The 72,089-nt window shown below is 39.4% G+C and overlaps 3 protein-coding genes and 1 long non-coding RNA gene across 4 annotated transcripts in view; 2 read left to right on the forward strand and 2 right to left on the reverse strand.

The window, feature by feature from the left end:
* Positions 1 to 1,509: 1,509 nt before the first annotated feature.
* On the reverse strand, positions 1,510 to 20,240 carry epdr1 (ependymin related 1). Its single transcript, XM_002939417.5, has 3 exons — positions 19,857 to 20,240; positions 4,569 to 4,777; positions 1,510 to 2,104 (listed from the first exon to the last, which is right to left on the reverse strand). The coding sequence occupies exons 1-3, from the start codon at positions 20,117 to 20,119 to the stop codon at positions 1,914 to 1,916; spliced, it is 663 nt and encodes a 220-aa protein (XP_002939463.1). The 5' UTR covers positions 20,120 to 20,240; the 3' UTR covers positions 1,510 to 1,913.
* A 3,370-nt stretch (positions 20,241 to 23,610) lies between these two features.
* On the forward strand, positions 23,611 to 37,612 carry sfrp4 (secreted frizzled related protein 4). Its single transcript, XM_002939421.5, has 6 exons — positions 23,611 to 25,180; positions 27,296 to 27,376; positions 30,582 to 30,647; positions 32,535 to 32,733; positions 35,692 to 35,755; positions 36,996 to 37,612. Exons 1-6 carry the CDS (start codon positions 24,709 to 24,711, stop codon positions 37,173 to 37,175), a joined length of 1,062 nt encoding a protein of 353 aa, XP_002939467.3. The 5' UTR covers positions 23,611 to 24,708; the 3' UTR covers positions 37,176 to 37,612.
* A 9,502-nt stretch (positions 37,613 to 47,114) lies between these two features.
* gpr141 (G protein-coupled receptor 141) lies at positions 47,115 to 48,276 on the reverse strand. The gene has a single exon (XM_002939420.4). The coding sequence runs from the start codon at positions 48,262 to 48,264 to the stop codon at positions 47,371 to 47,373; it is 894 nt and encodes a 297-aa protein (XP_002939466.4). The 5' UTR covers positions 48,265 to 48,276; the 3' UTR covers positions 47,115 to 47,370.
* Positions 48,277 to 71,898: 23,622 nt separating this feature from the next.
* LOC116411492 overlaps positions 71,899 to 72,089 on the forward strand; it is a 4,835-nt gene continuing 4,644 nt past the window's right edge. The window contains exon 1 of the long non-coding RNA XR_004223135.1: positions 71,899 to 71,938. This is a non-coding gene — a long non-coding RNA (uncharacterized LOC116411492). The remainder of the gene's footprint in view (positions 71,939 to 72,089) is intronic.

Consider the following 72,089-nt stretch of genomic DNA (forward strand, 5'->3'; position numbering starts at 1 on the left):
TGAGAATATATGTGCACTGTTCATTTGGAGGGGTTGAACTTGTTAGACTTTGGTCTGTATCCCAACTTAACTATGTAACATTTACATCATAGGTCTATTGGAAGAAGCTTTTAACAACATATTAAACAGGACAACGTTCCTCAAAATTACACAGGCCTAAACAGTGTAGGGTATAGATGTGTTAATAAAAAAAGGAATTTAGTTTTTTTTGTTTAATTTGAAATTAACTTTTATTATACAGTTTTTATGTCTGGGTGGCAGGTTCCTTTTAAGGGTTGGCAGGAGTAAATTCAAGAAAAACTTAGATTGCATTAGTAAAATTCACATTTCTGTAGTTGCATTCACTGCATTTAGTAAATATGACATAGACATGATGAAATATCAAGAATTTTATTAAAGTATATTCCAAGTTTTTTTTAATTAATAGTGCAGTTCTGTATTAAATATATTAAAATGTATTTGTAAAAATAATCCTAATTCTATAAGCATTGCTTAGCACTGCATTCTCTGAAGCAGGGCTGCCATCAGTAATCATTGTACCCAATACTACCAAGCTAGCAGGGCCCCAAGGTATTAGGGCTTCAGTTATTGTCCCACTGAGCCCACTGGGTGGTGGGCTAAGTAGAATGGGGTCCTGTGCACATGTCTCTGCTGCAGGACGCCTTACCCTAGTACCCCCTGTACCACCAGAAGGCAGCTCTGCTCCAGTAATAACCTCTCTTTATATAGATACATTATTAGATTACACAACATTCCCTCTATTGTTTTTTAGGCTGTGTGCAAAAATTAACTTTTGCATGCATAGATGTGTTCTATTTTTTTAGAAAAATCTTTTTTTTTTAGATTTTGCCAAAGCTTTTGATACAGTGCCACATAAATGACTGCTTTCTAAACCAAGGTCTGTTGATCTTAGTGAAGTAGTTGGATGTACATGGATAAGAAACTGGCTACAGGATCGGGTACAGAGGGTGGTTGTTAATACATTCTTTACGTGGAGTAGGGTTCTTAGTGGGGTCTCAGTGGGCTCTATATTCTGTCCACTATTATTTAACTATCCATAACTCACTTAGGGATAGGTTTTGTAAGTAATATATCAGTGTTTGCAGATGACACAAAACTATGCAGCCCAATTAATTTTGCACAGGATGTGGCATCCTTGCAGCAGGATCTAAACATACTGGCACTCTGGGTGGCAGATGAGAATCTGCATAAATAAATGTAAGGTTATGCACCTACAATGTAAGCCACTTTTATCCTTAAGGGGACTGGCAAACCCATAATGGAGAAGGACCTTGGCTATCTTGTGGTAATAGACTTGGCTGTAGCAAGCAATGACAAACAAGATTGTTAAAATGGTTAAGATTCATCGAAGGCGGTAGGGCAGCTATGCAGGTAAAAGACATGGAAAGTCTCAGTTATGAAAAAAGACTGGCCAGGTTGGGTCTCTTTCAGCTGAAGAAGGGGTGCTTAAGAGATGGCGAATATGTATAAATATATAAGGAGACAATACAATGTACTATATTTTTTAATGCAACTTGTTAATTTTTATTCCTGAAATTTTTTCATTCGAGAATAAATGCCAAATAATATTTCTAAATCAGGACCAATTGTTTTTTTCTAACAGTAATAATAAATTATTAGATAATATTATATACAAAGTATTATTATTGTTAGTAGCAGTAGTAGTAAGTAGTAGCAGTATTATTATTATTTAAATTGCACATTTAGCATTAATGAACTGTAAGCTTCTTATCATTGATGAGGATGTTCTCCATTAACAAATTAGATTAATATGGGAAACACAATTTTTAATGTTAGCCAAAACACATTTTAAAAATAAATACATTAACCAAGGTATCAAAATAAATCTTCTAAATGTATATGTTCAGTTGGTAACCTCATAAATGGCAAGCTCAGCAGTCGCCACTCATTAACAGTGGTTGGGCAGCTTCACAGGTGCTTGGTGGGTTAAACACAGATGGATCACTTATGCCCAGTTTTATGTCAAAAAAACGAGTGGATGTTGTCATGCTGTCATTCTTGGTGTAGGTTTCCTGCACTGGGTAGCAATCTTTAACTGTGTAAACTCCAACCCATGTTTCATCTGTAATACAGGAAAGGACAAAAGTAAAGGCAGTTGTATGTATTTTTGTGGACAAAGAAAATACAGCTAAATATCAGACAAAGCAAACAAACTAGATCATATATGTCAGTTCATTCTTAGGCAATTCTATGACAGTTAGGCACTATTCTGAATGCTGGATTGGCTAACAGAGTTGGCCTGACTTATGCTCTTTTGAATGAACCAGTAGAACTCTAACTCCTTTTGCTTCCCCACTCGTTCTAGCGCTGTGCAGTTTGTCCTGACAGAAAAGTATTACATTCTCAGTAGTAAATGTCTCTAGTCGGAGCTCGCATGCAAAATAGTCAAAATTAAATCACAAGCAGTAAACAGTCCCCATGGTTCATTTTCAGTATTTTATTTGTTGGCAGATGTGCTTCAGACAGCTCATGTAGTGGAGCTCTAAGAAAGTAGGTACCAAGTAACTTCATTTCAGTTTCGGTTACAGTTACAGATCATAAATATTTTTTGCATTTCAGTAGCTTAATCTGCAATTACATTTTTAAGCAAATATATTGAAAAACCAACATTCTCAGACAATTAAGCCCCCTAGCATGTATCTGCCATATGCATAATGTTGTGTATCCCTTTTATGATTCTTTATTTAAAGTGGACCTATCACCCAGACATAAAAAGCTGTATAATAAAAGTCCTCTAAAAATTAAACGAGAAACCCAAATTTATTTTTATATTAACACATCCAAACCCATTATAAAGGCATTTAAAAATCCCAGCTGTCAATCATATATTGCCTGCCCCGCCTCTATGCCTTAGGCATAGAGGCGGGGCAGACAAGTACTTTAACTTTCAATTCAGCTCTTACTTTACCCCTCCCTCTTAACCATCTAATTGTGTAGCCAGTGCATGGGCCTGGGCATCTGGTCATCCATTCTGGCACATTCACAAGATTTTGGGGTGATACAAAGCATTCCTTAATAACAGTGTCCACAAAATGGTGCCTGCCTGCTTGCTGTGATTGTGTAATTCCAGGACTGAAAGAAACAAGATTTATATTATTTATATAGTATAAGTGAAGTTTATTTTGCTCAATAGAAAAGGATTTTGAATTATTTGTTAGGCTGACAGGTCCCCTTTAAGGTGACATAACATGTTGTATGTTCTTTACAGTCCTCCACTTATAGAACTGGGCAATGCATTAGTCATTTTACAGATGTTTTTCAGTTTCTACTTCTGTACTTGAACCACAGCAAAATGTCTCCATTTGCAGACTCAAGAAAACAGAAGACAAAGAAATCTTTGCACAATGTCAATTGGATTCCCATATATTGGCTATTCTCACTAACATGTGGATCACTGTAATACCTGAAGGCTCCCTAAAGGGGTTTATGCTGTTTGTCTTTTAATATATAAGTTTCCACTGTATCTACATTTTGGTATGCCAATGGGAAAAGGCTTCGAAAAATAAATGAACAGGCTCTGTTGACCTTAACAACAGCCAAATTATAAGAGGTAACTACGGAAGTTTTTCTTAGAAAAATATCCCTTTGTCAATGTGTTTCTCCTCTGTGTTTTTAACAAAGTAGATTTACTGGATTTTACATAATGCATTCATTGTTCCTTTTAATTTGTTTTTGACTGTGTGTGCAAAATTACAAGTATCGGACCTGTTATCTAGACTACTTAGGCCCTGGGGTTTTACGGATGAGGGGGTCTTTCTATAATTTGGATGTGAATATTTTAAGTCCACTAACAAATCCTTCAAACATTAAATAAATCCAATAGGATTGCTTTTTCTCCAATAAGGATTCATTATATCTTAGTTAGGATCAATTATAAGGTACTGTATTATTAGTACGGAGAAAAAGGAAATTATTTTTTAGATTTTAAATTATTTTATTAAAATAGAAGATGGCCATCCCATAATTTAGAGCATTCTGGATAACAAGTAGCAAATCCTATGCAGGTATAGGACCCGTTATCTGGAAACCTGTTATCCAGAAAGTTCCGAATTACACAAAATCTCCCATAGACTTCATTATAAGCAAATAAATCAGTGATTCAGTGATTTTTTTTCTCTGTAATAGTTAAACAATACCTTGCACCAAGTGACAGAAAAATCCCTTATTCAGAAAACCCCTGGTCCTGAGCATTCTGGATAACAGGTCCCATACATGTACCTGTATCTTGTGTATGCACATTTAAAATTAATTGCAGAGAGGTGAGTGGGACAGAATAAGTTTGAGCTGGTTTGAATAGATTTCTAGCACAGGAAAAACAAGTATCATGGACTGCCAGCATGTGCAGTTCAGCAATCTCTCACACATCACATAGCAATTTGCAAAAGTATACATTATTGTAAAAAGGGTTAATTGGTATAATAGGCCACATTTACTATGTATAAAACGCCTCCATCCAGGAAGCATAAATTGAACTGTTCACAGATGCTTAAATCAGCAAATCCATTTTAGGGCTATTAATTACTTACACTTTCTGGCTGGTTTTCTGTCAGACCATTCTTGGACAGGGATTTGATCTCCAGGTCCCCCAATATAGTACTGATCCTCATAGGTGGAATTTTCAGGTATGTCATAAGGATCCCAAGGTTCTGTTAAAGTGTTCTTGGAGCAGATTTTTGTGACTTGCTCTATCTGAAACATTACTGCTTCTTGATATAGGAAGATGTATTCAAAAAACCTAAAAAAAAATTATAAGCATGAAAGATAGTTCACTCTTCTGATGAAAGGGTCCATTGCAGGTGGTCAAACTTCTTTAAAGGAGCAGTTCATAGTAAAAATGAAACTGGGTAAAATAGATAAACTGTTCAAAATAAAAATAAAATATCAATATAGTTAGGCAAAAATGTAATCTATAAAAGCTGGAGTGGGGAGATGTCTAACATAATAGCCAGAACTCTACTTCCTCCTTTACAGCTCTCTAAGCTGTTAGCAGTCAGTAGCCAATCAGTGACTTGAGGGGGGGGGGGCATATGGGACATAACTGTTGAGTTAGTTTGCTCTTGAATCTGACCTGCGTGCTTACAAACTAACTGAACAGTTATGTCCCATGTGCCACCCCCTAAAGTTACTGACTAAGAGGTTAGAGAGCTGTAAAGGAGGAAGTAGAGTTGTATGTAAATACAGCCATAAGCACTCACAGAAATGCTGTACTGAGTTCCCTGTCAAAAGATTTGTTGTGTCTGTAATTCATGTGCCAAAGACACGCAGCTCTCTCTCCTCTCCTGCTCCCCCCTCCCTCAAGAATGCTAAGAACTCACTCCCCCCCTTAGGAATGTGGATCTGAGCCAATCAGCAGGAAGCTGACTCTTAGGGGCAGATTTATTAAAATGCGAATTCGAATCCCAAATGGGAAAATTCAGATTGGATATGATAATTTCTGAAGATCGTAAATATCACGAAAATGCTTACGAAAAAATCATATTAGTCACGATAACATCATATTGGCGATCCGAAAGTCACAAAATTTTCATACAGAACGACTTTAAACAGCGGCAGAACGTTCCCGAATTGTTAGCGCTAGCGTACAAAAAAGCCGCGCAAGCGTACGAAAAAGTCGCGCAGGCGTACGAAAAAGTCGCTCGCATGCAAGTGCAAAAAAATCGGCAGAAATACGCTCGGAGCGTTCAGACGAACAAGCATTTGTGTCTTGATAAATCTCCCCCATAGTCTTACAAACTGAGCATGTACACTTGGTCTGGGTGTCTGTGCAGGAGCGAGGCATTATGGGAACTTTCTTTACAAAGCTCAGCATTTTTTCTTCCTGTTTGGCTTCTGATCATCTAAACAGGTGAAATATGGGGAGACTTAAGGGAACTATTGAGACAACTGAAGGTATGCCTGCAGCTTGAGATTAACTCTTTATTAGCCTTTCCTTCTCCTTTAAACATTTAATGTTTTGACACTACAATGCTGAGATCTTTTAATTTTGAGATCTAGCTTCAGCCTCTAGTTGCTATCACAGATTGTCTATTTCATCTACTAAAAAAAAAAAAAAAAAAAATTGGCTTTATTTGTGGTTAGACAGAACTGTCTGTGAATGCTGTGTGTATAGCTAGGGATATGGGTCAATTTATCTTTTGCTTGACCAAGTATACATTTGTTTCCTAGTTAAGCTGTTTTGCATGGCTAGAGGTGCAGTGGCTATGGTGAAAAACAGGGTAAAAGGTAACACTCTTGACTTGTGTGTTGGGAAAGTAGAATCTCCTTTGATACAATGGTGTTGACCCACATTTTGGGGGGAGGCCACTGCCTAGGCAATTTTTTTTTCATGTTTCTTCAGCCAAAATTATGGGGAATTAGAGCTAAAGTACTTGATACATAAACTACACCGTTTTTGATAATAGTTAGGGAATATATATAAATCATAGATTGCTTCTGGGTCAATAATCAACTTATCCTAGGAATTGTTGGTCCTTTGATTGGGCACACATTTTTCTGCTTTATTTCCAAATACCCCCCTGATTGGTGTAGAATAGTTTTTGACCTAGTCGGTGCTATAAGGGCCAGTTTAAGGTTTTCATCAGCCTCCACTAGACTGTCTTACCCCCACATGTAATAAAGGCACTAAGTTTGTCCAAGAGCAGTAACCCATAGCAACCAATAAGATATTTGGTTTTAAACAATTGACCAGTGAATGCTTCCTGCTTCTTGGTTGCTATGGGTTACTGCTCCCGGGCAAACGATGTGCCTTTTATTACATAACCTCTTTAAAGTCTTGGCTTGGACTGGTGTGAGTCTCATCCTGGATAGTAGCAAGCATAAAAACAACTTTGGTGTCTGAATATTTTATGGCCAAGAGCTCACTGCTTGTTAGAGCATGCACTTCTCCATGCTTCAGTTTCTTATCCAGCAATTGCCTGGGCAGTCTTTTGCGTTTACGGTTGACAGTGCCGCAGGCTGGGGTGTTCAAAGTATGTAGGGCTCTAAATAAAGGGATGCTTGTATAAAAGTTAGCCACGTATAAGTGATAACCTCAGCCCAGCAGTGGAGTTATGAGCTCCCAAACAATTTTACCACTGGCAGTCAATTCAATGGGACAACCGGGGGGTCCAAATTAGTGTCCTTTCCCTCATACAGCATGAAATAACTAGTGTAGCCCGTGCTGCTTTCACAGAGTTTATAAAATTTCATCCCATAGCGAGAACGCTTACTAGGGATATATTGGCGAAATCTTAGGCTCCCTTTGAAGAGCTTGTGCGGGGTTCACAAGCGCTGCTTTAAATGTAAACCCGAAAGTGCTGCAGGACGTAGATTCTACGTCCTGTGGCACTTAGGTACTTTCATACACAGGACGTAGAATCTATGTCCTGTGGCACTTAGAGGGTTAAGGATAACCCCAACAAACCATTTAGAAGATAGTTCATGTTTATATTATTTCTACCAAAGTGCATAACTTTGCACTTGTCCACATTGAACCTCATTTTCCAGTTTGCTGCCCAGTTTTCCAATTTTTGTCAGCATCCTGCCTGGATCTTATAGTTTTGCACAATTTAGTGTCATCAGCAAAAATAGAAACAGTACTGTCTGTGCCCATGTAAGTTCTATATAGTTGGAACAAAAGTGCCATTAGAAAATAAATATCTGAGCACATTAGGAATTTAAAAAAGAGAATGGACATAATTGTATCATCCCAGTTTGGGATTGCCAATGCTTGTTCAGAAAGTAGAAATTTTTTTTTAATAATATAAACATAATGGAGCTAGATTGTTTCAATAAAGCATCTACGTCAGGGATCCTCAAACTTTTTAAACAGGGGGACAGTTTATGGTCTCTCAGACTGTTGGGGGGCCAGACTATAGTTAGTCCTCAAACTATGGCCCCTGCTGTGACCTCATCCCTGGCTACTACCAGTCTGCCTCAGCGTGGTCCTCGGCCAAAGCGCATCATTAGCATCGCCCAGTGGGACGCAGTGGCGTGGCCAAGAACCATGCTGAGGCAGACAGGTAGTAACCAGAGGTGAGGACGCATTGGGGGCCGGGTAAATGACCATGGGGGGCCGTATCCGGGCCAGAGTTTGATGACCCTTGCTCTAGAGTAATGTTAAGTCCTCTATCAAATACTGTAAAACAACTATACATCTAATCCTCCCAGCGAGCAGGAATGAAAACCAATAACCAAAGAATTTAGATGGCACCATCTGAAACCAACACCTTAGCGATATTGACAGAGTTGGACAAAGTTGGCTTTATATTTGATTGTACATAAAGGCTAAGTGCAACCAAGTTACAAAGACTTAGTGGGCAAACACGCTGCACATTCTGGGACACTGACTCCTACAATGAAAGCAAGCTGTAGGGCTGTTTTAAGGCCTTGGTGGGCCCTGGGCAAAAATCCAAATAGTGGGGCCCTATTATCCTGCTGCATGCAGTATGGCAACTTTTTTTTTTAACTACGCCAACTTTTTGCCCACACCCCTTAACACCACACTCGTTTCCCCAAATCATCCCCCTTCCTGCGCCTTTCAAACACAGGGGTCAGTGACAGAGACTAGACATATATTGCTTTGTGTTCAATACCAGGAGTTTTATTATGTTGGGTTGAAAAACCCAACATACTGTTTTTCAACTTATTCTTCCACTTTTTCTTCTTTTTCTTCTTAGCGCCCCCCATTTTCTAAACGCTACTCCTCCTACAGTTTTAGGGGTACAACACCCAAACTCTCCACACTTCTTCGCCCTATAGTGGAGCAGGTTGCTTGTGCTTTTCTAAGCAATCCCAGCCCAGTCTTTTTGTGGCGCCGCTCTGAATACCCCAAATTTCCCATTGACTTTGACAGGGAAGATTTTCACACTTACAGCTTTGAAGCTACACCCCTTAAACTTGAATAACATAATCATGCGGTCACCCTGAATGAAACAATGACATTTGTTGGATGACCCAAAATTGGAGAGGCCAAAAACAGCCAATCAAATGCACACATTGACTTTTATGGGGAAATTGAAACTGTTGCCAATCTTACAGCTTTGAGGCTACACTCACCAAACTTGAATCACATAGTCATGGGGTCAGCCTGAATGAAAATATGATGATTGTTGAATGTACCTATATACTTCATATGTTTAAACTTAAACTGCTGCCATGCTTTAAATATTAATACTAAGGCCCCAAACTTTGAAGAGCTAGTCACCAGGTAACTCTGGTTCAGAGTTAGAAAAAGTGGGTGGAGCCACCAACAGCCAATCATATTTTACCTATTGATTTTCAATGGGAAAAATCAACCTGCTGCCATTCTCGCAGTATTAAAGGAACAGTAACGCCAAAAATTAAAGTGTATTAAAGTATTTAAAATATAATGTACTGTTACCCTGCACAGGTAAAGTTGTGTATTTGCTAGAGTAACAGTACTATAGCTAATATAAATAAGCTGCTGTGTAGCCATGGGGGCAGCCATTCAACCTGGAAAAAAGGAGAAAAGGCACAGGTTACATAGCAGATAACAGATAAGCTCTGAGGCAAACACACCAGCTGTACCAGCACAGGGCAACAGTACATAATATCGTAATTATTTTTATACACTTTCATTTTTTGGTGTTACTGTTCCTTTAACACTAGGGTCACTAGGGGACTGCACTTTTAGGTTTTAAAAAGTGGGTAGAGCCGCCAACAACCAATTACCTATTGAATTTTTTTGGTTTAAATTTAAAATGCTGCCTTTCTCACACTATTTATGTCAGGGTTCCCAAACTTTGTACAGTCAGTCACTGGCTGACTATGTATTCATGGTTAGAAAAAGTGGAGCCACCAACAGCCAATCCATTTCCACCCATTACATTTCATTGGTTTATATTTAAACTGATGCCATTATTAAAGTATTAATTCCAGTGTTTTTAAACTTTGCAAAGTTAGTTACTGGGTCGTAGTTTGAGGACCCCTGTTCTACATCATACTAAAGGTTAACTCAAAGATGAACAACCCCTGTGAGTTATAGACTGACAGGGGTTGTTCATCTTTGAGTTAACCTTTAGTATGAGATGGAGGGTAATATTCTGGATAATTCACTGCTTACAACAGTTTGGCTTTTAGAGCACAATCTGTCAAACAAAATAATATTAACAAAATGTGTCTTGCAACTTAAACACCCCACAATCTGTACATTTTCCGTTGACCTTAGGAGGAAGAAAAGGAGTGCAAGTAAAATAGAACACCATGTCCAACAATATTTTCCGGTTGTGGAACATTTTTATATTGATGTGTGTAATTATTACTATATGCACTTTCTCAAAAGTGCAGGCTTGTTGTAAAGACCTTTACATTGCTATATGGTGATCTATTTTGAGCTTCTTATTTATGGAGAGTTACACTGAATTGCATTAAACTTTATAACCAAAGTAAATCCTCTTTTCAGAAATTTAATAAAAGCCTGGTATATCTTGACAAGCATTATACATATTTTATTGCTCAGTAAGCTGGGATGTTTAGGTTTAGTCAGTAAATAGTTTTTCAACTGCAGAACAAAGGGAATAGTATAGTGCTGCAGCCATGGCATGTCAGCAGCTGATGTGTAAAAAAGTCAATTCTATGAGAATACATTAGTTGGCCCTACATGTACTGAAAGCCATAAACTGTTTCTGATATTCTGAATCATTTCCATATGGGACAAGCTCATTTAAACTCCACACTCAGAGTTCAACTGCTATACACACATATTAAAGGCCAAGGTTTATTTCATGAATAGGTAATAATTCAGTAAAATACACATTACTGGTTTTATCTCACATGGGCAAAAACAATAATCACACATTTGGAGCATAAATATTTGCAAATTTCTCCTCTATTTTTGTTCTCTATCACTCTAATCATGTATATATCAAATATGCATTTCCTGTTCATTAGTCAATTATGTTACCATATTACCTTATAAACTAGTATTAGTGAAACTCTGAAACAAATGGTATCAATAAAACCTTGTCAAGTAGTTACAGCTATAAAAACACAATGCTAAAGTATCCTACAGCCTCAGTTCCAAGCTCAGCTCAGCTTTAAAACTCCAATATTTGAGAATTTATATGTAACAAACATTTTTTCAAAAAGATAATTTAGAAAAGGTTGGCAATTAACAATTAATTAATTAGGGAGATTAACAAAATTGCTGGTCTACTGCAGAATAATAAATGCAAACTGAAGCATTGATAGTAGAATTAATTAATTGGGTAAAATAAACTCAGGATCAAAAACAAGTACCAGGTCAAAATCTGATCAAGGAGTAAAGGTCTGGTCTTTCTAAGAAGCCCTGTTGGCTTGTGTCATTATGTGTGAGTGATTGTGTCAAGGTTGTAGTGGTGCTATTATGTGTGCACCATAGTGCCCAAAACTGGCACATGTTCTTGGACAAGTGTTGCAGACACAGCGACACCAGATTTTCCAAGTATACGGGGGAATTAACAGCCTTTAACAGGAAAGGAAAATCTTGTACCTCTCTCCTAATATCCATATCTGCTGTAATGTTTCCAAATGGCATCAAATAGGTTGACTTGTACCTGATGATGTTACACCCTGTAACATGTTACTTATGGTCTATGAATATTCACTAAATACGGAAAGAGGTGAAGACTACAGCAACAGGAGGTGCAGGCCAGCCCTGTCCTTACAGGGCCCTCTTGTGACATGTGTCTTACTTCTGCTCTCAAACTTGTGTGTCTGAATGAGGTGCAAAGCATAGTACAGCCAGGCACAAAGCAGGCCTGTTATAGGACACAGGGTTCGACATTCAAGTTACAGGACAAATAATAGGGATCCTAGTGTATTTTGCATTTAGAACAATATAATAAAAATCATATGCAGTCTAATTATTTTCAATCGCTGGTCATAATTGACTTTTCAGTAGAGCCTCTGTAAATGCATACATTATTTACATATACAGGTGAAGTAGAGTAAAAATCAAAGTTCGACATTTGACATTTGCACTAAAAAACAACGATTCCCAGAATCCACTTAAAAACCATTAAGAAACCTTTCCAACAGGCATATTGGATGTTTTCCAAGTAGATCTTTGAGCCATGTTGTATGGAAAGATATAGTCACATATTGATTTTGTCTGAGGTTTATACTTAATAGCAGGGCTTCTTTTCTGCACAGATTTACCACAGAATGATTTGTCTTGGTATAACAACCGCATCAACTTCTGGAGAGTGTCCTTTGACTGAACCAAGCAATTTCCTATTGTTGCTGGATACATTTCTTCTCAGTTTATTTATTTATTTTTGAAACCCTCCGAAAAGCTTTTAAGAAATTAGATATGGAATTCAGACAGTACGGCCTCTCCCTTTTCTTAGTGGAGATTGCCCGCACATCCTGTCTATTCTTACTCCCAGGACACTTTGATATCATTTTCATTTTCTGATTTTTTCTGCCAAAATAATACATTGACAAAAAAATAATTATTACCAGAGCTGCCTGTATATACATCATATACAGTATTTGAACACCCTGCGATTTTGCAAGTTCTCCCACTTAGAAATCATGGATGAGTCTGAAATTCACATTGTAGGTGCAGTCCCACTGTGAGAGACAACATTTAAAAAAAAATTCAGGAAATCACATTGTATGATTTTTAAAGAATGTATTTGTATTGCACTGCTGCACATAAGTATTTGAACACCTGAGGAAATCAGTGTTAATATTTGGTACAGAAGCCTTTGTTTGCAATTACAGAGGTCAAACGTTTCCTGTAGTTCCTGACCAGGTTTGCACACACTGCAACAGGGATTTTGGCCCATTCCTCCACACAGATCTCCTCTAGATCTGTCAGGTTTTGGGGCTGTCGCTGAGCAACACAGAGTTTCAGCTCCCTCTAAAGATTATCTATTGGATTTAGGTCTGGAGACTGGCTAGGCCACTCCAGAACCTTGATATGCCTCTTACGGAGCCACTCCTTGGTTATCCTGGCTGTGTGCTTCGGGTCATTGTCATGTTGGAAGACCCAGCCACGACCCATCTTCAATGCTCTGACTGAGGGAAGGAGGTTGTTGCTCAAAATCTCACAATACATGGTCCCATTCATCATCTCCTTAATACAGTGCAGTCGTCCTGTCCCCTTCGCAGAAAACCCCAAAGCATTATGTTACCACCCCCATTCTTCACAGTAGGGATGGTGTTCTTGGGATGCAACTCATCCTTATTTTTCCTCCAAACACGGCAAGTGAAGTTTAGACCAAAAAGTTCTACTTTGGTCTCATCTGACCAAATGACTTTCTCCCATGTCTCCTCTGGATCATCCAGATGGTTATTGGCAAACTTCAGACGGGCCTGGACATGTGTTGACTTGAGCAGGGGAACCTTCCGTGCAATGCATGATTTGAAACCATAACAACGTAGTGTTCTACCGACAGTGACCTTTGAAACTGTGGTCCCAGCTCTCTTTATGTCATTGACCAGCTCCTCCCTTGTAGTTCTGGGCTAATTCCTCAACTTTCTTATCATCAGTGATAACCCATGAGGTGAGATCTTAGCCCCAGTCCTAGGGAGACTGACAGTCGTCTTTAGCCTCTTCCATTTTCTAACAATTGCTCCAACAGTTGATCTGTTTTCACCAAGCTGCTTGGCAATTGCCCCGTAGCCCTTTCCTGCCTTGTGGAAGTCCACAATTTTGTCTCTGGTGTCTTTTGACAGCTCTTTGGTCTTGCCCATGGTAGTAGTTGGAGTCTGACTGACTGTGGGGTGGACAGGTGTCTTTAAAGAGCTCAGACAGGTGCTACTAATTTAGATTAATGAGTGGAGTAGAGGTGGACTATTTAAAGGCAGAGTAACAGGTCTTTGAGAGCCAGAATTCTTGCTGATTGCCAGGTGTTCAAATACTTATGTGCAGCAGTGCAATACAAATACATTCTTTAAAAATCATACAATGCGATTTCCTGATTTTTTTAAATGCTGTCTCTCACAGTGGGAATGCACCTACCTACCTACCTAATTACAAGTTGTAATTATTCCATTGCTGCAAATAATTAATTGGACTTTCATACTATTTAGCCCTTCTTCTATTGGTGGTTGGTATAAAAAAAATGTGTCTTCCACCCCTTCATCTCTATTACACTTGATAATTACTGATCATGGAAGAGACTTAAAAATGGGTGGTCTTATTTACTATTTGCAGCCACAATGGTAGGAGACTAAAACACCAAAGCTGTCATACAGAAAGGCCAGCCCTCTTGACACCCTAAATGTTATAGATGGGAACTGCACACTTTATTAATACTCAAGGCTGGCAAAATAGTGTGAAATATTATAGTGTGAGGTCTTCAACAATAATAGGTGGTGATGGTGTATATCCTGTAAGTAAGCTTTTAGACATGATTTGTATTGAAAAAATACAGGGATAGGATCTATTATCTGGAATGCTCAGAACCTGTAAAAGGGATTTTTATGTAATTTGAATCATCATACTCTGCTACATATAATTTAAATGTTAAATTAACCCAATAGGATTGTTTTGCCACCAATATGGATTTGTGCATCATACTTATCATTAAGTACAAGGTACTGTTTTATTGTTGCATAGAAAAAGGAAATCATTTTTACAAATTAGAATTACTTGCTTGAAATGGGCTCTATGGAAGATGGCCTTCCCGTAATTTCTTTACATCAGATTTCCATACCTTTATGTCTACTATATTTCTTCCACTTGTGTTTTATGTATATTTATACAGAGTTTCCAATGGATGGAGTGTATTTGTTTGGCCTGTTTTCAGTTACTGCAAGTCACCTACACAGGGTTTCTCCTGCCTGGGTACTATTCTCATGTCTACCACTAGATTGGTGAGCATATATAGCAATGCAATTTATATGTATTCATATGCCTTCTACAAACCTGCTTTTTTGCAGGCGTAAGGGGGTCTGGGGTGTCATAAATCATTGCCAATCATTCCCACTGCTTCTCACTGCATTTAATGTATTTGGGGATAACTTTCCCACTGCGTCTCACTGTATTTAATGTATTTGTGGTGCCACTGTCCAATGTCTCTCAATTTATTTAAAGTATTTTGGGTGCCACTACCTCTGCCTCTCACTTTGTAATGTACTTAGGATCTGGAGCTATTGTTCATAGAAGTCCATTGTTTACAGTGCTTACTGTGTGTATATATATCTATATATCCATAACCGTGCAAGCTATTTGAGGGTAATGGCAGTTTTCCACAGTGTATTTTAACTGGCAGTTAAATGCCTGAACCAACCCTAAATTATTGGGAGGCAGTATAGGCAGTTTTGCCTGTTTATCCACTCACTAAAATTCAGGACAGTACCAACATTGCTATTAGCCCATGGTGGCACTATCGGTATCAGCAGCTGGATCCTTTAGCAGAGGTGTCAGGGAGCTGTAAACTTGTTACCTGCCCATTGTTCTGCCGATTGGCTGCGTGGGGAACAGGGAGCTGAGTGATCTTACTCCAACTTGCAGCACAGCAGTAAAGAGAGACTGACGTTTATCAGAGAATACATGGCTGAGGGGCACCTGGGAAACTAACAATGAGGCTTGGCCAATGTCAGATTTCTGAATTAAATGTTAAAAATAGATTTTAGTGCAGATTTTTTCTGGAGCAGCACTATTAACTGTTTTTTCCTGTGACAGTATTCTTTGTTTGGTCAGATAATATATAATAATAATTTTGAGCAAAACCTTGACCATGGATTCTTTTCTTCATAATTTGTGATCAAATTACCTTTGTAATTAGTGATGAGTGAATCTATCCTGTTTTGATTTGCTGAAAAATTTGTGAAACCGCTGAAAAGTTCGAGAAACAGCAAAAAATTTTGGAAATGCTGCTAATGCATAACTTTTCTTGACACTATGGGGCTGATTTACGAATCCACAAACGGTCCGAAGGCGTCCAAATGCGTTTTTTTCGTAATAATAATCCGTATTGTGCGATTTTTCCGTAAATTGCCGCGACTTTTTCGTAGCCGTTACGACTGTTTCGCAAAATGTCATGACTTTTTCGTAGCGTTACGACTTGCGCGAATTGTTGCGACTTTTTCGTAGCCTTCGTGCCGAGTACGAAAGTTTCGGATTCATTCAAGCTTCAGTATCGTGACTTTTCTTGGGCCAGGTTGGAGCTGCAGAATGCCATTGAGTCCTATGGGAGGCTTCCAAAATCATGCTAAGTCTGAAAGTTTTGCCCGCAGTTTACGAGCGCTCAATACGAAAAAGTCGCGACAAGATACGAGCAAATCATAATGGCTACGAAAAAGTCACGACAATTCGAGCAAATCGTAATGGTTACGAAAAAGTCGCGACAATTTACGAAAAGTCGTAGCGGCGACGAAAAAAATACGAATAAGTCGCAAAATGTTCGTTTTCCTATCGGAATTTTTCCAATTCAGATTCGTGGGATAGTAAATCAGCCCCTATGACTTGTTTGACGCAACTTTTTTGATGCAACTGCAGCTTATTTGATGTTACCGTGACTTTTGCCTCACTTGCCAAATTTTTGCCACAGCAATTTTTACGAAAAAGTTTGACAATGGCAAAATGTGGAATTTCACAGTGAATGGTGAAAAATGTGCTCATCGCTATTTGTAATCTGTTTATGTGCTTTTTTGTCCCTCAATGAATCCGCCACTACTTGTCCCTTAATCAGTGACACAAAGGCAAGTACACTTTACATATGTTAACTGTAACTTTTTCAGTGGCATAATTGTAGCAGGTAGTATTTACTGATCACTTGTAAAAGCAAACATTTATTGCTTACTATGAGTTACAGCACCTGGTCAAACTTGGTGCTTTTTATTGCATGGGGGTATCAATATCTATATAATACTTGTAGTAGGTTGATCCCGTGTTGACTAGTAATCAACCCAACTGCATAATAGGTTATGGTTAACAGTTATCTGGGCTAATAGTTCGCATTATATGATAGCTTTAACCTTACTATATGCTAATGTTTTACTCTCTTGCAATTATTGTAGTTTAGCTACAGCACTTGGGTGCAGAAGTGTGCCCCTTGACCTTCAGTATGGGTGTGTTCAACACTGCTTCCTTCCCCCTGCCTCCTGTTCTGAATAGAGCACAATCGGGCCTATTGGGGCAGGCCACTATGGGAACCCAGGAGCTACATGCAGCTACATACAAGGGGGTTTCTCACAGCAGCCTCCATTAGGTGCAGTAGAGCTGGCTGCACCCTCTGGTGAACATGGCAATTTCAGTCTAAAACTGCACACAACACTTGCAGTCATAACTGAGCCTTCATTTCCCACCATGTGCCCCCTTATAAATGTTACCTAAATGTGCTGTATTTTTACCTAAATGTGCTGTACAGAGATTGGATACAAACAGTGGAAAGCAGTGTGTTTCACACCAAGTAGGATTCTAAAAGGACAAAGATTGTGTTTTATCCAAACAGCAAAGCAATACAGCAATTATACTGTGCTTTAATTATATATACAGCCTTTCTTCAAAAATCAGGGCCAACAGACGCTGGTACATACAATGTAAATCATGAGCACACCTGCTCCTTGGAATTCACAGTATTTACAGAATTACAGTATTCAGCTTATCTCTTCCATCCAGTCAGCCAAACAAACTACATATTGACAGCCAAATACTCATGTAACGCCTTTCTAGAGAGACTTCTCATGCAAGGTTTCCTGCTCCAGACACAGAGCCAGAGACAGCATGGTTTACATCCCTACTTATTTAAATTGCAGAAGCTTGCACTCTTAAAGGAGAACTAAACCCTAAAAATGGATATGTCTAGAAATGTCATTTTCTATACAATGAACTTACTGCACCCGTCTAAAGGTTCAGCCTCTGTAATTTAACATTTTAACCAAAAAACGTTAAATAATAATATATAAGTCATATATAAAGTTGGCTGGAATTACAGATTAAGATCTTTAACTTGAAGATATTGGTCGATTGGTTTAGGAATTACAATATGTTTTATATGTAGTCCCCTCCTTTTCAAGGCAAAATTGACTGAGCTGTTCCATGTGTAGGGGGTTCGATCATTATGTCATTAACAATTAAGTAGGTAAAAGGTCTGGAGTTGATTTCAAAAATGGAAATTGTATTTGGAAACTGTTGTTGTGAAATATCAATATGAGGTCCAAAGAGCTATCAAATGCATTGAAAGCAGGCCTTCTGTAAACTGAGAAAACAAAACAAACATATCAGATAGATATCAGAAAAATTAGGAGTGGATTATTCAACAATTTGGGTAATTTTTTTTTAAAAAAAGGACGATATGGGTGAGCTCAGAAGGTTACGGTGACCACAGAAACCAGCTGTACTAGAAGACTGCAGAATTCTTTCCCTGGTGCAATAAAACCCCTTCAACATCTAACCAAATCAAGTATCTCTGTCAAAGTCTACAATCAAGAAAATACTTTGTGAATATAAATACAGAGGGTTTCTAAAAGGCCAGGTCAGAAACCAAGAAACTGAATTATTTGGTCATATAAATCTAAGATTAACATGTACCAGATTGACAGAAAGAGAAGAGCATGGGATGCAAATGCTCATGATCCAATGCATACCACAACATCTGTAAAATATGGTGGTTCTATGATGGAGTCAGTAACCTGACCTCAACCTAATTAAACATGTATTTCACTTTCTAGTGGACAGGGCGCCTTTATTGATTCGATGTGTCGGGTCCCTTTGAAGAATTTTTTTACAGGGGGTTTGCCTTAAGGACTCATACAATATTTTTGTTACACATATGAGCTAATTTTCATATGCAATACTATGTGCAAAGTGCAAAATTCTGATGCAAATCACAATGTTTACTCTACTAAGTAGCTCTGTGTGTCTTTACCCTTACCCATAATACAGTTTTCCCAAAACTTATTGCTCATGTGATCAGTTGTGTGATTAGTAGTTTTTTCCCCAAATTTATTGATGTGGTTAGTAGTGTGATTACTGTCTAGACCTTTATACAAATGGCTAGTTCCTTTTAATTATCTGAAATGCTTTCTGGATGGTGGATAACTATTTAAATACTTGGAGACTATACACTATGGGCCCCTGAAAGAACATCACACAGAGAGTGTGTGTCATACAGAAAGTGTATGTCATACAGTTTGACTCTGAACACCTAGTGGTTTTTTAACAACATTGCCTTTGATGTGTTAACTAAAATAACTTAAATACACACAGCAATTATAATAACCTAGGTGATGTTCACTGGACCACTCTGGGAACTTTTTAAAGTAAAATATAACAAACTATGAAATTAGGCCCATAGCACCCTTTGTTTAAAATGTGGACTGTTTAACTCTACCACTCTTTCCACCTACCCCAGCATCACTATCTATCTAACTATATCTATCTATTAGTGATGGGTGAAATAATTTGGCAGGCATGGATTCACCCGTGCCAAAAAATTGTCGCCCACGTCAAAGAATTGTTGTGTATGTAAAAAAAAAATGACGCGTCAAAAAAAATGTTGGCTTTTTGCAAATTTTATACTCTCTATCAATCTATCTGCAATAACTCATCAGCTGTGGCTCTAGACTTGCTCTGGCCATAACTTCACTGAGGGAGTGCCCCTCCACAGCTGGATATACCCTCTGGATCCACCAACAGCAAATATATAAACTGGATATGAAAACTATAGCTTATTTTGATAGTCTAAGAGTGTGCATTGACCTCTTTAATTACTATAAAAAAAACTGGCAGAAAATTGTCAACTCATTTATAATTTATCTGCAATATTGTGACAGTTGTATCGTGCAAAAAAGCAGTGAAAACAGAATAACAATTAGCAGAATTTTATAAAACAAAAAATATTGTTTAAATTAGATAACAGTTTGTTTCAGCCTACCTTTTGCAAGGAACAAAACTCTTTTTCTCCTCCAATATCCTGATGCGCTGCAGGATGGCATCATAAGTGACTGTGGCCCTGGTGTTTTTGCCTGTGTTATGATCATACAATACTATTCTGCCCTCCCACTGCAATGGTGCTTCACAAGGGGTCACAGGAACTGGTGTCACTAAACCCCTTGACTCTGCATGGCCTAAGATGAATAGCAGTATGCACTGAGTCATAAGGCTGCATAATCCTGCAACATGCATAGCCTCCATCATGTCCTCTTGCACTCAGAAGGCATCTGATTTGCTGCTGTCCCCTCCCTGCTCTGCTGTGTGCTGAATATCTGCAAGTAATCAGGGAGGAGCTCAAAGCAAGAGCACTGAGTACTCAGATCTGCTGCATGGCTTTTTATCTGCACTGTATGCAGCCTTTTGAAAACACAATACCAGAACGCAATTATACTGTGTAAAAGATACAATTATTTGTCAGAGAAAAAATGTTGATGTTATCCTGGTACAGAAAAGATTTAGTAATGTTATAATGGAACAATAAGTTAGATATTGTAGTTAAGCATGAGAAGAGGAGAACAAAAATTTTATAAGATCTTATCATGTTGTGATCTATTTACATGGAACTATATGATCTTCTACCTACCTTTAAAGTTTGTTCTGTAGCGTGTAACACATGACAGGAAAGCAGATTTAAATAGTGACCCTTCAAGATATAGTTTATGGCTACATTTTATCTAAACATATTTATTAGCTAGTGGGACCTCTGAGTTATATTTCTTGTGCCCTATTAGCTTTTCAGTTGTGCACCAGGTTTCTCATACTCTACCAATGCCACCATGAAGGTGCCTATATTTGCATACAACTAGCAGCCCTTAGAAGCATCACTTGCACCACTGGTAGCACTACTGGCAATTCTGGCAAAACTTAGTGGGAGGGGTGAGGCACTACCTGTGTCCACCATAGAGCTGAGTTATCTTCGCCCTTACCTAATGGGTCTTGAAGTAATAGTTCCACTGTAAAAACATTTGCTTTTTCTGTATTCCTTATAACCACATTATTTAATTTTTTTAATGGAGCCACAGTCTCAACCTGCATTGTTTTACTATAATATACACAAAAAATTAGGATTAGTCTTGGCCAGCCAAGCAATCAGTTACTCATTTTTTTTTATTCTGTTCTACAAACCTTGTAGTTTTTATATTTTATGAAAGAAACTTCTGCCCCCTTCTTATTAAAAAGGACAGTAATGATTTCACATCAAGTTAACCAACAAGCATTAATATTCTGTGTTTTAACTGGAAACCTCCTGTTGCAGCCTATGCACTGACGTATTGATCAAAATGTGATACATTTCACTTTTCACAAATTGTTTGCTTTTTACAACTGAAATATCATCATATTCACTGAAATATCATTAGTGTGTTTTATTAGGATATTTTATTGCATATACAGATTACTAATGCAAACAACTTCCTTCCAGATTCCCAAATTTTTTCAAGAAAAAATTGTTTGCACAAGAATAGTTTTTCACGTTGCCAATATTTTTTTTACTTTTATTACATTACAAGCAATGCAATAACTATTAATTTTGAAAGTGTAACTTTTTTTGTCTTATTAATGCAAATGTTTTACCTTTGAAACTTTCATTACAGTTATCTCTTACTCACTACCCTGAAAATGACAAATGTGCCACAGAAATGAAAGCTGTTTCTTAACTGCATGTAGTTTTCTCCCTAATTTCTAAGGAAATACAGAGCAACAGCAACTGCGGAGCCACAGGCTGAAAAGCACCAATATTATGTTCTTTTTTTGTACCTATAGTAGAACTATTGCGAGGTTGCAGAGAGGCAAAGCTGACTGCACAGCTAAACAAATCACTCCACCCTCTTGTGGCTGTTCAGAGAAAAAAAAAAAGTTGCTTGCAGATAGTAGTCCCTGTACATCAGTGAGCTCCAAGAAGGGCAAAACCGGTCTGTAGTTGGGAATCTGATCTGCTTAAGCAGAACAGAAAACTTTGCACTACACTGATGAGCCCCAAGAACAGTGAAACTGGTCTGTAGTTGGGAATCTGTTTTTGTTAAGGTGGCATGAAGAAGATGAAGAGAGGTTCCTGAAGAAATGGAGAGAGTTAGCCACAAAATGTGTAAGGCCAGTCAGACCCCTGCCCATATTTTGAATTGCTTTTAAAGCCTTTCAATAAAGTTGTTATTTGAATTTTGAAAATATGTGGATCAGCGGACAAAAAGAACAAAAACAGTGGACTCTGTCACTCTTAGCACATTATATAGTGAAACCAGGGGGCACAGACACATAAAGCACATTATACAGACACAGGCAGTGGGTACTGCTACCCACAGCTCATTATACATAGCAAGAGGCAGTGGCGAATGACACCACACATTATATTTAGTGAGTGGCAGTGGGTGCTGGCACCCAGAAATGCTATATACGGTGAACTAGAATCCCAAGCAAATTGATACAGTGAGTCGCAGTGGGCACTGGAATCAACAGCATGTTATATAGAAAGTAGGTACTGCAACTCCCCCTACCAAGAAGCAATATTTTTGACTAACTTTTTATCTAACTTGTAGGAGGCTAAGGCTTAAGACACACAAGGCTGATACTTGGCCTGCAGATAAATGTGGCAGCAGAAAGCTTCTCCTAGTAACTTTAAGAGCTGAGTTTCTGGTTTTTAAAACAAAAAAAATCAGCTCTACTAGTGCAGAGAGTGAAATTGTGCTATCTACACTAGTGATGCGACCCCCCCCCTGTACCCCCTCTGGTACTGTAAAGGTAAGCATGGGGGCCGAGGAGGGGACAGCATCGGAGGAGCCGCCTGGGGCGGCTCATGGGCCATAAACGCCCCAGCTGTAGCCTAGAAGGTACAAGTGATTTTATTCCTAAAGTGGGAAATTAAAATATTTATCTTATTTATCTCATGCAGTTTAGAGAATATTGTTGGATAACTGTACATTTCTATTAGCTCCCCAGAGCTGCACCAGCAGGCTCTGATTCTCTGAACTGGCTAATATCATATGGGACAGTTTGTCCGGTAATGCAAGCCACCAGAAAAACAGTGGAGGACAAAACGCAGCTATAAGCACCAAGGGTTATTCACACAGAGCAGAGACAGACAGACCTCAGTCTCAAAATGCTTGCTTTAGAAAGTTACAAGCTAAAATTGAGATTTAGCCTGAATACACTGGTCTGCACAGTAGTGACAGCTGGACTTCATTTATATGCCACACGGACACAGGGGTATTATCAAACAGCATTGGGGCAGTGTTGAACTGGCCTACCTGGATACCAGGAAAATCCCAGTGGGCCCAGGGGTCAGTGGGCCCTCCTGCTCCTAACCATTTGGCCTACTTCATGGTCATTCTCTATTTCTGATTGGGTACAAAGAGAAGAAATAGATGGAAGGATAGATGCTAGCATGTAAATAAAAGAGACTTGGAGAATAAAGTGGTTGAGTGAGGAAAGAGGAAAAATAATTTGGAGAGTGGGCCTATGGTCTAAGGTTTTCTGGTGGGCCCCTGGGGTCCCAGTCCAACACTGCATTGTGGTAATAAAACTCTCTGTTAAACTCTCAGCTCCCTTCTTTAACCTGTGCTAGAAAAGAAGAAACTGTAAGTTCGCTGGTGCTTGGACTAAGCTAGTAATAGAGTTTTCATATTTAGATGTACAGGCTCTGACACTCTTCCAATTTTGCCCCTGTCTTTTGTTTGAGCTCCTTTTCTGAGCTCTAGCTAAACTTAAATCCACAGCTGAAGGCTGTAAAGAAGCTGGCAAAGAAGAGGGGATGCAACTTCTAAATGGGAGACTGTGTCTTCTGAAAAGTGATGTTTCCTGGGTTCTCTATGGCTGGACACACTTTATCACCTTTTCTTGATCTGTTTTCGTTTTCCTCCTGTGTGTTCTGTCTCCTGCTTGGCACCATAGTCATTTCAAAAAGGTATTTCCTCATGCAGAGTCCGGTAGGGAGGGGGCTGTGTGGGGGATCGGTGGCTATGAGACAGATAGTTACATTTTGCTCGTCAAGCTCACCGATCCCCTATACCGGATTCAGCTGCGGGTGGAAATAGTCAGGAATAAAACAACGGTGCCCAACAGGAGACAGAAATGGCACAGGGGAGATCGAACACACCCGAGAGCTGAGAGAACGTGTGCAGCTCCGGACTGTACAGGCACTGTGGGTGCGATTTTACTGCAGAGCGACGGAAGCAACATGCAGCAATACTGATAATGGAACAATTAGGGTGGCAAACTGCTTGTTCTGGTCCACATTGCTATTTTTTGAAAAGAAAATAGCGTCGCCATATAATTTAACCAAATCAGGAAAATAAATTGGGGGGGGGCATGGTACCCTTGTGCCCCCCAGTTCCGACGCGTATGATGGAAGTGGTGGCACAAAGCAGTGAGAAGCATGCAGCCTGATAACTTGTTCTTGTGTTCAGGTGAGACCGGAAAGAGAGACGTTCCCGTCGCACGATGCTCTGAGAGGAGATGCTTTCTTTGGACTCTGGAAGTGTAAAATGCAATGTAAGCGGTGCTGCACAGGGAATAAATGGAAGAGAGGGTGATGTAACACTCCTGGAGAAGGGGGGGGGGGGGGTAAATGAATTATGCAGCCATGTAAGAAATTGATGTAGCTTACGTCACGTGTGGTATAAAACCACTTGCACAATGTCCCATCCTATCTGCTATAGGGGCCGTGCAACTAAGAGAGGAAAACTTTCTGGACCTGCTGCAGGCAGGGACTGTGGCAACAGAGAAGGGACAGACAACCTGCTTAGGTACTCTCTGCACTATTTCAACTTGTCAGCTAACCTGAGGGGAGCAGATTTACAGTTATGGAGCAAAAAGTAAGATCCAATTCCTTTGCCATGATCCCTATAGTTGTTGCACTTTTGTGCAGGTGGGTAGAAACAAGAGTTTACTCTGCCCCTTGTGAGACTGTAAGGATACCTATGTGCAGGAGTATGCCCTGGAATATTACCAAGATGCCCAACCACCTCCATCACAGCACTCAGGAGAATGCCATCCTGGCTATTGAACAGTACCAGGAGCTTGTGGATATTAAATGCAGCCCTGTGCTTAGTTTCTTTCTGTGTGCCATGTATGCCCCTATCTGTACCCTGGAGTTTCTCCACGACCCCATTAAGCCTTGCAAGTCAGTATGCCAGCGAGCCAAGGATGGCTGTGAACCCATCATGAAAATATATAACCATAGCTGGCCTGAAAACCTTTCATGCGATGATCTGCCAGTGTATGATCGAGGAGTGTGTATCTCCCCTGAAGCCATAGTCACTGATCTCCCTGAAGGTAAGTCCAAATTGACTGTGTAGCACAGCAGGATGGTTGACATGAGACAGATCTGAGCCATGCACATGTACAAAATACATTCCTGCATAGTAAAGATTGACAGCAATGAGTTCATTCTCAGCATCTAACCTAGTTTTTAATTAATTTTCTATCCTTTTAAATGAACTGATCTGTATTGCAGAAGGAAATTACTTACGGCCTAACCTATAAGTTATGAACCCCTGCTCTATATATAAAAGGCAATTTTATATAAATATAATCATGTTAATAACATTTTTGTTTCAAGATGGCAGGTTGTAGCTCTTTTATTTACTGTACTCAAATTTATGGCAGCAGAACGTTACACTGGCACATATAGGGCAATAGTTCTACTAGTGAAGGTGGAGTAATTCTTATAATAAATAGATAAAAGACAACCCCTTCTCTAATTCAGAGAAGGGGTTGTCTTTTATCTATTTATTATAAATACTTGCGAATTATACCCCTCCTGGTTGTTTTGTGTGGAGAAAGGTTGTAAGAAGATTGTGAGAGTTCCAGTTCAACACATCCCATCCATATATTTAATGGTGGAGTAATTCTGGCATCTTTGCTTAAAAAAAAACACAAAGCCAGTGGCACAATTTTCAGGTGAACATTCCCATAATTTTAACTGCAATACAGTTTCCCCCCTTAGAATTCAAGTTTTAAATTGCTGTGCCCAAAATTCATCTTTTGCAACTTGTGTATGATGCATAAGTATTCTCTAATCAGCGTCACAATTTCATGAGATGCACACAATTTGCAGCAGACATTTTCAAAGTGGGGATGGCATCACTTCCAGCATCCCAGTTCACACAGTGTATTGGCATTCGTGTCTAATCTTTTTAGTCTCTATTGGCTCTTGATAAAACCTGTATCATTTGGCAGGATCCTTAAAGGATAAGAAAAATCTATGATGATGATGCTGTGCTTCCCAATCATCAAGCCCTTGCTTGTGTATTTTTTATACTGCCTCAGGGAAGAAGGTTTGCATTTTCGCTTACTGAGAACTACCTAAGACATAGCAACCCCAGTTTTTCAGCTTTCCTTGTACTTTAATACTTAGCCAAACCAGTTCATGTGCCATTATAGTGCTGGAGAACTAGAGAAACATACAACTTTCACAGATGTAGCATTTGTGACGATTGTGCTCTAATTTTAATGTGCTGCTTTAAGTTGCATCTTGCAGGTATGTTTTTTATTAGCTAAATACACAAAGTCTTCTGTCATTGTGTGCATCCCTTGTGCAAATGAGTACTGACACCTGTATCTGCATATGCAAAGTGTTGTGTTGTAAATCACTCGCTGGTGAATGATAGGGGGAAGTGGTGACTGGGAGGTTGTTGCATCCTTTTATCTTTATAGTATGTTAGTGAGACTGAAACAGGCACCTGTAGTGAGTTGCAACGTTCTATAATTGAAAGGAGGCATTCTAACAACTTACTGCATGGTGTGCATACCCAACTGTGCATTCTCTAAGTAGAATAAATACATTGTCAATATTGCAGTGGCCACAAAAAGAAGGGTTTACCATATGTGATGGTGATTAAAATAAGTTGCAAATTTCTACTTTACAGCACTGCCACTATTAATGATATCATATATAAACAATGATCATATGTGCAAATATCATATGTGCAAATGATCAAATCACAGGCATAACTGTTCAGGGAGTTGAAAGTTAGGTATGAGTCAATTGCTCTTGTCAGTAAAGCTACTTTCTGTTTTTTTAGCCATGGGGACTCTATGGATACATCTCATTTTGAGACAACCACCATGTTTTTTTTGAAGGTCTGTCTATCTGTCTTTCTCCTGAGAATGTAAATGATTTTGACACACAATGAGTTAAAGACTGATGTAATTATGTTATTTTAGGATTAATATTTGTAAAGGTGTGTTATTTTTGTCATACTACAGCCAGCACAAACAGAGTGTCTTAAGAATGATTATTTAACATTGCTGAAAGTGTTTATGTTACGGATGTGGGTGAATCGTCATGTCCAGTTCAAAAGGTGTATTTCAAGTCTCCAGTTTCTCCTGGTGTGTTTGGCATAATGCAGTTATTTTCATTGGCAAATTATTTCTTGTTCTTTTTAGATATAAAGTGGATGGAGTTTACACAGGATGTCATAGTCCAAGAAAGGCCAAGAATGAATCACTGCAAAAGTTTAAATATGGGTAAAGCCAGTTTATTACTCACTTTTTTTACTTTACTTTTCAGTATTATAAACTGCTAGCTGAGGTACCCAACATTATCTGGAAAATTTGATGTCTCTAAAATAATAGAGTACTTAGAAAAAAAAAAAGCACACTGCATTGAAAAACATTTTTGTAAAAATTAAATTGATAGCTTTTGAATCAAAACAGATACACAAATGATTTTCAATTTAAACTCAACATGCTATGTTCATGGAAAACCCATGGAGTGTCTCGGCTAGTTCCAAAGTCTGTAGCCTGAGACTGCCTTTGTAAATGTAAATCAGAAGAGCATTTCCACAGAATGATAGTTATTCATAGTATTAGTACATATTCTCTTTACACAAAGCCTGTTGCATCATCATGAATCTAGATTGTACTATGAAATGCTTATATTCTATATATACTGAAGATGTGATTTTACAGCCATAGAAATACCTCAGCACAGACAGACAAAAGTGTGTAATAGCCTGCAATTCCTTCTTTTCTTATTTTATATCTGGTACAATTAAGTATAATGCTGATTTTTTGGTCTGTAGTTTAAGTTCAATTTTGATTATCGATGATTAGAGATTTTTACTATTTAAATGAATGCTGTTACAACCCTTTGTAATTTTAATTAAAAATACAGAAGTTCAGAACAGTCACCCTGGCAGATAGAATTTCAACAGCAAAGGGGAACTTCTGTAACAGTACAAAATGTAAAGCAATCCATAACTACAGAAATAACTGTATAACATCTATGGAAAAGTCAGTGGAAAGATGTGTCCAGGAATGAGAGGAGGCTGACAGTGGCTGTAAAAGTCAACAAGCAAGAGAAGGTGGCTTTGGAGAAGGCACATTACATTAGAGGAGGCAATAAGGTCTTCCACATAGATGGCCATCATACCAAACAATTTGTTAATTCCAAAGTCTTATATGCACCTTGGTCAAATTATGCGTCTCCTGAAAAATACAGAGAGATTCAGGTCTCCGTTAAAGATTTAAAGGTTTCTAAGGCTTGTGGAGGCCAAACACTGGGATTTCCTCCCAGTGTTGGGCCAAGCCGGCTGGGCGCCTTAGGCAACCTGATCGGCTTGGCCTGCACCCAACAACCCCCCCCCCCCCGCGTGCACGCTCGCATGCGCACGAGCGCACGATACGTGCCCACAGGGGTGGCAGGGTTATGGCAGTGGGGGAAAGGGCCCAGAACTAGTGGTAGGTGAAAGTAGAGATACTTGCCTGGCACCCCCTCAACCGTTGCACCCTAGGCAGGTGTCTCTTCTGCCTATCCCTAGTTCCGGCCCTGTTCCTTCTTTTCAGACAGCAACAGAATGGAAGAAATTCGAGAAAATAGAAGCCAATAGATCTCTGCATAGCACTTGTGCAGGTAAGAAGATAGTCTTGGACTGCAAAGACTTTAGCATTTCAAGCCCCTGCTTCCAAAGGTTGTTTAGCAATGGATTCAGAAATTAAAACAGGTTATGGAGTTGGCTTGGATAGAAGAGGTATTTCATGATGATATCCATAAAGTTGCCTGCAACTCAAAAATTAATAAAGGCATGCATATTAATATCTTTTGCCCTCAACTGGAACAGTACAGAAAGCAGTGTGTGACTTTATGGGGAGAAGATTTTACTCAGATGAGTCTCTCCTTACACACCTAGGCATTGTAGTTTCCCTGCATCATTGGACAGTTATTGTTAAAGTTTTCTTCCACAAGAGTAGCAAAATACTGTAGATTACCTGCAAAGTTTTTGTTGAGATGGTGTAGTGGGAGTCTAAATCAGGGTATATAAAAAGTGTGTCCAGTATGTGTTGGAATCGCTGGCCACATACTTTTTCTACAAGATGTTCATGGAAACAAATGTCAGCCTTAATGCTGAGAGCAATCAACTCACAAAGCCACTACCACAGCTTTATTTTTCCGCCAAATTTTTACTGCACTGCACTTACTGGAACTGCAGTTTTTTTTGCAGGTCTGCATATGGCAAGATGAGGCAATGGTCAAATGGCCTATATTGTGCAGCGCTGGAATTCTGTTTAGGGCACCCAAAGGCCACCCCACTTTTCCGCTCACAAAAGAAGCACTGGGGACAGGGCGCGCTGAAGTTTTTTGCATGTCCCATCCCCAGTGCTCCGTATATGAGCAAATTTTACGCTTGGCATGCCACTCCTAAATTTATGCCACCCTAGGTCCGGGCCTTTGTCGCCTCACCACAAATCCGAGCCTGATAGTGCAGAACAGCCAATGCATTGCTAACAAAGAGCAAGAATGTTAATGCCTTGTCTTTCAACATTGAGACTTACCATCTGGGCCTTGCAATTACATCACTTGGTGCAACAAAACAAAGTCGCAACAAATGATTGACATTTTCGGTACTTGTTTTCAACATAGGGTTGCGCTTTTTTGTTTACATTAACAAATTACCTTTTGATTGTTTATTATTTTGCATTCTTAGGCAAAGGCACATGGAGCACTTTGTTTCCTGAGTGTTAAATATCTGTGTGTAAGGAACAAATAATTAAAAAAAACTTTCTCTTGAATGGCAGTAGCAAGCATGTTCTAATGCCATAGCACTTATTTCACTGGCTGAGGATTTAAACATTTATGTTAAAAAAAAATCATAAAACATTTCTGAACAGTTCCAAAAATGTACCACTCCAGGTGTTGAACACTATCATGTAGGATCTGACTAGAAGACTGATCCACAACTGTTTAAAGGAGAAGAAAAGGTTCAATCACTAAAGGGTGTCAAATGTTAGGCACCCCCAGCAAGTGCTCCTGTTAGCAGAAAACTGCACCGACCTGGGTACATGAAAATGAGTGATCCTCTTCCTGCACAGGTGCCCATGCACAGCAGAATAAAATGCTAAACTTTAACTAAAAAGCCAGCTTTTTCACTTTACTGAGCATGCGTCACCCCCTGGTATTTTGAAAAAAAAAAAAAATAGGTAGAAGAGGCACCCCCCCAGTAATTGAACCTTTCCTTCTCCTTTAAACATTCCTGGTACTCACCAATCTTCCCTTCTAATTGTCTGCCTTACCTTTTTTTGATATTTGACACGGGTAACTAAAAAGTTGTAAATAAATATTACAATGTTACAAACTTCCTCAGGTATATGGATTTGCTAAGTTGATTATTCATAAAACTTTTATATTAAATTATCTCAAATATTAACTTCTAATTACCCTTTTCTTTTTTAGATCAATGCAGATGCAAATCAATTAAGCCATCTCTGACCATGTATTTATCTAAAAATTATAGCTATGGTAAGCAAATTGTTTATATAATAAATTAGCAGATTTTCTATTTGTGTTTTTTTTCTCATTTCTTCACTGCTTTGGTGCAGTGACAGCCTACATGGTTATGAAAAATACTCGCCTCATTCCTGCTTTGCTTAGTTGTCAGAACTGACCACCAAACTATATACATTTTATCATCTAAGCCAGTACTGTCCAACTGTGGGAATTTTTCTGGCTGACGAAGTAAAGGGCTGATAACAAAAGCCAATTTTGACCACAACCTTCCTTTAAACCACACACACTTCAAACCACGCCCATGGTGTCACAAAAGCTTTTGACAAAAAAAAAAGTTGCACTGCAGGGATACTGCAGGGATTTCACACATATATGTGAAAGAAGGCAGAGTATGGCACACACAGGCAGCAAAGGGCAGGCAGATCATGGCACATACAGGCAGTATAGGCCAGAAAGAGTATGGTACATGCAGGCAGCATAGGGCAGGCAGAATATGGCACACAAAGGCAGTGTAGAGTAGGGCAGACAGGACAGGGAAGGAGACAGGGAAACCTTTCATGTCTGTGTAAGTAACTGTAGTATGTACAATGAAATAATGCCAGCACTGCTCCTACAGTCTAAGTCTGGGTTCTTACAGATGAGAACAATCAGCCTCCACCCATCATCAGCATGGATCGGTTCGCAAAAAAATAGCTTACACTGTATAACATAGTATTACATGGTTATATTATATTTATTGGAGATAGGTTACAGCAAGAGTAAAACCATCTAACGCCTAAGATACCCAAGCACATTTTGAGCAAAAATAGCATATTCATATGATGGGTAAAACAGCACATTGTTTCATAAAAGATAGCCTTGCGTGAGAATGTTGGCAGTGGTTAAACTGATGTAACAAACATATTTTTTGCACGTACATCACTAATAATTTGTTTGAATTGTCATTTTGTTCTAACACAGTATACTGTATTTTTCTTCTATTTCAATCATCTTTAATTTTGTCTAATCTAAACTTTTATTTATCAACCATCTCCCACAAGTTCAGTCAGAAAAGCAAAACCAGGTAGTATGTAGAGACCCCAAAATGGGTGTATTGCAAAAAGGGTAGGGCACGGTTCAGGTCCCCCAAATTTCTAGGTTCTTCTAGTAGTCAAAAAGTCACATGTTAAAACCACAGGGTGCATTTTAAAGTCAAAGTGTTTTAGTTACAGAAGGGGCTTTCATTTTTTTTCTGTATACAATTGAGAAACCAGTCTCTGAGAGTTTGGCTTAACCTAAACTATCAGTACCTGACAAAAACATTTCAATAAAGGTAAGTAAGTTTTCTGGGCCCAAATACTTCTAAGTGGTGCTATTAGAGAACTGTTTGATGGATTGTGTACAGAGAATATTAAGTTGTATACTGTGGGTGTATACTGTTTTATTTGATCCACCTTTATGCAATCTGGTATTAAATATAATAATAAATGGAAAAATAAATATAACAATCAGCATTTGGAGCAAAAAGAAACCTACTATAGGCCTAGTTTTGAGGTCCAAAAAGGGATAACTATCTTAACTCCCCACAGTCCTCTCACTAACTACTGAGCGGTCCTAGAAACAGATTTCACTCTTTGCTATTCTATTCCAAAAAATATAGCAATGCATTGGCAAATATAAGCAAATATGTAGGTAGTCCGTTGGGATTAAAAAGACCCAGGCTTCTACCAGGACTCCTCCACTTCTGTGACCCCATCACATATATATGCTTGTTCCATTATTATACTCAGATCCCAACTAGCTTGTAAACCTATAAGTGTTTCCAAACGAGTTTTTAGTCACATATAGGAAATTCCTTTTTAGTCTTGTAGAATTTACATTTTGAGTGACTGTGAAAATTATTTTGTAATGTCTTTGCAGTAATCCATGCAAGAGTAAAAAGCATCACTAGAAGTAGCTGCAATGAAATAACAACAGTGGTTGAGGTTAAAGAGACTCTGAAGTCTTCAACAGCAATCCCCAGATCTCAGGTTCCGCTTATTACTAACTCATCTTGTCAGTGCCCACAGCTGTTACCCAACCAAGATGTGCTCATTATGTGCTACCAGTGGCGCTCAAGGTAAGCTATAAAGGGTGCAGTATAATTCAATTCTTTACTCTGTCATAGATTGTTTTGGATTGTTGTGTGGCACTTGGAAAATAGGGTGAAGAAATATTTAAAATAGTCAACACTGAATTCATAATTTTTTTTTTTAAATGTGTAAAATAGTTTAAATGAACTTCTTGTTAAGCCATATAATACTGATCAGATTTTTTTTCTATATTATTATACTGTATATACCTTGGGCCTTATAGTATGCACATGTGTGATTATTCTAAAATGTCTTATTTACTTTGCTGACTATTAGTAAATTTATAGGTACCATTGTGGGACACTTCCAATTTATTCAAGTTGGTGATTGCTCTGATTGCAATAAAAATAAATTCAGTCTGTGATGAACCCATTCATTTTTTTATGTGGCCCTGAGTTTTCACAGGGTTTAGTACTCTTATCAGGTAAGATATCTATTATATAGATAAAGTGTTTTTCTGTAATTTGGATTACTTAAGTCTACTAAAACACACTTTAATATTAAATAAACCCAACTGTGATTGTTTTGACACCATTATGGATTCATGCAGCTTAGTAAGGATGAAGTACTCTTTTATTATTACCGAAAAAAAGAATTATTTTAAAGGAGAAGGAAAGGCTAAGTCACTTGGGGGTGCCGAAATGTTAGGCACCCCCAAGTGGCTTAGATCGCTTACCTTTTACCCCGGGCTGGTGCCCCTGTACAGAGAGAACAGCACCAGCCCGGGGTAGCAGCGAGCGCTTCCTACTTCCTATTCGCTTGCGCATGCGCAGTAGAGTGAAAAGCCGAACTTAAACAAGAAAGTCGGCTTTTCACTCTACTGCACATGTGCCGGCCCACGGATTTCACCGGCAGAAGAAAAAGGAAGGAGGAAGCGCTCGCTACAGGTGCCCTGGGCTGGTGCTTTTTTCTCCTAACAGGGGCACCAGCCCAGGGTACAAGGTAAGCGATCTAAGTCACTTGGGGGTGCCTAACATTTTGGCACCCCCAAGTGACTTAGCCTTTCCTTCTCCTTTAAAAGATTAAAAAATTTGCTAAAAATTTATTTTATGTGAGATGGTTTTCTGTAATTCAGAGCTTTTTGGATATCAGGTTTCTAGATAAGAGATCCCATAACTGTAGCAAGTATTACATTCTAAAATTATGACTTATTAGTCTTGGAACAGTGTTTGCTGATTTCAGTCCAGAGCAGACTGAGTATTTAAAGTACCTCTGTAGTTTACCTGAGCAAAAAAAAAAAAAAAAAAAAAGTACCTCTGTAGCAAAACAGATGAGCATCATCAGGGCCATGGATGGTGCTTTAGGGCTGTGGCGCCTTCGGGCTGCTACTGTAAGCCAAAACATAAGACACAATGTTTTTACTATAATTGTTTTTCTGACTGTTTATTTTTTAATCCATTATATAGTTGTTTCTTCACTGTCTAACTTGAATCTGGTTTGCAGATGAAGTAACAGAGTAAATCCAGTGCAATGTAGCTTAAAGGAATACTGTCACGGGGAAACATGTTTCTTAATAGAGCTTCTTCAGCAGAATCCTGCCTTGAAATCCATTTTTTATAAATACAGATTTTTTTATATTTTTAAATTTCACATGGGGCCTAGCCATATTCTTAATTTCCCAGGATGCTACAGTCATGTGACCTGTGCCCTGAAAAACTCCAGTCACACTTTACTGCTGAGCTGCAAGTTGGTGATCAACCCCTCCAAGCAGCCAATCACCAAAAGGTAGCAAGATAGTAGCTTCCAGTACATCAGAATAGCACTCAATAGTAAAAAATCCAAGTCCAGCTACATACAGTATGTAGAAGATACTGTGGAGTTCTGTGACCTTATAGAAGCATGAGGCCATAGGCCTAGTTTTTTTTTATAAATGATGGGAAGCTAAGGTATCTCATAATAGGTTTTTAAATTATAGTAGTAGGTACATTCTTTTTATAATCTACAGGGGTAATTTACTACTACCTGGTCTGGCTGTGATCCTGTTCTTACCACCTTCCACTACCCACATTATTTTAACTTAGAAGCCTTAATTTATGTCAAAATGTTAATGATGACCTTCCTTTACACCTTTTTGAATGAGAAACTTCCACCTAATTCAAAACATGTTTTATTATTCTCTCTGCCCCACTCATCCAACTAGCAAACAGGAACTGTGCCAGCGCCTTCTTTGCCATTCACAACTTCCATCATCTTCTCTGTTATTAATACATTATAGCACTAGCTGCCTACTCTCCTCCTTCACTTTTTATTGCCAGCACTGCTAACCTGTAGTCCAGAAACCTTACCAACTTCATCTACCTTCACTCTCATAAACAATTCCTAGTAAGTGTACATTTATGCTGAACTCACAGCATCTGTCCTTCCATCTTTTGATTCCCCACAAGTTTTATGTTTAAACGCACAACTTTCAGCACCTTCAAATTCAGTGTACTGTGAAAGTATAAGGTTTGGGGCAATCTAGAGGCAGGTTAAAAATAACCTCATATAGTAGCTCTGCTGTGGGCAGTGAAAACAGTTTACTTGGTTGGTAGATCCTTTTATGGGTAAAGAGAGGTATTTGTATCCATTTATTCCCCCAAAATAAAAATGGTAGCATTGCTTATTGTTGCTATGTCCATAGCAACATGAAATGCTTTGTTATGGGAACATATAGGTTGAGACGGGTTGCATTATTTAAGCCGTGCTTTACTTGCACAGGAGGGGGTTACACCAAGGGGAAGAGGGGCTTCTGCACCTGAAGGATCATCTGTAGCAGGAACAGTTTAATGTGTCCATAGTGTGCCCAGATATTGTTGCTTCTATCACACATACAAATGTATATAAGTTATAATTAATATATTGATATGCCATTTTCTAGTATACTTCCTTTTATCACACCTTTGGTATTGTATACAGGTCATGATTACATTATAAAACACATTTTGTGACATTTTCTTTAATCCTAGGATGATGCTCCTTGATGGCTGTTTGGTGGAAAAATGGAAAGACCAGTTAAACAAAAGGTTCAAGGTAAGAGAAAGTATATGCTTTTAATACACTGTTGACATTGCTATATAAAATGTAACTGTACATACACTGTAATGCTACAGAACCCACATAGAACCCTCCTATAGATTAAAAAAAATGTTCCTAGAGTGATCAATTCTATTCAGCATTTTGGCAAAGTGATTATCCTTGGGCACTTCCTAAAATCTTCTTATAGATTATGATCAAGAATATTTTCATTAATGATTTTTTAGCTGATGACTTCATATAAAAAATGTGAGTTAGTCTTATATTTTATAAATACTTGCAATTATTTGAAAAATGAGATTTAGTTCTTTCAATGGTTGACAAAAAAGTTGAATTATTTTCTTTGAAATGAACTAAAAGTAATGAGATAGTGAGACTGCTTCTGTTTCAGCACAACAAGCCACCCCCACCTGCCCCTCATAAATACAGAGCTGCTGAACACAGGCAACCCATTTATTCTGCAGCACATGTACCTGCATCCACAGGTACTGATGGGTGACAGAGTGCAAAAATGTAAAAACATAGCAGCGAGCATCTGTTTTTTGCATTTTGCACCCTGTCTCGATATCAGTAAATTATCTCTATAGTGTTTGAAAATCATCCTAATCATGTAGGCAAGATAAATAATAAAAGCTGCTTGATTTCAGTTTACACTGAAAGGTTTACACTGGAAGCTAGTGTGCAAATGCAAAATAAATCTGTACCTAGTAAATAATATTTGTGCTTTACATTTTCCATTTTTTATTCCTGTTAGAAATGTTCTAGTTATTTTGCCCTAGTGGCTTCCGTGTTTCAAGTTACTATTGTGACTCTTGCTCCCATTGTTTTGAAGACTCTAAAGTGTCAATAATTTGAACATTTTGACTTAAATACCAGTTAAGGAAAACTGACATTCAATAAACAATTATAAGGACCAGAGCTGCATTTAGATTACATTTACCAAATGGAGCAGTTAATCACCTGCCTCCTGGAGGTGTTTGCAAGTTGTAACCAAATAAATTTGTCCAGGTTATAAATTCAAACACCAGTGAGTGATAGACAGCTTTTGGCACAGTTTTATTGGGGTTATTGGTAGCACCTCATAAGTAACTTATTTTTTCACATCAGGCACTTGATTCTTCACATTAATATACCTTTCATACTTTGTAATATGCCAGTGTAGTGTTCAGTATCAGCAGTCTGACTTCTTGACATTAAAATAAAGTTAGCAGTAACATAAGTCTGACTTCTTTTTAAGAGATGGGAACAGACATTACAAGAAAAGAAGGCAAGAAACACCCAGGAGAAGATAAAAAATACCAGCCGCTCAGGACGCAGTGGTGTGCCAAAGGTAACCCCAAAGAATTCAGGCACTGCTTCTGGGAAACAAAAGAAGAACATCAAAACCAAGAAGGATCAGAAAGATAAGCGAGCTTGAGTCCAAAAAAATATCAAATTAAAGACATTGTGTTTGCATAAAGGTCACTTGCTGGCCTCAGTGGCATAACATTATATCAAACCCACCGATAAATGACTTTTATTGGCTGCACTTTATATGTAATGTTTTCTTGTTTTTTTGTCTTGACCGCTGCAAACCAAAGATTCCAGATTTGCACAGAACCATTGAAGTGTTATGGTGATTAAATTAATTCACTGCATTTGATCTCTTGCACACATACCATCTGAAGTTTGTGTGTCAATATGTAATGTTGTATATGTTTTTAATTATATATCATAAGGCTTTAACATAGGAGTAACAGCATACAGTAAGTATTTGTTTTTTTGTTGCACTTCAGGCTGGATACAGTTGTTTAAGGATTATACAACATGGTTAATAAATGTTGCTGCTAGAAGAAAGCAGTCCATGTTCTTAAATACCTATATTGGTGTAATTAAAAAACATTCTCCTGTTGCTTTAACTTGCATGTAGTGAGAAATACAATCCAGATGTCAAAAGCAAAGCTAAGTTAGAAATTGTGTCAAAAATATGAATCCATTCCCAGTTTAACTAAGCAGGTCTGAGATTACCATAAATCTACTGTCAAAAAATAAGATAAGTATACAGAAAAAAAAGAACACATCTATGCTAAATAAACATACTAGTATATCAAACTCCTTTTGAACAAGTCCATATATTCCAAGGGGGGAATTTACTGAAACCACAGGCAAAAGTGCACCAAGGGACGCAAAAGCACATCCCCTTTTATGTGGGGTCTGGCTTCCCTCTTCACCTTGCGCCAAATAACAATCCTGTGTGGGATACGGATCTGTCTCCAGCCAACACAAGCAGCACCAACAATAGACACAGTATGTATAGGACTCAGTTGAGATTTATAAGATCAGTTGTCTGGGACTGTGAATATTTGTTGCTCTCCAGTGTATTACTTACTCCAGTCTGTAAGCCAGAAGGTTTTGGTAAGCATCAAATTGTTCAAATTGGTTTGATTGGTTAAGCTTAGAAGGATGACCAGCAGGGCATCTAGGTGCCAAGTATAAGTTGTAACATTTTTCAATCAAGTGAAAGGCACTTTTCTAAGTTAATGTTTGGACAACTTTACCAAATGTAGAATAAGGTGCTATCAAGACTGCAATGTGACCAGTGTAGTTTTGCAAAGAAACTGTATATCTTTGCTGTTGGATATTTTCTTTTTGCCTGACCAAACAGGCTCCTTCTATAGAGCTAGGTCTTTTTATAATCTTAGATTACTTTAGTGAATGAACTGGCCTGTGTGACTTTGATTATACTTGTTCTCTGGTACTGCATTTGGTTTCTGGGTCTGTGCCTTTTCTACTGTATTGGGTTAAACCTGCCACCCGCATCTGACAGACCTGACCCTTCTTTGTTAAACTCCTCCCTTTAGCATTTAGATGAGAAGCTTAGCTCCACCCCTCAAGCACAGGCTTACAGACTGCAGCCTTTGTTACTACAGTAACATTAATATTGCTACATTGTATACTATATGGGCCCACATCATCTATGCATAATTCCTTTGCGCCCCAGGCTTCCTAGTTAACCCCTGCCTTGCTATAGTATTTTCTAATAAATTAACCCACACTACATCTTAAACTATAAGGGTCTTAGTCACTGGGATCCAGGTCTTGTATTTCTAAATTGATAGGTTTGGGATAAACATTTTTAGGCATTATCTTGCCAAACCAAGATGAATGAATGGATGGTGTTTGATGAAAAAACAGCAGGAAACTGTCTGGTTAAAGTGGGAACCACAATAAGATGACCAGATCACATGAAAATTCAGTGACGTCTAAAAAAGCAGATAGAAAGCAGATGAACTGATTGCAGATTATTTTAAATGCAGTCAGTGTTGCCCTGCAACATGTACTTATTAGACATGTCCCTGGATTTTCAAGTTATCTGGTCACCCTAGATCAGGGATCCCCAACCTTTTTTACTTGTGAGCAACAGTCAAATGTAAAAAGACTTGGACAGAAACACAAGCATTATAAAAGTTAATGGGGTGCCAAATAAGGGCTGTGATTGGCTATTAGGAAGTCTCTGTGCAAACTATCAGCGTACAGGAGGCCTTGTTTGTTAGAAAATCTTGTTTTTATTCAACCAAAACTTGCCACCAAGCCAGGAATTCAAAAACAACTACCTGGTTTGGGAGCAACATCCAAGAGGCTGGTGAGCAACATGTTGCTTCTGAGCTACTGGTTGGGGATCATTGCTCTAGACCATAACCATCTTTTATACAGGCAAGGTAGTAATTAATATCAGGAAATGTAAGATCTGTGTCATATTTGTGAGCTGAAGCTTAATTGTGGCCCTGCCATACAAAAAAGAGTGCAGGTTCTATTAGCTTACACCGTTGGCAGGGGAAACAATTTTACAGTGACAGGTGCTCTTTAAAAGGGGATATGATAAATATGTATAGAAATGCAAGAAGACCATAAAATATACTCTCTCATAGCTTATTTTCCAGTAGATTCTTCCATTTAAAATCGAGGCATCCACAAACATTAGAAGGAAGGAGGTTTCATCTTAATATGCAAAAATGGTTTTTTTTTACAGCGAGAGCTGTGAAATTTTGGAATATTTTCTTTGAAATGAGTGTACTGGCAGATACATTCGATTTTTTTTAGACTTCCAAGAGTTGGATAACTTTTTAGAGAGTAAAAAAAATACAAAGTTACTAAAATTAACAAAGTTGATCCAGAGACTGTTTTGGTTGCCTTCTTGGAGGAAAGAACTTTTTCCCCTTCTGAGGCAAATTGGAGAGGCTTCAAATGTTTTTTTTTTTTTAACTTACACCGAAACAGAACTTTATGGACACATGTTTTTTAACTTCTGCTACTATTTCATTGTGTTACGTTGTTACTCCAGTGAATTAATCCACACAATGCATTAAAATGGTGGTATAAATCCATTGGTGGTATAATTGCCTGCAATGGATTAACTCTCTTTTTGAACAATACACCCCTATACTCACTCACTCCTGCAGCACACTGTCTGTCACCCTCCAAACTTCCCATTTGCCTCAACCCCATAAATCAACCAACTGAATAAAAAAAATCTACAAGAGTAGGGCTCACTGCACTTGTAGTGTAGTGTACCTGCATGAGTCTTGCAGCCCCCCTTTCTTCCATGAATTAACCAAAAATAGACCCCTCCTATTACACCTTCCATATTACTTACATCTTGCACGCAATAATCAATAGCCCGTCTCTCTGCCAACTTGTTTAACCCCAACAGCAGCCCACATTAATCGAACAACACTCCAACATGCCTCATATATTAATCATCACCTACTACTCTCTTACTGCAATATAAATTATAATTGCACTCTTCTTTCTCTCTCTTCCATAAATGAATGCCCAAAGCAGCCTTCTATTAAAGCATCTATAAATAAAAAAAATATTATAAGCTTCATCATATGGAAGAAACAGTCTAGATATAATCAATTAAAACTTCTGTAACATATCTGAAATGATTCACTATTCTCCTCTGAGAAATCTGTTTCTACATACATACAGGCTTTGTGTCAGAGATAGATTTTAACAATTCTAAAATTGTTCTTTATAAATACTGGGTAAAACTCCTGCAGAGAAGTGAAGAGAAGACTTTATGAAGCAGAGATGAAGGGTCATGTAGCAGTTAGGAAAGCTGTCAAGGCAACAAAGTATGGTTAAGAGGCCTTGCTTGGTTTGTTGACCCTAATGCTGGGGTTGTGCATAGAGTGACTGGAATTCTGAGCCAAATGAGCTAGTGCTGTATTCTTCAGCACCTTGCCATACCTTCTGGAAAGAGAGTTATTGGGCACCCCTTTGATACAAGTGGATAATGATTGTATTCCAAACTTCGTCAGAACTGTTTGAAAAAGAAGAAGAAAGAAAAACTGAAAGTGGTGACAGCCTGTCATCTGACTTTTATTTCACTGAGCTGATTTGGAATGAATAGTTTAGAAAGGTCAAGGTTAAACAGCCAAATAGTGCTGCCCATTTGTGGGCATTCCTGCAGCAACATTGGAGTGAACTTTCAGACAAATAATTGCAGAGTTTGTTCTGCAGTCATCACTGCAAAAGGTGGCTATTTTCATGAGTCCAAGATTTAGTCTGTTTTTTTGTAGTTTGTAATATATTTTAGATTTTTTAGAAATTCATTTCCAGTTCTCATTTGTTTGAGGGAATGGAAAGTGCTTAAACTGTAATAAGACTGGAAAAAAACTTTTGACTGACAGTGTATTCTCTCTGTTCTCATTCTTCTCATGGCCTATCTCAACATAAATTTGAAAGGCAGAAGATTCTGGGGGTCATGTACAACATCATATGCAGTGTGCTGTGCACAATTTGTCTTGTTTTTTAATGTTTTCTCTGGAGATTCTGCCACTAATTAAACTAAGGGAGAAACAAGTGTACCTGGAGCTGTGCCAATGGACAGCAGCATTGCATGTTTGGAGTACCACATGGGAGCAAACACAAGATATGGTGACACAAAGTAAACAAATCTGCTCAAACTGTGACCATTCATTTTCTGAACCACATATGTCAGTACCCTACCTAAAGATATTTTTTTCCAATCCCTATTTACAATTCTATTGCACAATTTCTTAGGGGGTCTAAAACAGAACTAAACCAAGTAACACAAATGTTTAAATTAAGCAGGGTTAAACTGTGTTTAATCTTGGGCACATCATGGTAGGAAGCACATATGGAATCCTCCATCCACCTTGAGACAGAATCATAACAGTATTTAAGCATATAAATTATTGTCACACATGATTACATATGTGATTCCGGCCATTATGTGACCAAACACTAAATACAGTTCAACCATCCAGAAATAAGGCAAAAAGGTTCAATGTGTCACCATGGTAACTTTGTACCCATCAGTGTGTTTCCTTTTTAGTATGTAATAGTAAATAAAAAGTCTGCAGAAGCCTCTTGAGAAAGCCATGCTTGTGATGAAGCAGTCTTTGAGGCCACAGGTTGTTAGTAAGTACCCCCCTGAAATTTTGCATACCTCTCAGAATCGAATAGGGAGGGCAGAGCTGCAGCACCTGCATCTTCTTTTCCCTTACACGGCTTGCTACACTACTCATTTTCTCTTTTAAGTCCCGGTACACCCGTGTGGGGATTGGATAGGTTGGAAGGGAAGTTTAAACTTCACCCTCTAGCCTGTCTTATCCCCATGTGGCTCTACCAGAACTGAAACTTCAATAGAAGATGAGTGGGGTAGCAAGCTGTGTAAGGGGAAAGAAGATGCATATGCTGCAGCTCCTACTCGAATCAGCAAAGGATAAAGCATGGCCAGGCACCCCTTAACCCAAAATGCATTGGGCAATGTTATTTTTCTGGCAAGCAGGTACCAGTTTAACACTTTTATCTTGCCACATTTTTAACAATATTTTTACAGTGATTATAGTGGCATGTGCTGGCTATCTATCTCCTATAGTAATTATACTGGCATATCTTGGGTTAATATGCAGATTATCCATTTTCCATTTATTTTATTTAGTGGTTATACTGGCTTGTCTAGGGGTTAATATGCAGATTATCCATTATCTGTAGTATTTATATTCACACTTATCAGGTTAATATGCAGATGATTTTACTGGCTTGTTTGGCCATAGTAATGATACTGGCACATCTTGAGTTAATATGCTTGTTATCTATTTCACTTAGAGATTTTACTGGCGGGCTTGTGAGCAACTGTATGGGCTTCGCCAATAAACTGATTTTCTACAAACTTGGCATCTAGTTGCATACAGACTATGGGGCCCATTTACTTACAAACCGGCCGAATGCGTCCGATTGCGTTTTTTTCGTAATGATCGGTATTTGGCGATTTTTCCGGAAAATTGTCGCGACTTTTTCGTTACCAATACGATTTGCGCGAAAAAACGCGAGTTTTTCGTAGCCTTTACGATGCGCTCGTATTTTGTCGCGACTTTTTCGTAGCCTTCGTGCCGAGTACGAAAGATTCGGATTCATTCAAGCTTGAGTATGGTGACTTTACTTGGGCCAGGTTGGATCTGCAGGGTGCCATTGAGTCCTATGGGACGGTTCCAAAATCATGCTAAGTCTGAAAGTTTCGCCCGCCGCTTACGAGCACTCAATACGAAAAAGTCGCGACAAGATACGAGCGCATCGTAATGGCTACGAAAAACTCGCGTTTTTTCGCGCAAATCGTATTGGTAACGAAAAAGTCGTAAAGGCGCCGAAAAAATCGCAAAAAATACGAAAAAGTCGCAAAATGTTCGTTTTCCAATCGGATTTTTCCAATTCGGATTTGAATTCGTGTCTAAGTAAATGTGCCCCTAAGTCTAGAAAAACAGGTTGTTTTACTTGATGACTTTGACCCCCCAGAAATACATTTCTGTTCTTCATGTAAGAGTTGAGGGCTTACTGAGCAATCTCTACCTTATTATTCTGTACTGAAATTTGTTCAATAAATAAATTGGAGCTCCCATTATATATGAGGGTTGATTCACTAAGGTGTGTTAAAGCGAGCGCAATTTATAGCATGCGTGAAAAATTTTATTGCGTCCTATTTTTAGCGCACGATTCACTAAAAGGATACTGCCGTTAATTTAGACGCGATGCTGTTTGCGTTATTTACGTGGCGAAGACTATTTTCGTGGGTATTTGATGCAACGCGCACAAATTGTCACCGTGTGCGGAAAAAATGCACGCCATTTTAGCCATACACGCCATTACTTTCGGAAAACTACTGTTCTGAAAATGACGATTTCCCTGTAAACTGGAGGCTGCATCACTCTAGGACCAACACATACTTGAATAAATCCCACTGCAAAGTCCATATTGTGTTGCCAAAAGCTCATGAACTGTACTTTTCTATAATTACCGCCTGCCTCAAGTAGGTGTTAATTTTAGCATAGACTAATGCGATATTTAGCGCATCTAAGTGTTTGTGAATCATGCGTTAGTGTTATTTCTGAGCGCTAAAATTAACGCATTTGGTTGCGCACTATTTAATGCACGTGATATGTGGCTTAACGCATGCGAATCACGCGGTTTTTTTTTTTCCGCCAATTTTACCGCAAAAAAGCATGCAATAATGCTTATCGACCTTTAGTGAATCAACCCTATGGTGTTGTTGTGCAGCCAAATTAAACATTTCAGAGAGTGAGACCTCCAAATTTTAAATTCCATACTGAGTGTATAAAAAGCAATAATTTATGACTTAATATTAACAAATATCTATTAAGTGTTCATTGATGTAATGTCACTTTCATCTGTAAATCAGTGTGTGTTTGCATTGAGGGGCCCCTCCCTGGTACTGCCTTTGATTTTATGGGGTTGAACGTTTTATACATATCTTGGCAGGTTCTTCCAATAAATATTGCAGTGAGAAAGAGGAGAATCTAAAAGACCCCAGGCACTGCAGAAATTATCAGAAGACTGCTGTACAACCATCTCCCACATACAGACCTGCTATGGAGCCACAGTGTATGCTGATTCCTAAGAAGTTCTACAGTATCTATAATTTCCATATAAAATATTTTTGATTTATTATGGCAGTGATCCATTCTTTTGCTGTATGAGAAATAACAGGTATTAAAATATATATTTACTGAATAGTTTTCTTTCTTTTGCCATTATCTAGCAATACAGATAAATTGAACATACAAATCAGGTACAAGTGACAAATAAGGTCCTTACTTTTGCTTAGTATCCTAGGATTCAGTGTGTGATTTGGCCAGGTTGCAGCCCTTTTTGTAAGTTTAGGGTTAGGCTAAGACTATGGGGCCCATTTACTTACTCACGAACGGGCTGAATGCGTCCGATTGCGTTTTTTTCGTAATGATCGGTATTTTGCGATTTTTTCGGAAAAACGCGAGTTTTTCGTAGCCATTCCGAAAGTTGCGATTTTTTCGTAGCGTTAAAACTTGCGCAAAACATCGCGCCTTTTAAGTTTTAGCGCTACGAAAAAAGCGCAACTTTTCGCGCAAGTTTTAACGCTACGAAAAAATCGCAACTTTCGCGCAAATCGTATTGGTAAAGAAAAAGTCGCGATAATTTCCGAAAAGTCGTAAAGGCGCCGAAAAAATCGCAAAAATACGAAAAAGTCGCAAAATGTTCATTTTCCAATCGGAATTTTTCCAATTCGGTCGGAATTCGTGTCTTAGTAAATCAGCCCCTATGGGTTGTGGGTTCTGTTGAACTGAAGCAAACCTTAACTGTCATGTGACTTGTGAAAACTTAAGGCATTTAATAATTAGATATATTACAAGTTGAAAATATGTATATGCAAAGTGCAGTTTGAATTAAGTTCCGTTTTTGGCAGAATAGTTTTTCAAACAGTATTTTGTGAATGAAAAGATGATTTCCATCTCTGACACCTAGATTGGATTGTACAGGTATGAGACCTGTTATCCAAAATGCTTGGAGCCTTGGGTTATGCAGATAACAGGTGTTTCCTGTATTTGGATCTCCATACTTAACATTTAAAATAATTTAAACATCAAAAAAACCTAATAGGATTATCACCAATATGGTTTCATGCAGCTTAGTTACCATCAAGTACACGTTATTGCTTTATTATTAAAGAGAAAAAGGAAATCATTTATACAACTTAGATTTATTTGATTAAAATGGAGTCTATAGGAGACAGCCTTTCCATAATTCTGAGTTTTCTATATAAAATCTATATAAAAGTTTTCTGGGTAATGGATCCAATACCTGTATAATTGTTTTGTCCCAGTATACTGTTAAGTAAGCAAATAAGCTAAGAATTAGACATTTGCTGAATATTATTGTTAAATTGTTAAAGGAGTGGTTCACCTTTAAGTTCATTTTTAATATGTCAAAGAATGTCCTATTCCTAGCATTGTTGCAAATGGTCTTAATTATTTATTTGTTATAGTTTTTTAATTATTTACCTTCCTTTTCTACAGATTTTCAGCTTTCAAATGGGGTTCACTTTCCTCAGCAGCTCAAAAGTTATGACCATTCCCCTTTTTAAAACTGCGCCCACTTCAAACCACACCCATGTTATCACAAGAGCTTTTAAGACCATGCCCACATTAATGCTTGGTCCTGACTGTAGGAATTTCAATCATCATTCATATGTGAAAGAATTATATGATGTCATATTAAGACATACCCTTAAATATATATGCAACCCCCAGCACATTACATACCTTGGGAACTATTTAATGGCTATTTCCAACTGCTAACAAACTCCCAGAACAAACCCATGCCAGGTTCACCTCCCACAGGCAGCACAGGTTAGGCAGAGTATGGCACACACAGGCAGCATAGGGCAGGCAGAGTATGGCACACAGGCAGGGTATGGCAGGCAGAGTATGGCACACACAGGCAGCATAGGGCAGGCAGAGTATGGCACATACACGCAGCATAAGACAGGTAGAGTATGGCACACAGGCAGCATAGGGCAGGCAGATTATGGCAAATACAGGCAGCATAGGACAGGCAGAGTATGGCACACACAGGCAGGGTAGGTCAGGCAGAGTATGGCACACAGGCAGGATAGGGCAGGCAGAGTATGGCATACATGTGCAGCATAGGGCAGGCAGAGAATGGAACACACAGGCAGCATAGGGCAGGCAGATTATGTCAAATACAGGCAGCATAGGGCAGGCAGCACACACAGGCAGCATAGGGTAGGCAGAGTATGGCACACACAGGCAGCATAGGGCAGACAGAGTATGGCACACACAGGCAGCATAGGGCAGGCAGAGTATGGCACACACAGGCAGCATAGGGCAGGCAGAGTATGGCACACACGGGCAGCATAGGGCAGGCAGAGTATGGAACACACAGGCAGCATAGGACAGGCAGTACATACAGTGACACAGTGCTGGCACTGCTCCTACAGTCTTAGTTATGAAGAAGTGAACAATGTAGGGGTTTACAGCCTGAGTCTGAGGTGTGAACAATGCAGGGGGTGAACAATGCATAGATTAAAAGGTGTGAACAGTACAGGGGATTACATGTTTAAACAATAAAGGGGGATTATGGCCTGAATCTGAATGTGAACCATGCCAGTTAGACAGCACTGGTCTACACCATACTAAAAGTTAATTTAAAGATGAACAACCCCTTTAATAAGAGTACTATATATCCAAATTTGGCTTTGACTTTGTATTCTCAACATATTCTGTTAGTATCAACATAGTATAAAACAAAAATTATTGACCTGAAAATACTGTGCATTGACACCCTTTCCGGATACCACTTTGCAGAGCAAAAGACAGAAGATCCAAGCAACTGAGTGCTGTTATACTAAGGCAAATTTCATTGAACATAAAGCAGTCATCCACATGGTCTAGGTAAAAAATTCTGAACATGTGATAAGGCAAAAAACATATGATCATTACCAAAATAAAGAACAAACTTTTAAGCTGAACCCAGAAAACTTGATAGTTAGAAAATTTGCTCTGTAGGTTTTTTACAACCTTTACAATTATAAAGATCTGAACCCCAAGAAGAGAACAGACCACTGTTAAAATAACTGCTATAACAACATAGTTTAATATACGTACAATATTTGTAATTTCTGTATGGAAGTGGAAACACTCCCTCTTGCTCCCTTTAGGTTTTTTATTTCCATAATAATAAAGGAACGGGGGCAAGAAAATTATTAGAATAACTGCCCACACAGAGGCACTGGCCACCACAGAATGGAGGTTTCTGTAGAACTCAATCTTGTCCTTTTGTTTGAAAAAGCTGAGGTATCGGATGATCAACAATGTCACATAAAATGCAAAGGAAACATACATATGGATGTGTATCATTGCACTGACCAACTTGCAGAAATCAGGCCCAAACTGCCAGTCCCTGCGAACATAGTAATCGATGCGAAATGGAACAGTCATAAGAAATATGCTGTGTCCTATCAACAGGTTGATGACTGCTGTCATGGTCAGCGTGCGTGTATTAGTTCTGCATATGAGGAAAAGCATCATAACACTTCCAGCCAAACCTCCTATAAAAATTACTGTGTAAATTGCAGTGAGGACATTGAAACAGACATCTTCATCGATAAAACAAGTTGTTTGGTTGGTTTTATTCTGGGCTCCCATAATATTTTTTCGAATTACCTAAAAAGAAAATAAATATATATATATATAGATATAATATAACTGTATATTAAGCAACACACAAGTATTACAAGCATTCATGTGTTACCTATTCTTGCCTAGTTCATTTCAGGTACGCATTTCTTGCTGTTTAAAACATTGTATTTAACTTTTGAGCAATAATTTCATCCACTTTTCACAGAAAAATACCACTTTTACCAATTGCAACATTTAAACAGTACTCCTTGCCTTCTTGTTCTGGCTTTGAGACGTCATGTGTGACTTTACCCAATTTAAAGGAAATCTATACCCCCAGAATGAATACAATAGTTTATATTATGTTAAGTGACCTATTAAAGAACCTCGCCAAACTGGAATGTATATATCAGAAAATATTGCCCTTTAACATACTTTCCCTTAATCCACCATTTAGTGATGGGCTGTGTGCTCCCTCAGAGATCACATGACCAGAAATAATGCAGCTTTAACTGTAACAGGAAGAAGTGTGGAAGCAAAAGATAGAACTCTGTCCATTAATTCATACCTCCCAACAATGAAAAGAGGGAAAAAAAGTGCCCCCATAGAAAGTGCCCCAAAGACAGTACCCCCATAGAAAGTGCCCCCATAGACAGTACCCCCCATAGACAGTGCCCCCAATTAACCCCATAGACAGTAGCCACCATACACAGTGCCCCCATAAAAAGTACCCCCATACACAATGCCCCCATAGAAAGTGCCCCCATAGACCGTACCCCCCATACACAGTAGCCCCCATAGGCATCCGGCTTCTTATGCCACTCCATGTACAGCGGCGATAGGCCCTTTTAGAAGGTTGCACCCCGTGTTGCTGCCGTACATGGAGCCGCATAAGAAGCAGAGCAGCAGAAGAAGCCAGAGCGCCTGGCTCCAGCCAGCGCATCCCGCTATGCTGGATAGTTCAATGAATGTCCTGCATTTCTGTAATCTGTTACGGAAATCCTGGACATTCATGGAACTATCCGGGACAGCGGGATGCGCTATAAAAACCGGGACTGTCCCACGGAAAGCGGGACAGTTGGGGGGGTATGTTAATTGGCTGATGCGGCCTAGCACGCATGTGTGCCTTGGCTTGGTTAGTGTGCACTGTGAATCCTGCGATGCCAGAAGGTGGCTGCCACGGCCGTGAAGACAAGTCGATGTAAGCAAGCCCACAAACGTCCCACACTACCGGAGGCTTGCCTGAGGATGGGAACAGGTAGCATGGAAGTGGAGAGAGGCCGGAAAGCCAAACGAGGTACAACGGGATCAGGCGAGAGAGTAGTCAAACTTTCATTGCACCAAGAACGTTCTTTTGTGCGCAAGCGCGCTGATCGACACCCTTACAGCGGCCCTTAATTCTAAAAATTTTCTATTTAGGAGTACCCAATTGCACATACTACTAAAAAAGTATATTATCATTATGAAAATGGTTTATTTAGATGAAGCCGGGTTTTACACATGAACTTGTTTATGCAATATATTTTTCTAGAGACCTAAATTGTTTGGGGGTATAGTTTTCCTTTAAATGAGAAGAAAAGGAAAGACTAAGTAAGCTTTATCAGAAAGGTTTATGTAAATACAGCCCTAAGCACTTACAGTAATGCTGTACTGAGTCCTCTATCAAAAGAAACAGAGGATTTCTTGTCTCTTTTTTTGTAAACATGATGTTCCAGTGTCTGACTTCCTCTCTCAGAAACATCCTTAATTCCCGGTGCCAGAGTTTGCGCAGTTCTCTCCTTTCTCTCCTCTCCTGTTCCCCCCTCCCACCAGAATGCTAAAAACTCCCTCCCCCCTCCCTTAGGAATGTGTGATCTCAGCTATAAAGGTTAGAGGCTGCAGGAAGGAAGCTACCTAAAATGGCAGCTGCTATCTTAAGCAAAAGGAGAAAGCTATTAAAGCTGTTTACTCAGGTATCTTAATGGTTTGTTACATAGTTACATAGGGTTGAAAAAAGACCAGTGTCCATCAAGTTCAACCCATCCAAGTAAACCCAGCACACCTAACCCACACCTACCAATCTATACACTCACATACATAAACTATAAATACAACCACTAGTACTAACTGTAGATATTAGTATCACAATAGCCTTGGATATTCTGATTGTTCAAGAACTCATCTAGGCCCCTCTTAAAGGCATTAACAGAATCTGCCATTACCACATCTCTAGGAAGGGCATTCCACAACCTCACTGCCCTCACCGTGAGGAACCCCCTACGCTGCTTCAAATGGAAGCTCTGTTCCTCTAATCCAGTGCTGTCCAACTTCTGTTGTACCGAGGGCCAGAATTTTTCCGACCTACATGGTGGAGGGCCGATAATGGAAGACAGTTTGACCACTTCCATTTTTGAAACCGCACCCACTTGAAACCACACCCATCACATGACCATACCCATATTAATGGTTGTAGTACAGCAAAAACCTGCCATACTCTTCCTGCCCTACCCTGCCTGTGTGCCATACTCTGCCTGTCCTACCCTGCCTTTGTGTGTGCCATACTCTGCCTTCCCTACCCTGCCTGTGTGTGCCATACTCTGCCTGCCCTACCCTGCCTGTGTGCCATACTTTCACTGTGTGTGCCATTCTTGGCTGGTTTGTGCCATACTTGGCCTATGTGTGCCATACTCTGCCTGCCATACCCTGCCTGTGTGTGCCATACTCTGCCTTCCCTACCCTGCCTGTGTGTGCCATACTTTCACTGTCTGTGCCATTCTTGGCTGGTTTGTGCCAAACTTGGCCTGTGTATGCCATACTCTGCTTGCCCTACTCTGCCTGTGTGTGCCATACTCTGCCTTCCCTACCCTGCCTGCGTGTGCCATACTTTCACTGTGTGTGCCATTCTTGGCTGGTTTGTGCCAAACTTGGCCTGTGTGTGCCATACTCTGCCTGCCCTACACTGCCTGTGTGTGCCATACTCTGCCTTCCCTACCCTGCCTGTGTGTGCCATACTCTGCTTGCCCTATGCTGCCTGTATGGAACACACAGGCAGCCTACAGTGACACAATGCTGGCACTGCTCCTACAGTCTGCACAATAACTATATATTAAAAAACTTTTTAATTGCAGTACCACCTCAGTATATGTTCTTTTTGTGGTATGCAGGGATTATTTGTGGGTTTCTACTGCTCCAGAGGTGTGAACAGGGGAACAATGGGGGTGATAACAGCCTGAGCCTGAGGTGTGAACACTGCAGGGGGTGAACAATGCAGAGATTAAAAGGTGTGAACAGTACAGGGGATTACATATTTAAACAATACAGCCTGATTACAGCCTGAATCTGAGGTGAGAACCATGCAGGGGGGGGCAGTTAATCACAGTTCTGATACCATTTAAAGCTTACACAAGAGTAAGCCATCAAAGCAGCCAGACAGGTGGGGGGCCACACAGAGGGGGGTCGCGGGCCGCCAGTTGGACAGCACTGCTCTAATCTAAAGGGGTGACCTCTGGTGCGTTGATTGTTTTTATGGGAAAAAAGAACATCCCCCATCTGCCTATAATCCCCTCTAATGTACTTGTACAGAGTAATCATGTCCCCTCGCAAGCGCCTCTTTTCCAGAGAAAACAACCCCAACCTCGACAGTCTCACCTCATAGTTTAAATCTTCCATCCCCTTAACCAGTTTAGTTGCACGTCTCTGCACTCTCTCCAGCTCATTAATATCCCTCTTAAGGACTGGAGCCCAAAACTGCACTGCATACTCAAGGTGAGGCCTTACCAGGGACCTATAAAGGGGCAAAATTATGTTCTCATCCCTTGAGTCAATGCCCTTTTTTATACAAGACAGCACTTTATTTGCTTTAGTAGCCACAGAATGACACTGACTTGAATTAGACAACTTGTTATCAACTCAGATTGTAAGCTCTACGGGGCAGGGACCTCCTTCCTACTGTGTCTCATACCACATGGCACTTATATATATATATACATATATGTATTTATTGTATTTATTTATTATATCACTCGTCTTCCCTGTGTGTAATTTTGTATTCTGTAAGACTGTACAGCGCTGCGTACCCTTGTGGCGCTTTATAAATAAAGTTATAGATACATACATACATACATACAAAAACCCCTAGATCCTTCTCCATTAAAGGAACAGTAACACCAACAAATGAAAGTGTATAAAAGTAACTAAAATATAATGTGCTGCTGCCCTGCACTGGTAAAAGTTGTGTGTTTACTTCAGAAAGTCTACTATAATTTATATAAATAAGCTGCTATGTAGCCATGGAGGCAGCCATTCAAAGGAGAAAAGGCACAGGCACATAGCAGATAACAGATAAAACACCATTGTATTCTACAGAGCTTATCTGTTATCTGCTATGTAACCTGTGCCTTTTCTCCTTTTTTCCAGCTTGAATGGCTGCCCCCATGGCTACACAGCAGCTTATTATATAAATTATAGTAGTGTTACTGTAGCAAACACACCAGTTTTACAAGTGCAGGGCAACAGTGCATTATATTTTTATTACTTTAACGCTCTTTCATTTTTTGGTGTTACTGTTCCTTTAAGGATACCCCCAACACACTACCATTCAATAGATAGTGAGCGTTTATATTATTCCTACCAAAATGCATAACTTTGCACTTATGAACCTCATTTTCCAGTTTGCTGCCCAGTTTTCTAATTTTGTCAAATCGCTCTGCAAAGCGGCAGCATCCTGCATGGAACTTATAGTTTTGCACAATTTTGTGTCATCAGCAAAAATAGAAACAGTACTGTCTATGCCCACCTCCAGGTCATTAATAAACAAGTAAAAAAGCAAAGGACCAAGGACTGACCCCTGCGGTACTCCACTAACCACACTGGTCCAATTAGTAAATGTTCCATTTACAACCACTCTTTGTACTCTATCCTTCAGCCAGTTCTCTATCCAATTACAGATATTATGTTCTAGGCCAATATTCCTTAATTTGATCATTAACCTTCTGTGAGGTACTGTATCAAACGCTTTAGCAAAGTCCAAGTAGATGAAATCAACTGCCATTCCAGCATCGAGGTTCCTACTCACCTCCTCATAAAAGGCGACTAAATTAGTCTGGCAAGATCTGTTACGCATAAAACCATGCTGGCACAAACTTATAGTATTGTGAACTGCAATGTATTCAAGTACCCTATCCCTTATTACCCCTTCCAAAAGTTTGTGGCAGAATAAATATATTGTTCTAGGTGGCACTAATGTGGCAAATCTATTGGCAGTAAAATGCCAACAAAACTTTTCTTCTCCTTTAAGGGGATTGATTTACCTATTATATTAAGCACTAATAACATCAACCAACAATACTCCTCCATTGAATATAAAGAGTTGGGACCAGGCATTGGGACAAACACTGGGAACAAACAATAGTATTTGGTCCCTTTATGTTTGCACAAAATGTTTTCATCCCAATCTGCCCTGTCAGAAACTGTGGTAGGGAGGCTACAATGACCATGAGTCACATTACAAGGAAATGCCCCCTTGGTGCAGCTTTTCTTGCCAAGAGTCTTGGGCCTAATTGAATCTAATACTTATATAAATCTTAGGAAAGACCCTTGGAAAGCCTTGTCTAATCTGTGGATTCCTTATGTTCTTGGAAATGTATTACCTTAATATTTACAGTAGCTAAGCAGATAATCGCTAATTTTTGTGGGTAAACACCCCAATAATTTAGGGTGACATCAGGCATTTTTCTGCCAGCTAAAATACACTGTGGAAAAACTTCCCCATATGCCATTAGCCTCATTTAGCTTGCACAGTAAAGGAGCTATAGAAATATACACACAGTATGCACTTGTAAATAATGGTACTTTGACTTCTATAAACAATAGCTCCAGATCATGAACATATTTCCTAAAGGCTGGAGAAGAATTCAGCATTGTAGAGATCAAAATGAAGTCAGAAATCATTTGTATTGCAAAAGGTGCGACACATGCCCCACCTAGTGGTAGACATGAGAATACCCAATCAAGCAGGAAAAACCCTGTTTCGCAATTAGGCGACTTGGGTCCTACTGACAGTACATAGAGTAGAAGAAATAATAGGTTATCTAAAAGCAGTTCTATTGTGTAGCGCTGGCTCTTTCTGAAAGCTCAGACTCCAGACACAATCCAATTTTACAGCTAAAAAATTAATTTGTTGGTTCAAGAATAAAACAGTATGTAACAGAATGTAAACAGTGTAATTTAGAAATAAAAAGTACATTCTAAAAACCAGGATGGAATGCCTTCAAAATTTGGTAACCCTGGGCCCCATGCATCTCCTTATCAAGACTTGATCTCCTCTCTACATAATCTTGGGATAGACAGTAACTTGACTTATTTTTTTGGACCTGGGATTGTTTAGAAAACAGCCTCACCTTTTTAGACTAACGTGACTTATTGAAAAATTTTTACTGTTTGGTATTTGTTGTGCTTTTATTTCTATCATGGTCCTACATTCTTCATGTACTTTTGTACTTACCGTAGTTTCCTAAATTACCATTATATATTTAGTGAGTTATAACATAACAAGTTATGTTGTTGAACCTTTATTTGTATATTTTAAGAAAGGTGCTATTAAAATATAATACCATCTTTCTTCTCCTATTGAAGTATATACTGTATGTACTGTACATTTTGTGTTTGAAAAACCTAATAAAATAATACAATTTTGAAAAACCTAATGAAACAAGAAAATGCACCTAGCGTGAATTTCATTCAGAATATACAAGCTGGGGTGCACCAGGGGAACTCAAGGCAATGAAATGCCCTGTACATAAGGCCTGCCTATAGCAGACATTAATTACAGGGCTTCCTTACCCCTTTGTGAGCTGCCCTCTACACCTTAGAATTTCAGCATTCATGCAGCAAGAGAGGTGTATCTAGCACCTGCTCATAATTTCATTTCAGCTATTAATGCTAGGCCATATGGTTGCTGTGTAAAACAAATGGGACTTACTGCCGCTATATTATTTTCTTGCTTGTTGATCATGCTTTCAGTGCACAAATAATATGATATGAAGTCAGTTATTAAGAAACCATCTGTGGCTAGAGGGAGATGGAAACATGTCCCTTTTGTAATCTAAAGATGTTTAAATCCTACTTCCCTATTTCAAGGTACTTCTGCCAAGTGTTACATGAGTGTCACATAGCCAAAAAGGTATATTCATTTTTTAACCTGAGAACCAATGATAACACATATTGGTGTTTCTGTGAACAGTGAACAGAGACAGAATAACATGAGCCGAACACCTATCCTAGTACTATAATGGGCAAGACAGGAATACCTGGTAGTAGTTATCCACAAGGAAAGGAACCATGCCCCCACTTCCCATACCAGAGCATTTTAAAGCAGAAAAGAAAGAAAATGTGAAGTAACTTAATTGCAATGTAGTGAGGGATATTTGACAACTAGGAACTTAGATAAAAGGAGATATGAAAGAAGGCCTCCAGTGAGTCCATTTCCCTTTATTGTTCCAAATGATTAATATTCTCTACAAAAGACAAGATCAATCTTGGACCCCAAAGTAATTGTACACCTTAAGAGAACACAGTCAAAGTCCAAGAGCATCACCCCACAAACATAGGTATCCATGAACTGGTGTTTGTGTACCTTTATTGGTGTATTCTATGGCGCTGTGTATTATATCACATATGGAAATATCTGGTGTCTAGGGGTCCCTGGTGTTTGTTAAGTCATCAAGCTGCACCAGCTCAGTTATGTTTTTGCCTTTAGCTGGATGGACTGTGGGAGAAATTATGGCAAAGAGATTGAGTATAAGAACTGTAAGAAAAAGGGCTACATGTCATACAATATTCCATAATAGCACAAAAATAATCTTCCAGGAAAGCGTAAGAGGGTGGGGGCAGCATTGGGTAGGCCTCATCAGGGTAGAAGGGAGTATAGAATCAACCTCTGCCCACAATCTTAATATTAATTTATTTTGCAGGGAACCAAGATGTTTAAACATCATCACAAATTATAAGTATTATCAGAACAAGCAGTAAGAAAGTTTATTCATAGCCTGAGCCTGCAGACAGTTTTATTTTTAAAATGTGTGTACCAGCAAATGCCTCTATACTAAGAAAATTTGAAGGTTTTAGGGTAAAGTAAAGAATATAAAGTATAGTAAAGAAAATAGAAGATGGTAAAAAAAACCTGTTTAAAATATGTCTTCTCATTTATCCAGGTCATGGAATATCTGCACTAATAAGTCAAATCAACTGGACCTGCTGTGTTTCGCTAGTCATCTGACTAGCACTACTCTCTGCTTTTCATGTGCTGAAAACACCTGTAGTAGTAAGTCAACTCCACAAAGCCTGTACATTTAGAAAGCAGACATTTAAACATGTTGTCTCCCACTAGCTTTTGAGTACAAATTAAAAGTATAATAGGGTTCATTGAAGACTATAAGTGCTGCTGCACTCCTGCACTTTTCCCCACAGTAAGTTGCTCATATGTACATACATACATCAAATGCACAGTTGTATAGTTGTGCTTGGTGCCACTCAGTCCCTCCAGCCTTCTGATCCTTCCACTGAGCACTGCTGTGATGCAGAGGAACCTTGGAGCTACTACCACCTCCTAACCAGGTGATAATTCCAGAATTACCTTCACACTCAGCGTCACTAGGTGCAGTGCACTTGCACCTAAAAATTAAGGCATATACGTCACACGCGCACCTGAGGAGGACTTCTGCACAATTGTAGCCAATTTCATTAATTTTGCCAAATTGGACACAATTTCATTAGACAGGAGTCAGTGCAACACTCCCTTGTGACAGAAGTGACACTGTAATCCTAGGAAAATGCTGTATTGTGGGGTAAAACATAGCCATTGCACTTGAAATAGCATTTTCCTCACTGTAGTTACATGAAGAAACAGCCATTTGTCCTGCAATGAAGATCTGTCTAATGTGAATTTAACTCTCAGCGCTAGAAGCCTTTACAGTACTTTGCCAAATCAGACACATATGAATGCAACAGACAAGAAAGCTCATGCACTTCTTAAGCACTGAGTGGGATGATCACTCACAAAACCAGATGAAGAACTGAATGCCTTTATACTTACTTCCAGTGCTGCAATGCAAGGCACCATGCCCAAACAAGTTTCTTTTTAATCTTTTGCTTTGGAAATCTAGAGCTTACATATAGCAGAAGATTAGAGAAATTGTAATCAAATGTAAGTTGCAAAATTTTGTTTCTAAAATTTCAGGAACTGATTCTTCTAGAATTCTAATTGCCAAGGTAGATCAATGTTTACCAAATCTCAGTTAAATTGACAGTAAATATATTGTTATTCAGTTGGTTCCAAAGCTGCCATATAATATTTAAGATATATAGGCATCAAAAGAAGAATCATGTCTCTTTTTCATCATTTCCTTCCTTTATCAAAGACCAGAAATGGCCTAAGTTTGACACTTTGTAATACAATTCATTGTACCAGTCACATTCTGAATCTTAGAAAATAAGTTTGCGAAAATAAAAATAGGCTGTCCAGAAGACTTTATTCAAGATGGAGCTGAGAATCTACGGTAGATCAACTTTACACTTCTTAAAAAAATAAATTGTTACTACATTACTAACATACAGGGCCGCCATCAGGGGGGCACAGGGGGAACAGTCGTCCCGGGCCCGGACACTTCTTGCTTTAAAGGGGGCCCGGCTGTGATACAGTATTTTTAGCCTGGGCCCCCTTTAAAAATTACGGGCCCTGTCGTTGGTTCATTGGTGGTCAGTGGGTAAGTTGATTGGTCGCGGCCCATGTGTACATGTGACGTCAGTACGCACGGAGCGCGACCTTATATAAGATGCGCCGTGTGAGCCGGAGAACGCTGTGGGGACTGGAGCCTGAGGGACTTAAAAGCTCAGGACATGGCGGGAAGCTGGAACCTGAGCGAGGGAGCAGGGGGAGAGCAAGATGAAGCTGTTGGACGCGAGGGGGGAAGCAGGTAGATGCAGTTGGACGCGGGGGGGGGAGAGAAGCAGTTGGACGCGGGGAGGAGAGAAGTAGTTGGATGCAGTTGGACGGGGGGGCAGAGAGAAGCAGTTGGACGGGGGGGAGAGAAGCAGTTGGATGTGGGGGGGGGGAGAGAAGCAGTTGGATGCAGTTGGATGGGGGGCAGAGAGAAGCAGTTGTACGGGGGGGGAGAGAAGCAGTTGGATGCAGTTGGACGCGGGGGGGGGAGAGAAGCAGTTTAAGTTTGACAGTACAGCCTGTCCATCCGCTAGGAAAAAGACTTACAAGGGAAAGTAATAAAATGCGTAAATGAAAAAGATTGCACAAATGCAATAAAAATTTGCATTTTGCAATATAATATTTGTCATTAGAATGTCATTGCATTGCAAATTTTAATTGCGCATTGCGAATGTTTAAGAAATGCTTGAAGAGTGATTGTTAGCATGAAAATAACTTTTTCATGAAGAAGTTTTATTTATTTTATTACAAATATTACACACTGGCGCAAGCTTAAAAATTGGCAGTCGCTATCCTACTGTCGCATGAGCTCTGCCAGATTTTGCCACAGCTGTACAGTGCCAGGCTCATTGGGCATCAAACTGTACAGTAGGTTCCTGGCATTTCTGTTAAAGATGTTCGATGTTGGTAACTAATGACAAAAAGGAGATAAGATCCTGTAAACAAATGTAAAAAACATTCATAGAAACCACTTTAGGAATTCATTGCAGTTGGATAGTTTGGAGTAGAAAGACATATTTACCCATCTATAAAATGAAATATATATTTGGTATTGACATAATTATGAGAAATAGGGCTTTCCAGTCATTTGTATTTCTACACAACATAAATACAAAAATACAACTAAAAAATATTGTAGAAATTATACCTATATTGGGTCAAAATAAAAATACAGTGCAAAATTTCGGAGCTCTAAGGTCCCTTCATTGGGTGAAATACTGTCAGGACTAGCCGGAAGCGTCACTGGAAGAACTCACAGAGGAAGGACCTCTCCTACACCTCCTACTAAGGAACACAGCCACTGAGGATGGAACAGGACTTGAACCAAGTGGAGGAGTGGCAGGAGTGCCGAACCGGAACGTCAAAACAGAATCGGAAGGCAATAGCAAGGGCGGACAGGCAAGAGGTTGGTACAGGCAGCAGGTTTCAGGATCGAGAGTCAGGCCGGGTCAGAAAGTCAAATAAACAATCAGCAGGAACAAGCTTGGCGTCTTTCACAAGGAAACGATCACTTCGCAATGCTAGTAGGCCTTTGGCGTCCTTTTGAGCGAAATGCGCATGCACCGGCGTCGGGACGCACGCTGGCATCAGGACGCACGCCGGCGTCTAGATGCGCGCGGCCTACGGAGCGTGTGCAGGCGCCAGAACGTGTGCCGGCGACCGGACGCGTGCCTACCTTAGGCAGACGACCAGGTACCTGACAAATACAAATGAAAGCTGAAATGGCATAACATATATACTGTTAGATCAGAGTGAAGTGTTCATGAGAAATATATTGGGAAGTTACAGATAGAGATAATGTGTGAACATAATAAAAGTAATGAATGTTTATAAGGGTGGGTTGTAAATAGTTCAGGGGTCTGGATTCAGTCAGGTCACATAGTGTAACATGAAACCTGACCCCAAATTAATGTTGTGTCTTAATGTGTTAAATAACTCCATACATTTGAATTTATAGATCTTTCTTTCTTGTTCAGTTTTAAAGTTCCCCTTTAGAATTGAAACCCTCGAGTCCTAAAGCCTGTGGTCCTGATTGCAGAAGTATTGTCCCACTGGTGTATCGCACACTTTGGTCTTGATCTTATGTCAGTGATGGTTCCTCCTTGGGCGTAGTATTTGAATAGCAGTAACGAATGGTGTAAACCATTGTTCCATTGTACCATTTGTATGTTTTCATACAGTATGTTTCACGTGTTTTGCTGTTACAGGGAAATGTATCTGCTTTAGTTGTTTGTGGGGGGGGGGAGCACTTCTAACAATCATTTTCCTCAGACTATCAGGTTGTCTATAAGACATAAGAGGTTGTTCAAGGAATATTTCCTTTAGTCTGGTATCTGTATGGAGCATGGGTTTTAGGTCTCTGGCTATTTTTCTCATATTGTTCAGCTGTGGGTTGTCGGTGACTACAATAGGTACCCTGCTGATTTCTGTCATTTGTTTAAATTCCAAGAGTGTGTCTCTGGGTATTTGAGTTGCTCTGTGGGTTTGATCATTAAGTTTTTTAAGGAATGGAATTGTTTTTTTCTGTCATCAAATCTGGTTGTATCTCAGAGCCTGGCTAAAAACAATTGATTTTTTAATGTGATATGGATGGAAACTATCCCACCTAAGATATGAAGGACAGCCAGTTCGTTTTTGGTATATGGATGTCTCCAGGAAATTGATGTGTGACGAGGAATGGTTAATCATGAGATGAAATTGGTTAAAGCTCTGCTGGAATGTCAATAGTTCCTTTTCTGATGCTGTACTTACACATAACATAAAATTGTTTCTGATATTATAATTTTTGTTTTCATTCCTTGTCACAAAAGTGGAATTACACTAAAAGCTTATTTTAAAGCCTAAGTTGTCCTAAAACATTTTATATAGTTTTTATAATTCAACTAAAATTCATGCCCCCAGGAAATGCCTCGAAATTGGGGAGAGCACAACATGTTCAAAAGTTGATGGTAAATTCAAATCAACTGCTACATTTTTTTGGCAGTGAAAAGAATTAAAACCTAGCTAGTCAGTTTTGGAGGAGATTTTTCAGTTTTAGAGAGAGAAAGAAATGTGATCAGAACACAAAGGAAACTTTAAAGGTGTGACGTCTGCTACAGAAATGATTGTGATTGTTAATCTGCTTTAACCTGGTTGTACTGCTGAAAAATGTACTTGCTTGTTTTGTTTGGCAAGGACCTGTCACAGGCTTCAAGAGACTCAGAAATACAAAAAGTGTAATAGACATCTATGAGTATGATACTTGAAAAAAGGTTACAGATTTTGGCCTCAATCATACTATTTGTACCTGGATAAATAATTGACTGAGAAATAGATTACAAATATTGGTGATAACTGGAACATTTTCTAGTTGGACCAGTTAATGGTGTACATCAGGGGCCTGTGTTTGGTACTCTGTTTTATTTATTCATTAATGACTGTAAGGTGTGGCATTGTTTTTCAAATGTTCAATAGAGGATGTGGGAACTTTAAAGAAACACTTGACGAGATTGGATAACTGGGCAGGAAACTGGCACAAGAGTTTCACTGCTGATAAATGCAAAGGTATATATCAGAACATCTATGCAATAACATGAATATTAGTTATATACTAAATGGAATTGTGTTGGGTGGTGTTGTGCAGTTTTCATCTGACCCCCTCAGAGACAGAAACTGTCTCTGATGTTGTTTTAGAACAGTTTATTATACATACAACCAGAAGGGGTGTGGTTTTTATACCTTTGTCTCTATCACTTAGATGGGGGGGGGGTTATGCCTCAAAGAATCCTATCTCCTAATACTCACCAAAAAAAAAGAGTACAAAATATGTTTGATCCATAACTCACAAACAGTAAACGATCCTTGTATGTCTCCATCCTACACATACCACTGACAGAGTCCCTTACTACATGTCAACCAGATGGTTATGAATATCAACTTGTTATATCTACAAGGTTAGTTTCAGAACTTACAAGATAACTGTGCATTTAGTTCTCAGATGGAATGTTTATACAATATATCAGGGGTCACCAACCTTTTATACCCCTGAGCCACACTCAAATGTAAAAAGAGTTGGGGAACAACACAAGCATGAAAAATGTTCCTGGTGGTGCCAAATAAGGGCTGTGATTGGCTAGTTGGTAGCTCCTATATGGACTGGCAGCCTACATGAGGTTCTGTTTGGCTTTATACTTGTTTTTTATGCAGCTGAAACTTGCCTCCTTACCAGAAATTAAAAAATGAGCCCCTGCTTTGAGGCCACTGGGAACAACATCCATATGATATCATATCACTATATGAACACACAAACAAGTTAATTTCATAAAAATTCTTATCAGGTGGCCTACTTCATAGAAAAGTAGTTAGGGGTGTGTAGATAACAGACTTTGATTTTGTCTCATGATAGATTCCTAGTAAGGCATGGAGTATACAATGCCATTTTGGCCACCAGTTTTTAGTAAGGCCGCTACTGAGCTAGAAAGACTGAAGACATGCATATATAAACAGGTCTGTTTATATATGTGAAACATATGCACTGGGGTTCATTTGGAAGGGTTAAACTTGATGGATTGTGTTGTTTTTACCCAAATTAACTATGCAGTTATGTAAATTGGTAAAAGGATTGAAACAATGAAGACAACATCCTGAAAAGAAACTATTTTGGGGGGCATGGATACTATTTACATCTACCTTAGAGGGTATTATACACAAATAGTTAGAGATCTACATACTAAATAACAAGGAAACAAGGTCCCCACAGATTTGAGGAAGAAATTTTCACCTGAAGCAATGCAAATGGTTCTTTACTGTAAGGGCAGCAATACTGAGGAATGGCTGCCTGGTATGATAAATATCCATAAATGGTGAGGTCTACCCAGTGTAAAAACTGAATTAGTGTCAGGCACTGGTATTGAAAGAACCCGACCTTGTATATGGATCTGTGTAAAACAGCAAAAAAATCCAGTAGCACAGGAATGAGTATTTGCTTATGAAAAGTGATTTTATTTAGCCTGTTGTGGTAAACTGAGCAAAGAAATGAGTCATGAGGTGAGTTTACTTTTTAAGTTCTCCAAAGTGGGAGATGTAAGTTTAAAGCACACTGTCATGTGACTTATTTTGTTGTTTCACTGATTTGCACAATTTTTGTGGTTTTATCGCATTTTATCCCTGTTTTTAGTGTAGCTTTGCCAGGTGTAACTTTGGTGTACAAAAATAACTTTACCTATTTTGAATTCATCAGAATGTGTACTTTCCACAAATAATGGAATATGGTTTTCTGGGGGTCTCTGTATAGTTAGGGGGGGTTACTGCACATAATACGCTGTCAGGGGGCTCTGTGTGCAAAAGCTGAGTTGGCAGGCGAGAAATCCATATGCGCTATTTTCATTTTGGGGTCAGTACACACCGCAGACTTTGGTATATCTATGCATATTGGGCATCAAACTGTTCAGTAGACCTTAGGTGTTCCTATTTGGGGTGACTTGCCTTTGTACGCAAGAAATTGTGTGAGATAAATGCGGCAAATTGCAACATTTTTAGGCGATTTTCTGAAATGTCATAAAAACCAATAACTTTAGGAAAGCTGTGCAGATTGGTACTTTGGTGTAGAAAGGACTCTTTACCCTTGTTGGATTTGTCAGAATGTGTACTTTCCAAAAATATATGGTTTTGTGGGGGTCTCTGTATAGTTAGGGGAAGTTTTGGCACATAATACACTGACAGGGGGCTCTGTGTGCAAAAGCTGAGTTGGCAGGCGAGAAATCCTTATGCACTATTTTCATTTTGGGTTCAGTACATACCGCAGACTTTGGTATATCTATGCATATTGGGCATCAAACTGTTCAGTAGACCTTAGGTGTTCCTATTTGGGGTGATTTGCCTTTATCTGATCTTTATCAAGATATTGTGAGAGATAAATGCGGCAAATTGCAACATTTTTATGCGATTTTCTAAATGTCATATAAATCTGCAAACTTAGGAAAGCTTTACAGCTTGGTACTTTGGAGCAAAAAGAAATGTTTACCCATTATAGATTCGGGGGGATGTGTACTTTCCAAAAATATATGGCTTTCTGGGGTGAGTGTACTTTTTTGTAGCATTAACCCACATAAAGCATGTAAATGTGTTGATTTTGCAGGAGCTGAAATGATACATCATATGGGGTTATGTTCCCATTGGGGCCCCTACATACCACATACTTAGGTAAACCTATACATATTGGGCATCATACTGTTCAGTGGACCCCTGGCGTTCAAATTTAGGGTGTTTTATCTTGGTACCTAACACTATGTGGGAGATAAGATGCTGCAAAGTGGAAGCTTTGAGGGGATTTTTGGAAATGTCATCAAAATTGCTAACTTTAGAAAAGCTGTGTGGCTTGGTACTTTGGAGTAGAAAGACATGGGTACCCATTTTAGATTCGGGGGAATGTGTACTTTCCAAAAATATATGACTTTCTGGGGTGAGCGTACTTTTTACTAGTTTTATCCCACATAAATGATGTAAATGTGTTGATTTTGCTGGAGCTGAAATAACAGAAATTATACATCATATGGGGGTATGTTCACATTGGGGCCCCTACATGCCACATACTTAGGTAAACCTATACATATTGGGCATCAAACTGTTCAGAGGACTACTGGCGTTCAAATTTAGGGTGTTTTATCTTGGTACCTAACACCATGTGGGAGATAAGATGCTGCGAAGTGGAAGCTTTGAGGGGATTTTTGGAAATGTCATCAAAATTGCTAACTTTAGAAAAGCTGTGCGGCTTGGTACTTTGGAGTAGAAAGACATGGGTACCCATTTTAGATTCGGGGGAATGTGTACTTTCCAAAAATATATGACTTTCTGGGGTGAGCGTACTTTTTACTAGCTTTATCCCACATATAATGATGTAAATGTGTTGATTTTGCAGAAGCTGAAATGACAGAAATGATAGATCATATGGGGGTATGTTCACATTGGGGCCCCTACATGCCACATACTTAGGTAAACCTATACATATTGGGCATCAAACTGTTCAGTGGACCCCTGGCATTCATATTTAGCATGTTTTATTTGGTTACTTTATGACCTGTAGGAGATAAGATACTATAGACTGGAAGCTTTGAAGCAATTTAAAAAAAAAATCACAAATTTTGATAAAAACCAATAACTTTAGGAAAGCATTGCGACTTGATAGTTTGGAGTAGACAGACAGTTGTGCCTATTCTGTATTCCCCAGAATCCGTTCTTTCCAAAAATGTACAAGTTTCTGGGATAAACCTTCTGTTAGTGGAATTTTTGTCCTTGAAATCTAAAGTATGCAGCTTTCTGGAGCAGTGCTTTGGAAATTTGGTAGTGTACTGCTGGGAGTTTTTGACCTATACATAAAACTATATATATTTGGTATTGGCACATTCAGGAGACATGGGACTTTCCAAATCAGTTGTATATTTGTGCATAAAATCATTTTTGTTTCTAGTATGTGTGTTTATATTATGGAAAATTTGATTTTTTTTGCATTTTTAGACATTTAGAAGCCTATATCTTGTTACAGAACTGGGATTACACAAAACCCCCTACGCTGCTTCAAATGGAAGCTCCGTTCCTCTAATCTAAAGGGGTGACCTCTGGTGCGTTGATTGTTTTTATGGGAAAAAAGAACATCCCCCAACTGCCTATAATCCCCTCTAATGTACTTGTACAGAGTAATCATGTCCCCTCGCAAGCGCCTCTTTTCCAGAGAAAACAACCTCAACCTCGACAGTCTAACCTCATAGTTTAAATCTTCCATCCCCTTAACCAGTTTAGTTACACGTCTCTGCACTTTCTCCAGCTCATTAATATCCCTCTTAAGGACTGGAGCCCAAAACTGCACTGCATACTCAAGGTGAGGCCTTACCAGGGACATATAAAGGGGCAAAATTATGTTCTCATCCCTTGAGTCAATGCCCTTTTTTATACAAGACAGCACTTTATTTGCTTTAGTAGCCACAGAATGACACTGCCTGGAATTAGACAACTTGTTATCAACAAAAACCCCTAGATCCTTCTCCATTAAGGATACCCCCAACACACTACCATTCAGTAGATAGTTTGCGTTTATATTATTTCTACCAAAGTGCATAACTTTGCACTTATCAACATTGAACCTCATTTTCCAGTTTGCTGCCCAGTTATCTAATTTTGTCAAATCGCTCTGCAAAGCGGCAGCATCCTGCATGGAACTTATAGTTTTGCACAATTTTGTGTCATCAGCAAAAATAGAAACAGTACTGTCTATGCCCACCTCCAGGTCATTAATAAACAAGTTAAAAAGCAAAGGACCAAGGACTGACCCCTGCGGTACTCCACTAACCACACTGGTCCAATTAGAAAATGTTCCATTTACAACCACTCTTTGTACTCTATCCTTCAGCCAGTTCTCTATCCAATTACAAATATTATGTTCTAGTCCAATATTCCTTAATTTGATCATTAACCTTCTGTGAGGTACTGTATCAAACGCTTTAGCAAAGTCCAAGTAGATGAAATCAACTGCCATTCCAGCATCAAGGTTCCTACTCACCTCCTGATAAAAGGCGACTAAATTAGTCTGGCAAGATCTGTTACGCATAAAACCATGCTGGCACAAACTAATAGTATTGTGAACTGCAATGTATTCAAGTACCCTATCCCTTATTACCCCTTCCAAAAGTTTTCCTACTACTGATGTCAGACTAACAGGCCTATAGTTTTCAGGCTGAGAACGGGATCCCTTTTTAAATAATGGCACCACATTAGCAATCCGCCAGTCTCTCGGCACCATGCCAGACCTCAATGAATCCTGAAAAATTAAGTGAAGAGGCTTGGCAATCACAGCGCTCAGCTCATTTAATACCCTGGGATGAATCCCATCCGGCCCTGGACCTTTGTTTACCTTACAAGTCTCTTTTGAATTTCCTCCCGAGTGACCCATGCGTCAGTAGCTAAATTACTAGAACTGGGCATATTACAAGGGAAGCCTTCATTATCTGGCTCCTCAGATGTATAGACAGATGAAAAATAAGAGTTCAAAATTTCAGCTTTTTCCCCATTCTCATCAACCAACTTACCCCCCCGTGATAATAAAGTTCCCACCCCTTCTTGCTTCCTTTTTTACTATTCACATAATTAAAAAATAATTTTGGATTCTTTTTACTCCTAGCTGCAATATCCCTTTCCATTTCTATTTTAGCTTGCTTGATAGCTTTTTTGCATGCTTTATTTGCTTCCTTGTACCTGATGAAAGTTTCTGCTGTCCCAGCTAACTTGAATGCCCTAAAAGCACATTTTTTCTTACCAACCTCGACAATAACACTTTTATTCAGCCATAAAGGTTTTGCTTTGCGATGCCTCTCCTTGCTTACAAGGGGAATATACTGTTGTGTATACTTGCAAAGCAATGTTTTAAAGATGTTCCATTTTCCTTCTGTGTCTAACCCCATGAAAAGCCTTTCCCAGTTGACACATTGCAGAGATGCCCTTATACTGGCAAAGTCTGCACGTCTAAAATTGAGGGTTTTAGTTACTCCCTTATAGAGCTGTCTCTGCAGCATTATCTCAAAGGAGACCATGTTGTGATCACTGTTCCCCAAATGCTCACCCACACAAATGTTAGAGATGAGTTCATTATTATTAGATATCACCAGGTCCAAAATAGAGTCATTCCTAGTGGGTTCTTGAACCGCCTGAAATAAAAAGTTGTCATTTAGCATATTTACAAACCTACTAGCTTTTTCTGACTTAGCCACCCCATTACTCCAGTCAATGTCTGGATAATTAAAGTCCCCCATAATAACAACTTGACCCAATTTTGAAGCCTCCTCCATTTGCAACAATAGCTGGGCCTCATCCCCCTCATCTATACGGGGTGGTTTATAGCATACACCAATGATCATTTTCTTTGTGACCTTCAGCCCTACTGAAATTTCTACCCAAAGAGATTCAACGTTTTCATTGGTAATGTCTTTATTACATGGCTTTAAATCTGACTTTACGTAAAGACAAACCCCTCCACCCTTTTTAATCTCTCTGTCCCTCCTAAAAAGTGTATAACCATTTAAATTTGCAGCCCAGTCGCATTTATCATCCCACCAGGTCTCAGTGATACCTATTAAATCATAATTTTCAATACATGCAATAGCTTGCAGCTCCCCTAATTTACCCGACAAGATACGCGCATTAGCCAGCATGCAGCGGAGATTATTACTTCTCCCTCTGATGTTTACATTAGCTAAGGGAGAATTAGAATTATGAGACTGCTTTCCTTGTAACGGAAGCTCCTTACCCTTTGCTAGTGCCCCTACCCCGTCTACACTAATTTTCCCATAGTATTCTAGCTCACCCACCCCCCCTTGTCTAGTTTAAACACTCCTCCAACCTCTTAACCATTCTCTCCCCTAGCACAGCAGACCCCCTTCCACTGAGGTGCAATCCGTCAGGGCTGTATAGATTGTACCCCAAGGAAAAGTCAGCCCAGTGCTCTAGGAACCCAAACCCTTCCTTCCTACACCAAGACTTTAGCCACGCATTTAGCTCCCTAAGCTCCCGCTGTCTTGCACGTGGCACCGGCAAAATTTCCGGAAAAAATGACATTGGAGGACCTTTGCCTAATCTTAGAGCCTAGATCCCTGAACTCACTCTTTAAGGTCCCCCACCTACTGTTCATTTTGTCGTTAGTACCGATATGTACCAAGACAGCCGGGTCATGCCCAGCCCCTCCCAATAATGTGTCAACCCGATCAACCACATGCCGAACCCTGGCACCAGGAAGACAGCAAACTGTCCGGTTGAAGCGATCCGCTTGAACGGATTACCCTGTCCACTTTCCTAATGATCGAATCCCCTATAACCACCATCTGTTTAGGCCTAGCTCTGCTCTCCTCCCCACCACTACTAGTGAAACTGGTCTCCTGGCTGTTAGAGAGATCAGCCTCAACTAGAACTGCCAATCCAGAGTTCACACTCCCATCTTCTTCACACAATCTGGCAAATCTGTTGGGATGCGCAAACCCTGGAGCAGCCTCCCTTTTCCTTTTCCCCACACTAGATTTTCTAACTGTCACCCAGCTTACTGCCCTATCATCCTAATGATGTTGTAATGGCAGATTATGTTAATGCCTTTAAGAGGGGCCTGGATGAGTTCTTGAACAAGCAGAATATCCAAGGCTATTGTGATACTAATATCTACAGTTAGCATTAGTTGTTGTATATATAGTTTATGTATGTGATAGTATAGATTGGAAAGTATAGTTTGTGCGTGCTGGCTTTACTTGGAAGGGTTGAACTTGACTCTGGTCTTTTTCCAACCCTATGTTACTATGGTATCAGTACTGAGATTAACTGGCCTCCTGCATTGTTCACACCTCAGATTCAGGCTGTAAACCCCTGTATTGTTTATATCTGTAATCCCTTGTACTTTTCACTCCTTTCATACCCTGTGTTGTTCACACCTTTTAGTGCCTAAATTGTTCAACCCCTGCATTGTTCAGACCTCAGGCTCAGACTGTGAACACCCACAGCCCTTCCTATGACACACAAAGGCAACTTTGGGGCAGCAGAGAATGGCACACACAGGCAGCGTAGGGCAGGCACAGTATGGCATACACAGGCAGCGTAGGGCAGGCATAGTATAGCACACACAGGCAGGGTAGGGCAGGCTGACTATGGCTATAGTACTGACAGTGTGTGCCATACTCTGCCTGCCCAATGCTGCCTGTGTGTGCCATACTCTGCCTACCCTACACTGCCCGTGTGTCATACTCTGCCTAGCGTATGCTGCCTGTGTGTGCCATACTCTGCCTGCCTTATGCTGCCTGTGTGTGTCGTACTCTGCCTGCCCTATGCTGCATGTGTGTGCCATACTCTGCCTGCCCTATGCAGCCTGTGGGAGGTAAACCTGGCAGGGGTTTGTTCTGGGAGTTTGTGAGCAATTGGAAATAGCCATTATATTGTCCCTAAGGTGTGTAATTATATGCTGGGGTTTGCTCTCTATCCACAGGGGAGGAGGCGTATGGATTTAAAGGTGCAACTTAATATGACATGATATGATGTTGGTGCTTCAAATGTACCCAAAGTTGGCAGCTGGAGTACAGGTGCCCGCTAAAGGTAAGGGAGGGTGAAAGGAGTAATCAGCCTGAACAGGTAAATTACATTGAATCACTGATACTGATGTATGCTCAACTGTCTGAGTGCTGCTGACAAACAACTGTGTGATTGCAAAGCCCAGAAAGAGGATCTGGAGCAGTTGCTACAGCTACAGGAAAAGTTGGAAGATGAAGTAGGAGTGAGAACAAAACAGATCTGTGACAAAACTGTTGCTGAAAGTATTAAGAAAGTGCCTCAAGCAAATGAACAGTTTAAAAGTGATGTTTTGTGCAATATAGATAAATTGTGGACGGAGCACAGGAACATCCTTCCATAAAATATCACTTTTATTCAAACAATTAAAACCATCACGGAGTTAGGCACCCACAGCTTTACGCGTTTCATGGCTTCTCGCCACTTCATCAGAAGCTTCTGATGAAGTGGCGAGAAGCCATGAAATGCGTAAAGTTGTGAGTGCCTAACTCCGTGATGGAGTTATGGACAGCAAAGCTAAACCTATACAGCAGACCCTTGCGACCGTCCAGTGATTCCAGGGTTAGTACACCATATATAAAATTGGATTAACAGTTACTGAAATATTCTCAAAAGTCATCATCAGTGAATAATAATTGAAAATGAATGATTATAAATATATTTATACACAGTAAGTAAGAGGATAAATAATGAATCTGTAGCTGATTATTAAAAATAAAGGTAACTGAAGGGAGAGCTGGGATCAAGGGGATCAAGTGATTAGTGCTTGTTTGTATGCAGTGTCGGACTGGTCCACCAGGATACTAGGAAAACTCCCGGTGGGTCCAGGTGTCAGTGGTATGGAAAAAGAAGTAATTAAGAGATTAAAGAAAGTGAGCGAACAGAGAAGGGGAGAGTGGGCCTAAGGTCTAAGGTTTTCTGGTGGGCCCTTGGCACCCCAGTCCAACACTGTTTGTATGAAGATAGAAAGAACCAACAGAAAGTTAAAGGTTAAATAGGTGGGTAAGTGCAGAGCTGAGTGTATCAGAAATTGGGTGAATGAAGTGAGAAATTATAATGTCAAGGTAGCAGGTGGTGGGGTTGGAGCAGACCAGAAGTGTGCTAACTTTCTCTATTATTGCAGCGGTGGTAGAGTGTAAAGTAGATGTAACTGTGCTGCAAGTATAAAGAATGGTCTATTATGTCCCTAAAAATTAGCAAGGTCTTGAGCAGTTACAATAATGGGTGGAGGATGTGGTAGGGGGCACAGTAGGAAGTTAAATGTGGCAAACAGTCATTGTGGTTTAGATAAAGATGAAATTAAAGGAGAAAAGTAGTGTTGCTTAGCTATTGACAGAGCTTGATTGCAGCAGGAAAGCATGAACCTAAAGTGGATGAAGTTTGGATCAGTTTATGACTGGTGTTTAGCTGGTCTACTACATCTTCTGAGGTACTGAGTTGAGCTAGTGTGCCAAGGTGAAGCTATAATTGCACGACTGTGAGGGATGTTGAAAGGAGCAACAATATTAAGAGTTGATGAAAGTGCATCATTGCAGAGAGAAGCTGCCATGTTTGGACAGGAGATGGGTTTGATATGAGTTCAAAAGCAATATATATATTGTGAGAGAAATGCTGGGTTAGAGGTGGAAGGTGTGTATATTTCTCCCAGATTTCTCTCTTATATATATATTAAACTCCAGGGAAAGTATGTCAGCAGTGAAAGAGTGTTCTTTCACTGCATTCGGCTTTTGGAAAAGCCGGTAAAAAAGGGCCCTGGAGTGAATGGATGTGAGCGGGTGGGACTTCCATTCACCAGGCTATCCAGGTTTTGGTGAAGCCTGGCTAATTAGTGGCCTCGTTAGGCTTCAGGGGAAACCCCTTTAAACATGGTGTCTGCAGAGTTACTCACTCTCTCCCTTCCTGGGGAACTGCCTGCATGCAGTAAGGAGAGAGCCGGACACAGTGAGTAACCAAACAAACTACTTTTGTTTTTTGTAGAGTTGGATGCTAGATCCTCTCTATTGCATAGAGAGGGCGCTGGTATGTGTTTGTTAGAGCCGGACAGGCTAGGATTTATTTTTATGATTTGTTTTCTGATATACTCCTGTGTGCC

This window comes from Xenopus tropicalis, chromosome 6 (assembly GCF_000004195.4).
Source record: "Xenopus tropicalis strain Nigerian chromosome 6, UCB_Xtro_10.0, whole genome shotgun sequence".
Lineage (NCBI taxonomy): Eukaryota > Metazoa > Chordata > Amphibia > Anura > Pipidae > Xenopus > Xenopus tropicalis.

Bases quoted from the DNA above. Each gene is read 5' to 3' on its own strand.
- epdr1 (XM_002939417.5), bottom strand. From the start codon at position 20,119: ATGATGGAGGCTATGCATGTTGCAGGATTATGCAGCCTTATGACTCAG. The intron at 4,778-19,856 runs GTAGGCTGAAAC...ATTTTTTTTTAG, and splicing joins AGTTTTGTTCCTTGCAAAAG to GTTTTTTGAATACATCTTCC. The intron at 2,105-4,568 runs GTAAGTAATTAA...CCTGTATTACAG, and splicing joins CAGAAAACCAGCCAGAAAGT to ATGAAACATGGGTTGGAGTT.
- sfrp4 (XM_002939421.5), top strand. From the start codon at position 24,709: ATGGAGCAAAAAGTAAGATCCAATTCCTTTGCCATGATCCCTATAGTT. The intron at 25,181-27,295 runs GTAAGTCCAAAT...TGTTCTTTTTAG, and splicing joins AGTCACTGATCTCCCTGAAG to ATATAAAGTGGATGGAGTTT. The intron at 35,756-36,995 runs GTAAGAGAAAGT...CTTCTTTTTAAG, and splicing joins AGTTAAACAAAAGGTTCAAG to AGATGGGAACAGACATTACA.
- gpr141 (XM_002939420.4), bottom strand. From the start codon at position 48,264: ATGGGAGCCCAGAATAAAACCAACCAAACAACTTGTTTTATCGATGAA.